Here is a 72,089-nt window from a genome sequence, read left to right as displayed (position 1 = left end):
CAATGGCACAGCGTGTAGCTCTGTGTGCGCTGTTGTACCCCCTCTCACCTGCAGTTGATGGATTCAGGTACGGTGTGAGGATGTAGTCTCGTACAGCATACGCACTGTCACCTGCGGGGCATAAGCAGATTAATGTTCAATAGTGTCCTGCCACTGCATCACTCTACTGCCTCTGTGTGTGTTTAACAGGCATTTACCTAGCAGATAGCCCTCTCCAAAATCACCATTTGTGAGTCTGCGATGTAATGCACAGTGGCGAAACATGAATGAGTCGTGTGTGCTTCCAGGGTATTTGGCCACAATATCAGTGATTAAGTGTTGGGCATTGCACACTACCTGGATGTTCAGGGAATGATATGACTTTCTGTTGCGAAATACATACTCATTATGTGAGGGGGGTGAAATAGCGATATGTGTCCCATCTATGCAGCCAATGACATGGGGGAATTGTGCAATTTGGTAGAAATCTTGCTTGGTCTGATCCAGTGCCTGTGCTGTGCTAGGAAATTGTATGTGGTGATGCAGCCTCTGTACCATTGCATCCAGGAAAGCGTGGAAGAAGCGCGAAAGTGCACTTTGGGAGACACCTCCTGCTGTGGCAATGACCCCCTGGAAACTACCTGATGCCAGGAGGTGCAGTGAGCACAGCACCTGTACATGGGTGGGAATGGAGTGTGCCCTGCGTGTGGGGTGGTCAAGTATGGGTGTCAGTTCAGCAATTAAATCCAGGATGCTGTCTGGGTGCAGCCTGTAGTTGACATGGATCTCCTCATCGGTCACTTGGAAGAGGGTGATGCGTGCTCTGTAGATCCTTTCCTGGCGTCTCCGTCTCTGTGTGGCATCCCTGATTCGCAGCCTCCTGGCTATCACGTACAGCCCAGCCATGGTGGAAAGGCCCTGTGGCATTGTGGGCCTGTTTAAATAGGTTGCAGTAGGTTACCACCTGCTCAGTGTTGATGGTAATTGGGAAGTGCAAAATTGCGAATTTTGCATAATCGCTATTTGCGAGTTTTCTGAACATGTCATTTTGCGCACTCGCTATTTGCGAGTTCGGTAACAGCGATTTTCGCTAATACTGGTACGCAGACTGCGATTACGCTGATTTATTCGCAGACTCCACTTTCCGCAAAATAGCTAATCGCTAAATTAGCGATTCGCACAGCTCTTCTGCGTATACCTTTCCTACATGGCTCAAGTATGTTTTGCGATCGCAAACACCCAGATTCCTGCGAATCGCACTGTTTGCGATCGCAAAACTGTTTCCTACATATGGCCCCATATCTGTATTATTGCATTGTTGTTTTGTTTTATCAATAGATTGGATAAAATATTGCTGGAATGTTGGACCAAAGGGTAGGGTGTGGGGGTGAGAAAGGGAAGAGGGCTAATATTATTTTTTTGTTCGTTGTATCCATACGTGTAGTTTATATATTTTTTGAAAATGCAAATAAAACACGCTTAAACTAAAAAAATGAAGGACAGGCCATGGGTATGTGGTATACCACTTTACAAGGGACTTACCAGTACATCAAGTATGCCAATCAGGAATACACCAATGTCATGTTTAAGGGAGAAGCACATGCACTTTAGCACTTGTTATCAGTGGTAAAGTGCTCAGAGTCCTAAGACCAACAAAAAGAGTTCAGCAAAAAGAGGAGGAGGGAAACACCGTTTATGCATCCATCTTATTTGGCTATCCACCTCCCCTCCACCCCTTTTCACACCAGGAGTTTTTCTTGCCACTTTCCCCTCCTCTCTCCTGTAGTGCCTTTATCCTCCCTCGATTAAAGCATGCTTGCCACTGTTGCTGACTCCTGGCCACAGTGTGCTCCTTCAGAGACACTGCTTCTTATCTGCTCTCCTCTCTTCAACCCCCATATTGCCCTATCTGCTGAAACTGCACTGGGAGGTGGGCAGCCGATGTTTACTTGCAGCAACCCCTGCTGACTGGCGACATCTGCCATGGGTTCATAACTGCTCACGCAGCTATTGAAGCTCTGCCCTACACCCTTCCTCCGGGGCGCTCCATCTATTCAGGACCGTATACCAACAAAGTTTCCTCCAGAGGCGTCCTTGCTCATTGCAACTTAACTGTTTCCTCCCATTTTGCGTCTCAATTTCACAACTGCCACCTGCTTCTCCTCCGACTGCAATCGCTGAAAAGCTGCACCTGTGCATGATGCTGTCTTGGGCCATCAAGACCTGCTCGATGACCAGTCCTGCTTCACTCACTCCCGCACCCCCCAGGACAAACCTCCCACTTCACCAATCTAGATCCTGGCAGAGAACAAGCCCACCATCAGCAGCCATCCAGGCCAAGCAAGCCTGGCTCACCCCCTATTACTCCATGTCATGCCCCGCTTTGCTTGCAAAACTTTCTCATAGGCCACCCCTCTAAACCTGCCTTGCTTTTGCCACTAAATAGAGCTTTCCACTGCTTTCAACTTGCCACCTACATCTTGCACAGCCTCTGTACTGCCTCTCCTAAAGGAATGTAAAAAACAGCAGTCGATGGACAGAATGCAGAACAATGTCATACATTCACCCCAGTACAGAGATCTGGGCCTAAATCCATTGTTTTTTTGCTCACCATGCCATTCCAGTTTGAAACCAGCCATATGCAAATCAGTCTTGTCCCTGTGCCTCATGGGAACAGCCCAGCCCGAACTGCCAAGCTAGGTCCTCCCTGGACTCGAAACAAGCATCCTAGGACCAGTTTCGGAGTTTCACCCCTTTTCAGCCAGGATAGCTTGAGTCCAGTGGCATGGAGAGCACGGGACTCACGTCTGAGCATACCAGTCCCACTCGGGGTGACAAATGCAAAAACAACAGTTGATGGACAGAATGCAGAACATTATCATACATTCACCTCAGTACAGAGATCTGGGCCTAAATCCATAGTTTCTTTGTTCACCATGCATTCCAGTTTGAACCCAGCCATATGCAAATCAGTCTTCACCCTGTGCCTCATGGGAACAGTCCAGCCCGAACTGCCAAACCAGGTCCTCCCTGAACTGGAAACAAGCATCCTAGGACTGGTTTCGGGGTTTTACCCCTCTTCAGCCAGGATAGCTTGATTCCAGTGGCATGGAGAGCATGGGACCCACGTCTGGGCATACCCGTCCCACTCGGGGTGACAAATGCAAAAACAACAGTTGATGGACAGAATGCAGAACAATGTCATACATTCACCTCAGTACAGAGATCTGGGCCTAAATCCATAGTTTCTTTGTTCACCATGCATTCCAGTTTGAACCCAGCCATATGCAAATCAGTCTTGACCCTGTGCCTCAAGGGAAAAGTCCAGCCCGAACTGCCAAGCCAGGTCCTCCCTGGACTGGAAACAGGCATCCTAGGACCGGTTTCTGGGTTTCACTCCTCTTCAGCCAGGATAGCTTGATTCCAGTGGCATGGAGATGGGGGTGAATTTTTGATCTGGTCAGCATTCCGTCCATCAATTGTGTGACTTTTGCTTTCTCGCCCTAAGTGCGCCAGGAATGCCCAAACGTGGGTCCTGGGCTCACTGTGCCATTGGAAGCAAGATATCCTGGCTGAAGAGGGGTGAAAAACCGAAACGAGTCCAAGGATGCTTGTTTCCGGTCCAGGGAGGACCTCGCTTGGCAGTTCGGGCTGGTCTGTTCCCATGAGGCACAGGGTCAAGACTGATCTGCATATGGCCAGGTCTGAACTGGGGTGGCATGATGAGCAAAAGAATGATGGATTTAACCCAGATCTTTTGACTGGGGGTGAATGTTTTGATTTGTTCTGCATTCCGTCCATCAATTGTATGTCTTTTGCTTTCCTAAAGGAATGACATGGGCAAGTACAAGGTAAACAGCCCTTAATACGAAACCATCTCCCTGCAAGTTGTTACAATGTGGTAGTTACAATGACCGTGTTGTAACAACACATACCATTACCCCGCAAGGAGTTACAACGACTTGTGGAGGGGGGTGAAGGTGTTGGATTTAAAATCCAACACCTTCCCTGCTGCCCGCACAGACTAGAGTTGGAATAGTAAATTATACTAGTCCAACATCCTGCGCCCCCTCTAGAAGTCGTTGTTACGACTTGTGGGGTAATGGTATGCATTGTTACAACGCAGTTGTTGTAACAACCGCATTGTAACAACATGCGGGGTGATGGCAAACAGAATAAAGAGGCATATTCTACCTACAACAGCCCCTCAAGCTCCTCTTATCTCACCCCAAACCTGCTGTCCAACCAAGCCACAAATTCACCTTGCCTGGACCGTACCACTGACCCAAAATGCACGTGGGCATATCTCCCTGTTTTCTGACTGCTACCTAAGCCCTTATTCTATGAAATGGTAATTGAAATAATGGTTTAGAGGGTAGCTGACTGCAGGTAGATATGCACCCTCTGCTCACTTTGGGCAGGTAGTGCCATCCAGGGGGACTGCATTAGGGGCTTAGTTGGTCAGCAGGCTTGGGGTAGGCTAAGAGGAGGTTAGAGAGCCTTTATAGGTGGTTACGTCATTCTTTGAGAGATAGAGATAGAGTTGTGTGTGTTTTTTTTTAGAAAAATATTTTAATTAGAAAAGTATCACTTGGAAACAATGCATATTTGCAATTGTAGTAAAAAAAAGTGGTAAACTAGTTTTAAAACTTTATTCCCTAACTGGGATTTGATTCGGGTTATGCTATTGTTTTCCATTGATTATGTATATTCAGTACAATAAAATAATATTAAGCATGCCAGTTTTTTTTTAATTTAACATACTGTCAATTTTACTGTATTTCCTCTATGTTAGTCTTTCCTTTAAAATATTTCATTTGTTTTTCGATTTATATGTATTTCCTTAAAATTGGTTTTAAATGATTCAGTGCCCTCTAATGTGTTATCTTAGTTTTTGTTTTCCCGTTAATTCACATACAACAATATTTTAGGACTGTGTTTCATAGATATTTATTGGTAATCTTTGTAGGCCTATGGCAGAGAACCTTAATAAAACCAATATATGCACAATAATGTTTGTATTACTTATAGAAATCCTCATTACTCTGAATTTCAGTTTCTTAGATTGTGGCTACCACCAAATTTCAGACACACGCTTACAGGAAGATTCCATCTCTTGCTCCCACAGGTTTTTACCCCCGTGTGGGCTGAGTCTTCCTTAGCTGACCACAGTCGCTCTTCTTGGGTCTTGTTAGTGAGAGCTCCACTGATTTCCACTCATGCTTGTGCTAACTAGACCTTGACTAGGCCTTTTCAGAATTTAAATTACGCTAAAGTAATTGGAGTAATTTTGGTAATTTCATGTTGCTCTTTGATGCAGGATTTACGATAATAACGTGATTACTCCTGACCACATGATTAAGAGTAATTGTGGGGGAAAAAATCCTACCACAAGATCACATTTAGGGCCTCATGTAGGTAAATAAAAATTACCGATTCTTAAATACCGAACCGTACCGATTCGGTATTTAAGAATCGGTAAGTTATATGTAGGTAATAATTCGGTAATATTTACCGAATCGGTAACATTCGGTAATCAAGAATCGTAATTTACCGAATCGGTAAATACCGAGGTGGTATTTACCGAATCGGTAAATACCGAAGTGTAATTTACCGAATCGGTAAATACCGAATCAGTATTTACCGAATCGGGGAAAAAAATCACATGACTGGATGAAACAGCCAATCCTGTGCAACCACACCCCACCCAACCAGGAAGTGGCCACACCCAGGCAGGTGCACACAATTAACAGACTCTGGAGAGGCTTGGAGTGCAGAGGAGAGGCAGGGAGCCAGTGCCTGTTTGTGCAGCACAAAAACATCATGTCGACGCAGAGGACAGTGAGAGATGGAGGGGAAAGGAGGAGGAAGATGAAATTCAGCCCCAAGGAACTCCAGGTGCTGGTGGAGGAGGTGGTGAAGCAGCACCAGAAGCTGTTTGGGAGGCAGTCCCTGCAAGTGCCTGAGGCAGAAAAGCGCAATATTTGGCTGGGTATCCAGGCGCAGGTCAATGCTGTGGGAGTGACCCACAGGGACATAGAGGTACTCAAAAAGCGCTGGTATGACCTGAGGATTGTAACCAAGAGGAAGATGGGGGAAATCCAGAAGGAGGCCAGCCAGACTGGAGGTGGAACCAACAGGGCACCTGCCCTCACCGAACTGGAGGAGCTGGTGGAGGCCACAATCGAGCAAGAGAGCATCGTGGGCCTTGGGGATGCCGACAGCTCTGCCAGAGCCGCCACCCAACAAGGTAAGACGAATGCACAGCAATGTAGCCCCCCCTACCCCTATCCCACATCCCCCATTGTGAAATGAGTATCCCACTCCAGTCCATGTGTTAGTGCAGACAGGCAATGCATTCTGGGAGATGTAGTCAGGGAAACCCCAACCATGAAGTAAATAGCACAGGACAACAAGGCATGTTACACACATTAGCCACAAGCAGGCAGAGGACAATGTGAGAGTGTAACATGATTTTATTGTGATGCTTGCAATGCAGCCCTTCAGGTACACTGAGCCGATGTTGCATTTCTGTCCACAGATGTGACATCGCGCAGGACAGGACATGCTGCAGGAGAGAGGGCACACCGGCCACACAGATCAGCTCTGGCCAGCACAAGTTCAGCCCAGGGAGCAGTGCCACAGGCAGCCGCACCACTAACACAGGCAGCCTCACCTCAACCAGAGCCAGCCTCACCTCAACCAGAGCCAGCCTCACCTCAACCAGAGCCAGCATCACCTCACCTAGAGCCAGCATCACCACTCATGTTTGAGTCACCGGCCACATCACCGCCTGCATGTGTGAGATTGAGGAGGCGTGCTGCCGCCAGGCTGCGAGCCTTAGACACCTCGTCTGACGACAGCAGGGGCCCTGAGCAAATTACTATGCCCCAGGATGGGAGCCATGCCACTGTGCCCTACACCTCACAGGCAGAACAGACGGGTGCAAGAGGGCACCGCAGGTCGCGTGTGCAGAGTCCACCAGCAAACATTGACAGCCATGGGGTCTTCTCGGGGCTCGAGGGCAACATGTTAAAACAACAGCGCCTGCAAACAAAGGCAGTCATGTCAGTCCAGAGGCATATACGGTGCATGAAATCAACATTTGTCAACATGGACAAGAACATCAGCACAATGGCAGTGGGGATGGGTGAAATGGCAGCGGGCATTCGGGACATGTCCCAGTCAATCCAGCTGTTGTGCAGCAAATTAGATGCTGACATAGATGCACGGCGCCGGGAACGGCAGAGGAGGGACACTAACACCAGGGCACTCAACCGTCTGGCAACTGCCACTTCTCTACTCTGCCGGCGCTGTGTGTCGATGCAGGAGGGCCTGACACACTGCTGCAGTGACGTGTCTCGGGAGATGGTGCAGGTCACAAGTGCACTTGAGGTGCTATTAACAAGTCAGGCTGCCACAACTGCTGCAGGGGATGCTGCGGAGAGCATCGACTCCAGCAACAGGAGCAGCATCACACCCCCCGTCCCAGAAACACGCAGGAGCAGCAGGCGGCTTGGGGTTGGCAGTAGTGAGGATGCTCAATCCGTGCCATCCCACACTGCAGCGCGTGTGCGCAAACATTGATGCAGCCCTGCGTAGCCAATTCCCAATGGGTGACGTAACCCTGGACTTACCCCTTGTAAATATGCTAAGTTGCCAGATTGGCTTGATCTTGTTGTAATGGCGTAGTGCCGCATTAAAACTACGTCATGACATACCACAACTGGCTGTGTCCCCTTACTTACTCAGAAATAGTTGCATGTGATCTCTGCCCGTCTCTCTCTCCCATCTATTGCAGTTGGCACTCCAGCTGCGTTGCCCTCTGGCTGGCCTGACTCATCCTCGTTGTCCTCAAAATCTGTTAGTTCCACCTCTGTACCTCTCTTCGTGGCAAGGTTGTGCAGCATTGCACAAGTGGCAATGATCTTGCAGCAGTTGATCGGTGTGTACTGGCGTGCGCCTCCGCTCTTGTGGAGGCAGCGGAACCTGCTTTTCAGTAGTCCAAACGTGCGCTCCACCACATTGCGTGTAGATTTATGTGCCACGTTATATCGTCTCTCACTCTGGGTTGATGGGTGTAGGTAGGGAGTGAGGATGAATGACCGGCAGGCATATGCACTGTCGCCTAGGTGAGTAAAAGGGAACCATCAGTCACATGCCTCTATACACTATGATTTGCAGGTTTCATGGGGCGTCACTGTTACTTACCTAGCAGGTATCCCTCTCCAAATTCTCCAGCAAGCAGTCATGTGTAGATCCCACTGTTCTGGAAGATGTACGAGTCGTGGGTGTTCCCAGGAAACTTCGCTACAATATCAGTGATGATGTTCCCTGCATCACAGATTACCTGCACATTGATGGAGTGGGTGGACTTTCTGTTCCTGTAGATGTGCTCAGTGTCAGCTGGTGGGCAGATTGGATGTGTGTGCCATCAATACAGCCAATGACATGGGGGGACTGTGCCATGTGATAAAAGTCAGTTTTAGTTTTCTGCAGTTCAGCCTGTGTGTTTGGGAAGCTGATGTAGTGGTGCATTCTCTGCATCATGGCATCCAGGAACTTCCTGAAGAAACGGGACAGGCAACTCTGGGATACACCGCCCACCGCAGCTATCACCCCCTGGTAACTGCCAGATGCCAGTAGGTGTAGGCTGCAGAGCACCTGCACATGTGGTGGTATGGCATGCGTCCTTCTTGTTGGCTGGTCCAGGAGTGGGTGCAGGTCCCGTTATCAGGTCCATGATGGTTTGGGGGTGTAGCCTGTACCTTTCATGTATCTCTGCGTCAGTCAGTTGGAAGAGTGTGATGCGCTGTCTGTAGATGCGTTCCTCCCGTCTCCATATCCTCAGACCTGCTGCCTGTAGACATAGGCGCCTTGCAATGACATACAGAGCGGCCATGTTGTCCAGGCTGTTGCATTTTGGGATTGCTTATATGCTCTGTTGATGGTTACCAACTGCTTTCACTCAGTGTTAATTACCGACTCTTAATTACCGAATTTCATGGATTTCTTAATTACCGAATTTTCCTACATGTCTTTTTCAGTTTTACCACTTCATATTTACCACTTCATATTTACCGATTCATATTTACCACTTCATATTTACCGATTCGGTAAATATGTATTCGGTAAATATGAATCGGTATTTTAGAATTCGATAATTATGAATCGGTATTTACCGCTTCATATTTACCGAAAACTGGTTTTTGGCCTCCTACATCTCACTTGTCTAAATACCGGTCGGTAACGGCATATTTACCGAATTTCGGCCGTTACCGACTGGTATTTAGCTACCTACATGAGGCCCTTAGTGAGCTCGCTATTTGTGTTCTGCTGCATGTATCGCTGTTTTTTAGAGCAAAATGCATCTTTGCATCGATTTTAGACATGAGGGTGCATTTTGCTTTAAGAAAATAAATGATGTTAGTGTGTTGGGGGACAATCCTACCCTAAGAGCACATTTAGCAAGCACAAGCAGCTGCTTGCACTTGCTATTTATGTGCTGCTACGTTTAGCGCTATATCTTACTGCAAAATGCTTTCTCACATCTATTTTGGAAACAAAGTGGCATTTTTGGGCAAAGAAATAGCCCTAAAAGCAAAATTACTTTTCTTGCATAATTCAAGCGCTCTCTTGCGATATTCCTTGCTAATTCCACATGATTACTGTTAGAAATGGGGGTCTCTAGTTGGCAATGGTATATACCTCTGTCCAAATAGGGACCCTTGCTTCTAGTCAGGGAAAGGGGGATACACTCCTAAAATAACCTCTGCTCACCCCCTTAGTAGCTTGGCACGAGCAGACAGGCTTACCTCAGAGGCAGTGTTTAAAGCATTTGTGAACACATACAGTAATACAGTGAAAACACTACAAATGGACACCACACCAGTTTAGAAAAATAAGTAATCTTTACTAGACTTAACACAAGACCAAACAACAAAAATCCACAATACAATATCAAGGATATGACTTTAAAATGGTAAAACTAGTTCAGTTCAATGTAGATGGTAAATGCGACAGGAAAAGGGGGATCAAAAGCGGCATCCCCCAAAAACAGAAAACCCCTGGTTCTCACAAGATTGTAGGGCCAAGAGACAGACTCTATCTAGAGCTATTAAATCCAAGGACCAGCTAGCTATCTCCAATGCCCGGAAAATGTATTACACCACCATAAGAAAGGCAAAGCGTCTGTGGGACGAATCCCTCTGGCAGGATTTAAAGGTCGCAGCCCTATTAAAAGATTCATCCCCCTTCTGGAGTCTTATAAACATCAGCACCAGGGGTGGGGCAGACCCAATCCCGAATCATATAACGGGGTCCCAATGGCATTCACATTTCTCTAACCTTTATTTATCTAGGGAAAGAGAGGGCCATGAGGAGCAGTTGCCGGTATGGGAGCATCCGGAACATCTGGAATTAGAGCCCGTCTTTGGCCTAAATGAGGTCCTTTCTGCAATTAACACAATTGCCCCGGGAAAGGCAGCTGGCCCCGATGGTCTCCCAGGCGATCTACTGCTCCATGAAAAAGATCTCTGGGCTGAATTCATCCTTCGGATCCTAAAAAATCTAGCTCTAGGCTGCCCAATTCCGGACTCCTGGAAGGGGGCGGAGGTGGTGGCTATTTATAAGAAAGGGGATAGAGGGGACCCTGCCAACTACAGACCGATTAGTTTAATCGACGTAATTCAAAAAGTGGTTGGCAGAGTCCTCTTGACCAGGATTAAGGAGTGGATAGACGAGGAGGGCATTCTGAGCCATCTACAAGCAGGCTTTAGGGAGGGAGTAGGTACCATTGACCAGGTCTTTAGATTCTGTATCATATACTGGAAATCCGTGGTCATCGAAAAAGGCAGCCTATATTTGGCATTTATCGATTTAAAAACAGTCTTTGACCTGGTGCCACGATCACAGCTGTGGCAGGTACTGCATGACCTGGGCATCCCTCCCCTAATTCTGGACCTCCTGAAACGTCTCCACGTAGGCAATTTTGCTAAAGTCAGGTGGGGACAACAGGGGCAGCTCACAGAGAGGATCTCCGTCGAGAAAGGTGTGCGCCAGGGCTGTGTTTTGGCCCCGACCCTGTTTTCTCTCTACATAAATGGTGTGGCAGACTATTTGAGAGACGACAGGGTCGATGCCCCAACCCTGTGCGGGGAAAAAATATCTACCCTACTCTTTGCTGACGACACTCTCTTAATCTCGAAAAGCCCTATGGGCTTACAAAGACTGTTGTCCCGCTTCTCAGAGTTCTGCGACTCCAGGGGGCTGCAAATAAACACGCTGAAAACTAAACTGATGGCGCTATCTCCCTCTAAAAACTTTAAGAACAACATCAAGCTCAATGGTACATCTCTTGAGCTAGTGGACGCTTTTGATTATCTCGGAGTGAGGGTAAATAACAAACTTAAATGGGCCCCGCACCTCTCAAAAATGCTCCTTGCCCACAAAAGAGCTGCAGGTGCAATATCGAGAAATCAGAGGCTCTCATATAGCAGGCCGATAGCGGCGGCTGTTAAAGTCTATGAGGGGAAGGCACTGTCTGCAGCGCTCTACGGGGCGGAATTGTGGGGTTTCGAAAATCTGTCAGAGTTACTCAGATCCGAGAACAAGTTCTTTAGGGACTTAGTCTCGCTTCCCCTGTCCACCCCGCTGGTTCCACTCCGTAATGACCTCGGCAGACAAAACATCAGTAACATGGCAAGGTTGCGCCCTATACTATACTGGGCAAGGATTAGAAGATCCCCTGAACTCCACCACTTTGCCTCTGCCCTGGACGAGCTACTAAATCTGGGAGCAGATCATAAGATTCCATGGGTATCAAACTTGAAAAAACATCTGCAGATGATTGGCCTGGAAGAAGCCTGGGCGAGCCAGGTTCCCCCTCCCAAACTTACGATAAAAAAAATCTATTGGGATTGGGTCACGGCCGATACCCTAAGGAACCAGGAGGGTGTGCTTACTGTAAACTTCCTGGATACAAAACCAGCTCCCAGCCTGGAATCCTTTATGGACCTCATTGAATCACCTGAAGACAGATCCCTATATCTCAAATTGAGATATGGCACGCTCCCACTCTATGATTTTCAAACCCGCTGGAGTAAGGTCATCACACACCCAAAAGGCTGCCCAGGGTGTGCCTCGCCCACAGAGTCTATTGGACACTTCATGTTTGCCTGCCAGGCGTACAGGCAACCAAGACTAAGGTGGCTTAAACCTGTTTGCAATAATCTGGGTGTAAGGTCCGCTAGGGTGGCACTGCGTATTTTGACCTACGACACTACTGTCCCTAGCGTAATCTGTGGGACTGCCAAATACCTGGGATGGGCCTGGAGATTAAGACGCAGGCTGCTCAAGGCGCACCACCGTCAAGCTAACCACCCACTCCCCTGACCCTGTGACTATTATTGTTCACTCTATTAATTACAGGGGATATGTGGAATTGATACGTGTATTTACACGCTGTTTTTTAGTCTTTTTTTACTATGTATGGACTGAAGCCACTTGTTGTAGTATAATTTTTTTTTTAATCTGTTTTTATCACACATTGCACTGCACTTTTATGATATTTTTATATGTCGAATAAAGTACTACAACAAAATGCGACACTTTCCTCTCAAAGTACCTTGGATGAATCATGCAAAACAAACAAAAGGGTCGCAGGTAAGGTGATGCGTCAGTTCCTTGCTTTGGGGGAGGTGATGCGTCAGTTCCTTACTGCAGCGCAAGGGAGGTGATGCATCGGTTTCTTACCGGAGAGGAGGTGAAGCGTCGGTTTCTTACTGCGTTCCAGTTACGATGCGACAAGATGGCGCCTCGATGCGATGCGATGATCTGGTGCAATGCGACAAAATGGCATCTTGGATGTGATGTGACAATTTTGGATGTGATGTGTGCACGCCGGTCGACCGTTTGGCGAAATCGATGAATTTTGGAGCCGCGACAGGCCCTGCTACACGCTTCTCCGGTGATGCGACGGAGACCTCTGCGGTGGCGGCACGCTTCTCCGGTGATGCGACATGCTTCGTCTGTGATGCGACGGCGAACAGTTGCGGCAGGGCACGCTTCTTCGGTGATGCGACAGCAACTGCTGCAGCGGTGACATGTTGCTTCTCGTAGCATCGTGCTTCCAGCTCCCAGCGACACGCAGTCTCTCAGAGGGCCCAAACAACAGCAGGCACCTCACTGCAGGTAGAATTCCCAACAAGGGAATTCAGGGGGAGCTGGTGGTGAAGTCTTTGTGGCCCTGAGACTTCAGAACAGGAGGCAAGCTCAACTTCATTCCCTTGGAGATCTTCCTCAAGATAGTAAAAGTAAAAACAAAGTTCCTTTTCTCCTTTCCTTGGCAATAAGTACCCACTGCAGGCCAACCCCAAACAGCTAACAGCACAGGGGCAATCTCCTCCTTCAGCTTCCTTGGTTTCTCTCCTTGGCAAAGGGTTTATCTTGATTCCCAGAAGTGATATAAAGTTCTGGGGTCTGGGACCCAATATTTACACTGCAAAATCCTTTGATCTCTGAAGGCAGAGAGTGTCTGTACCAAGTCAAAATCAGTTCTGTCCTCCTGGGTGCAGCTTCCTGGCAGGAGGTGGAGACAGCATTGTTTGAGAGCAGACCTGGCCCAGGTAGCTGAAAGGAAATCTCCGCCCCCTACTCTCTATTCTATGAGGGCTCAGGTCAGGGAAAGAAAATCTCCTCCCCCTACTCTCTATTCAATGCAGGTCCTATTCAGCCCAGCCCTGACCCATCAGACTGCTGGAGCCAAGGCCCTCTCCAGCCCCCTGTCACTCACAAACCAGCCATGGAATTCACAAACCTAGCAGAGGCATACTGGATTGTTAGGCAGGAAAATACCTATTTTCTAAAAGTGGTATTTTCAAATGCAGAATGTAAAAATCACCCACACTAAAAGATGTATTTTAACATTCTGAGTTCAGGCATACTAAACTCGAATTTCTCCCTTGTCCCCTGGGTCAGTTGGGATTATAAGATGTTATAATCAAACTGCCCATTCTTGCCTATGGGAACAGGTAGCCTTGCAACAGTGAAAAACTAAATTGGCTGTAATTCACTATCAGGACATGCCACACATATTAGGGCATGTCCCACTTTTTACATTAATATGTAGGAAAGGGAAGGTTTAGGGACTGGCAAGTGGGTCCACTTGCCAAGTCGGCATGGGAGTCTCAGACTGCACGCAGGCTCTGCAATGGCAGGCCTGAGCCATATTATACAAGCTGCTTCTGTGGGTGGCACAATCAGTGCTGCAAGCCCAACAGCAGCATTACAACTATTTACAATAGGGAGCACTTGCACTTTGGCACTGAATAGCATTGGCATAGTGTTCAAAGCATCTAGACCAGCAAAAACATAGCAAAAACATAGAAGGCAATAGCAAAAAATGCAAGGGAGACCCACGCCAATGGTGCCAGGTCTATCAATTACACTCCAAGGAATTATGAAAGCCAAACCTACCCCTAGAAAGCACCACCAGAATCTCTCTTCATCTTGTGAGGGAGGGCGGGATCTAAATAATGTGATAAAGTAGTGATACAAAATGAATCTGCTCTTTTCCGTTCGCCATTATCTTTCTTAGAAAATGAGGACGTACGAAGCCTCTCAAAATGGCAAAATGTCCAATGAAAGAGAGCTGAAGGACTGATTGATTGTCTCTGACAGCTTCCTCATCTACAGCGCTCCATAATGTAGAACAAAAATAGAATATGAATACCCAGCAGTAGTACGACACTCATCAACCGAATGCACCTTCTCCACTGCTGTCTATGATGCAGACACGGCTAATTGATCCAAGCTTGTTTTTTTTTTAATCTTTAATTCTTTCAAGGGAATTTGCGACATGTAAAGTTTTTTTACCGAGGGATTAGGTGTGACTAACAGTTGGTAATAATAGCTATTTCCTGCAACTAGAAATTAGCTTGTGTTCGCTCTTTAGGGAGAGAGTTTTGATTCGACCGTAGTAGAACATTTATCCTGGATCAGTCAACAGTTGGTAACGAACACCTCTCCGAACGGGAGTGGGCGAAGTAATCATCCTTATGTATATATATATATATATACATATATATATATTCTTTATTGTCCGATTAATTAAAATCATTACAATAAAACAACACAGTTCATAAAACAAGGCAATTTCTTACATTCCTTAAAGATCATGAGGAAGTGTTAACATATCTTTATAACTGTTAGAAATACATAACATATCATAAAAAGGTATTTTGTTTATAATCGAATATAAACATTACTTTTCATTATTATTCACCATACATATTAGTAAACCCATCCAAACAGATAATCTTTGAGTCCCCTCTCAGGTTTTTAAACAGCCCCTAAAAAGAAGCAGAGCATACAGTAACACATGTTTGGCCCAGTTGTGATCATAGTACTTAAAATATAAAGTGCATCCACGTTTCTTAAAATTACCCCGAACCTCAGATACTTTATATAATCATCTTTACGTAGTCTTAGGATGTATTATGTTGGGGGTTTAACACCCGCAGATGAATACGTTTTACTGGGTAGTTCAGGGGCAATGTTTTCAGTCTGCGACGTATCTGTAAAACGGTAAGGTGTCCAATGATGCAGGAGCACTTGTGGGCATTCTGAATCACAATAGGGGGCCTATTTATTAAAAAGAAAAGCAGCACTGCGTTACAGGGAAAGGGCAGTAATATGCCGTATTTATTATTATATGGCGCATTCCTGTCCTTTCCCTAACGCTGGCCACAATAGACTGCCTGGCGCCAATGCAGGCACCCTTGCACCATTGCATGCAGGATTGCTTTTGTACTGGAAGTGCCCTCTTTCTGCACAAAAACAATCCTCAGAGGCATGTTCCTCTATCATTGTGTGCTGAGAAGAAATAAAAATATTTCTCCTTGTTAGGTCTCCCCGGGAAGGTGTATCATTTTGGTTCATTCCCTACCAGTGATGTAAAATTTTGGACTGTGTTAAAAGCCATGGGAGTTGCATGGGAACACGCACACAACACCCATGGAATGCCTTCCCAGGGAAGAGTAGTGCAATGCAGCGATTTGCACTGCATTGTGTTAATCCTGATTTATCAAGCCACACAAGCCACGCAAAGTGGCCTTGCATTGCTTGATATTTCATATTTTAGGGTTTATGTCACACATTCACCACTTTGAAATGATGCAAGCGAAATACAAACCCCTGATAAATAGGACCCTAGGTCCTTAAAAGCCCCATCCACAAAAATGGTCTCTGCCCAGTGAATTTCCCAAACCTGACAAGTACAAGCTTGCATATTTTTCTAAGATCAGGGGTAGCCAGAGGGTACCTTGAATACGGGCATGAGGGGAATAAAGAAATGGCAATTCTCGTGGAGAGTCATTCAGTTCCAGGGGTACCTGGTTCACCTTAAGGGATCCAGACCCCTTGAGGTCTACCAGCCAGAGAAGCACAGTCTCCATAAGAGAGAATGGCTCTGCAGCTTCCCTCTCCATAGCAAAATGAGGTAAACGAGACTGGCCATGAAACCAAAAATATGCAAACTGTGCCTTGTAGAAATACATTTGAGGCCACCCGTCTCTCTGAGAGGGTGCAGCAGGGGGTAAGAGTTGACTATCGACCATGATATCCCAGGAAGCTGCCAGTTTATCCAATTTGTGTCTTTGGAGATTTTATCGAAATATAGAATGAAAGGGTGTAAACATAGATCTGATAAGTAATAGAAATAATAATTTAGAGAGAACTGCCATTTATATATTAGTTATGAGGCTGTAAGAAATAAACCACGGCCCCATCTTCTAAGGGACCCCTGGGTAAAGTGAGAGGGACAGTCGTAATTCAGGCCCTAATAATGTTTCTCATAAAAATGTAGGGGCATATTATCAAAAAACAGTGTTAAAATTATCGCTGCTTTAGCCGCAGAAAACTGCCGCTAAAGCGGCGATAATGGGCTTGCTAATACGCCCTTGAGAATTCCCATAGAAGCCCATGTTCTGGTGTCAACATGAGCTTCTATGGGAATTCTCTGCGGCATATTATCAAGCCCATTATCGCTGCTTTAGCGGCAGTTTTCTGCCGCTAAAGCGGTGATAATTTTAACGATGTGCTTGATAATATGCCCCCCAATTTTTAAAAATAATTTGACAGCTGGGCATCCTTAACAGACACTTAAAGCCAGATTTACCAAGGATTTGTGCCAGGCAAAAGTCACACAAATTCTTGAGAGGGTATTTATTTCCAAGCAGAAAAAAAGCTAGCTTTTGCTTGACAGGTGCCCTTTAGTCTAGCGCTTTATGCTGCTATGTGCCACTTTGTGTTACAGGGGCATTTCTTCAATATAGCAAGCGAGCGTAGCGAGCGAGCCCGAACCACCATAAGGGGGGGTTCGTTGCGATTGTCTTCCATGAAGATTTTGAAGAAAAATTGTGCATTTTCAAGTAAATTTGAGAAAGCAGGAAGGTTAATAAAGCAATTGTGAAAGTGCCTCTGTGAACTGTCACTTTTCTCTTTACCTATCTCTCTCCCAGAATTCACCACCTTCACCTGTAAGTGGCTGCAAGCTGCTCTATCGGCGTCACCTCTTCCAGTGACACTCTCACTTTCCCATCATCTAAGTATCCCTTCCTACCTTATCTCTTTCGCTATCTCAGCATCTCCCCTCCTCTGTCACTGGCTGGGTGCTGCTGACACTGCCCGGTGACTGTCTCTTGCTGCCCCTTCCATTGTCTCGCAACCCCCATGCTCTCCTCTCTCCCTATCTTGCTTCCTCTTTCTATCTTGCTATCTCTCCTATCTTGTTGCTGTCACATCCATCTTGCTTACTATCCCTCCCTACATCTCAGTATCCCTTCCTCCCTCGTCTCTTTCTCTGTCTCCGCACCTCCATTCCCCCATCATAGCAAATGACAAGTAGTTACGACAGAGCACATCTCACACATGAATCGGATGCAATATCTCTAGACTCTCCTATAGCGCCTAATATGTACCGGTGATTGCAGGTGGTGGGCACTTAGCACTGCCACTCTTTTAAGGTCCGGCGTCCGGTCCGGGGCGTATTTCTCATCATCGGCCTTCACCCCCAGAGCAAGAGAGAAATGTCAGTTAACCGGGGAATAGAAAGAGAAGGAAATAGTGACATAAGGAAACAAGGGTGCAGGAAGGAACGTGTGAGAGTAACGGAGCAACGGACCTGACCTAATGCCCATTGCTTTTATCATTACAAAACGAAAGCAGAATGGTTTAAAAAGACCACATTTGTGAATACAGAGCCGCAGTATGCATTTTGTTTTCCAATGCACGCACCCAACAAGCAGGTATTTCAGTACCTCCAGGAATAGTGTGCTTTCCCACCCAGGGAAAACATGGTTGTTCAAAGAGCGAGGAGGCAACAAAAGTAGGGCTTCACTGGCAAACACTGTAATGTGGCGCTAATGTGTTTAGGTGTGAATAAATCAATATGGCCACCTTGCTTTAGTTAGTTAGTTATTTTTCATATTGTTAATGTTTTATTTCTCTCTACCCTGAAGCTGCACTTAGAAATTGAAAAATGTCAGCAAAAGACTACGTTTCCAGCAAGTGTTTTTCTTTTTTGGATCCATTTCACAAGGAAGCAAATAAATGAAAGGAGGAAAGAGAAGGTAATACCGGTTTCTTGAAGTCTCCAACCGGTTTTTACTACATGAGGAGGAGCGAGACAGAGAGGGAAGAGGGGGAACAAAGGAGGGGGAGGCAGCTGCCAGCAGCGGGAGAACTGGACTCAAGCAGTGACTTACGACAGAGCACATCTCACAATCGGTTGAACATCATGAACTATCTATCTATAGCGCCTAGTGAGACCTAATGCCCATTGCTTATATCATTAAAAAACGAAAGCAGGATGGTTTAAAAAGACCACATTTGTGAATACAGAGCCGCGCGCGCAGTATGCATTTTATTTTCCAATGCACGCAAAAACATTCTTCAAAGAGCGAGGAGGCAGTCGCGATGGGGGGTTGTGAGGGGGGGGTCGTGCAGGGGTGGGGTGCCGAGGGAGAATAAAATTAAGACGAAAACTTACCTGACCGCCTCAGCTCTGGGTTGGCAATGGCGCCTCTTGAGTTGAAACAGGAACAGCACTGGAGTGGCAACCCCTCAGCCAGGATTGGCTGAGGGCACAGCTTACTCTTCGCCTGCCGCCTGCCCATTAGGAGACCGAGGGGCTCCTAATGGGCATGTGCAAGTCAGTGAAAACACGAGTGCTAAAAATTAGCTCACCTTGCCCACTTATGCGCACTTGTGCTGCAGTGCTGCCTGTCCCTGGCTGGTCTGACAATGCATGTCAGTCAACATGGTGCTGGACCGCCCACGGTCCGACGTCATGCTGACTGACATGCATTGTCAGTTCTCCCTCGGTGTCTCTGAACTTAAGTAAACTAAGTTCAGAGACGCGAAGGAATCTGCGGTTGCGGGCGGGTGCGTGGGGGCAACGCCCCAACGCCCCCAATGGACGCACCGCCACTGTCTCTTTCGCTCTCTCACACAAAAACACATCTCTACCTCTGGATCTCCTTTTTCATTTCAACTCATCCATCCACCTCAACTATCTCTTTTAACCTTTTTTTCTTTATAGATCTCTCTACATTACCATCTCTTCCTCTTCCTCTCACAACTCTCTACCTCTGCATAAATATCACATCTCTCTCTACTTCATCTATGTCTCGCAACTCACTCTTTTTGCTCTACGCCACATTCCTCATTCAGCCCTTGCCCCCGATCTCTATACTACTCTCTGCCCCACTTTTCTCTTTGCCCGTCCTGTTTTTCTATACTTCTCATTTGACTCTTTCTCTCCTTCCATCTTTTTGCTCTGCCTCAAGTCTCTTTTCCTACCTCTACCTCTCACTGTATTTTTCTCTGTCTAATTCATATCTTTTTCTGAATTACCTCTCTCTGTACCTTGCTCTTTGGGGTTCTTTAATCTCTCTCTTTAAGTTTCCTTCTCCTTATCTTTATCTCTCTCTCTACCGCTCAAAAACACTCTAAAACGATACCATTTTATCTAGGTCTCTTTCTCTACCTACAGCTTCCCCCTTTACCTCTCTTTATCGTTTATTCTGGCTACTTTACCTTTCTGTGTTTACCAAAACGTCTCCCCTAGCTCACATACATCATATCTTTCTCAACCCTTCTTTCTCCGTTTACCTCACATATCTAGCTATAGTGTTCTTATTATGTTTCTGTCCATGTTCTGTATCCTGCCCGTCCCCTTTCTCTTAATTACCAGGTTCATAGGTTACTGTCTATCAGAGAAGTGCACACATGTAAAGAGGAGAAGAGGGACAAGGAGAGTGAAATCAGGAGAAAGTAATTTGATTTTTACCAAAGGCACAGTAAAAATCTTATAAGAAGCACTTTCATTTAAACTGTTGGAGCAAGAACAACATTAGTGACAGGGATATATTTGTGATTACAAATATATGGCAACTAAAGCTACAGTTTTAGCTCTATGTGCATATGGCTTATTTTAATATTATGCACTAGTCCACTAAACATCTAACATGAGGCCCTTAGCATTGTTTTTCCTTCAATGGAAGTAAATAGATGGTTAGCCACTGAAGTTCACATAAAATATTGTTGTTGCAAGTGAAAAATGATATATCCAAAATCAACAAGCATTGGCATAGCCAATAGGTCTCGCCTTTGGGACCTTATAAGTGTTTAGCCATGCAACAGTTGATGTTGTTGCACCAAGGATATTGGGCTGCATAACTAAATACTTATAAGGTCCTAAAAGCGAGACCTACTGGCTATGCCAATGCTTGTTCAATCAATGTTTGTAGGATCTGAACAGCAGCAGCAGCACTGCCCCCTCCTGTCAGAGCCGAGCGCAGGAACAACAGAGCACATGGCTGGCAGCACACAATGAGCCGCGTGCACACATGCTAACCTCTGGAGCACGTACGACGAAGGGCAGTGCACAAGCACATGTGTGTTCAAATGCGAATGCGGTGCTTATAATTTTTTCAGCCACCTCGCTGTTTTTAAAGAGACAGACTAAAAAGTTTTTTAGACTAGGCACACTGCCTTTTAAATAAGGTCAGTTGACATGCGTGTTCGAGGACACATTTTTGACACGTGGTCACTTTCTCGACAGTAGGTGCCTCTTAAAGCCGCAAAGATATATCAAGTTATTGCTGATTGGGCATATTGTTTACTTGCTGCAAACGTCCCTGTAGGTATGAAGTATTTGTTCCTTTTTTTCCGATTCCTAATAGGTTGTTTTACATTTGTTATCTTATTTCTTGCTTTCTTGTACCCTTGCTGATCCCTTTGGGGCAACTCTGCGCTGAATAAAATCCGCAAAATAAACATTATTGAGCGTGGGTTCTAACACATCCGCCGAAATTCACTTGTTCTTTGCAAAGCGTTGTTTTGCTTTTAGGGAGGGGGGAGACTGTGTGTCAGTGGGCTGTCGCGCGAACCACAGAGGTAGTAAATGAAACAGGCAGTTAGTTGCCTTACTTTCTTTAACTTTCATTACGAGAATGGAGCAAATGTTCTGTTTCTCGCTCACACCCATGTGTCAACTCTCAGCAAGCAAAACTATACATAAAAAGAATACTATGTGAAGTTATAAAAAATAAAAATAAAAAGTTGAAGGCAAGGCCGAGCCCCAGACAGAAGTTGGTAAACACATGACGCCTTCCCGGCCAGGAATGCCAGCGATGCAGACAAAGAGCCCTGAGGGCTGCGCACCTTAAAGTTAACGAAATTTGTCACCTACCCCCAGATGTTCTCTTAGCACACAATGAATGCTCGGCAGCTTCCTGGCATAGTAACCAGCCTCAAACCCACTCCCTGGTACTCAAACACAACTCACCTCGCCTAGCTTTCATCCTGCTCCGCACTTCAAAACTTTCCCAGGTCGGAAGGAACATAGAAACAGCGCGGACAAAGTTTAACTCACTGGAATACGCCTGGCTTTGAAGAGGTTTCGGTGCAGGCTTGTGGCGGAGCAGCAGGTGCCCTCTGCCAGGTCTCTGGGGTGCCCTGCTGTCGGTGCCTGCTGCACGGCAGTGGCGGATCTCCTCTCAGGGCATCACATGTTGCGAGCAGCACCCCTCGGTCTCAGCCAGAATCTGTACCACTGTCCCCCTGGCTGTCAAAGGGTGGCACCGGTCTGGGGGCACACGGACATGCAGCAGCGCGAACATACCAGCCCCGGAGAGACGCCACAGACGACTGCTGGCCACGGGGCCGCACTGCCTGGGCCGCTTCCTGTGTTTCTTTCCTTCCTTCCCAGACACCCGTTTGATCATTAAACTGCGGCGAGGAGGGGCAGCTCCAGACTCCGGGGTTGCTTTATTTTGTTTCCCTCTTGTTTGACAGCTGCCCTCTACTTCGCCTCCTTTCCCTGGCACGGTGAAACCGGATGAGTGCGCCTACCCCATGGAGGAGGGGAGAGAGCAGACAAGAAAGCAGAGGATGTTTCAGGCAGAAATGCAAAGAAAAAAAAAACAAGCTCTTTAACCACATCGATGCGAGTGACGGAGCGGTTCTGTCATGCGTGTTGGTTGCGATGTGCGTATGACGGAACCGCTCCATCATGGCCCCGCCCACGTAATAGAACCTTCAGCACAGCGCGGTAATCTGCGCCGCGCTGAAGGGGTTAAACCAGTAGCAATGTTACAAGCGCGGCCGAATCGGACCGCACTTGTGCAATTGAAGCTGTCCGCGATAACAATAAAAAATAAAAAAAAAGAGAGGGAGCATATTGAAACAAGCTCTTCAAACCAAGTTACAATGTTACAAGCGTGGCCGAAGCCGACCGCACTTGTGCGATTGAAACTGCCCGCAATAACAATAAAAAAAAGAGTGCTTCCAGGCTTTTAAAGAACACTGTGTAACTACACCAGTAAACCATCCAGTCCCTGTGGGCGGGGCTAAAAGTGGACAGGGTGGTAACCAGGAGGGGCTAAAAAGCCTCTCTTACAATGATCCCACTCCGTTAAGCATATGTTATGACAGCCAACCAGAATAACGGGCGGAGCTGAAAGCACACTTTGGAAACTGAATTGATTTCAAGAAGCCCTTGCATGGCGAGGGCAGCGCATGCGCACTGCTAACGCCAGGCGAGACCTAAAAAGAAATGGTGTTATCAATGGTTGATTAATGTTTCTTTTGATACCGTTTGGTTGGAGGAACAAGAGGTAGTTTGACCTTCGTATGTTTTTGCATGACCCTATTTCTAAATTCTTAACATATACTTCAGTATTGTTTGGCATCATGGGGCTAGTATGACATGAAAAGGAGTCATTCATTCAAGGTTGTTCCAAACAGGGGCCCACAAAACCTATCCGGCTTTGGGATTTAGAATTCTGATTTTGAAACATGTTAAATGTTTGAAGGACGTTATCACCATCATTTTGACTGCAATGTTTGTCAAACTTTTCCTGCCAATGTTTGGAGTTATCCTCAGGATTTGTGGTCAACTCTAAATTTGGTGTCCGGAGAACCCTCCGCATGGTAGCAGTAAAGTACTTCACCATACCGAAAAACTTACCTCCACATGTCAAACTCTAAATCAGCCCCTAAGAAGTGTAAGAAATTAGAACCTGCAGCAAGCCTTGTCCATCGACGCAGTCAGGAGCTGAAGCAACATCTTTTCGTCCATAATGACTGACTCAACATTGTTCCAGTTTATGAAAGAAGTAAAAGCAGACATCTTTAAAAATACTACATCACAATTCCATAACAATGCACTAGCCAGCTACCACTCCTGTCACTCGTTGACTGTATGCTTGGCTTTGACCTCGTAGAGTGCTTAACTGCCTTTTTGGATAGGTTTGCACTATACAAATACAACATACATATATATCTGCCTTGACATAGTTCCCTAAGTTTGCACAATTCAAGTTTCTCCCATGCTGCTTAGGAAATGTCTGCTAAATGCAAAGTACCCAGCAGGAGTGATGGTGACTGAAGCTCTCTTTTGTTGTCCACAACTGGTGATGTGGTCAGTTAAAAGAGGCTTCTCCTAAACCAGGAAGAACACAATGTGGCAGCAGCTGGGAGGGCCTAGGTGGAGTGTGGAGGACACGGTATGCTAAGGAGGTGATAAGGAAAGGAACGAGGAGGACGCAATTCTTGCCACCTCAAGGGGCAGATTTACAAGCCCCTTGCGCCACTTTTGCGTCACTTTTCCCATGTTAAAAGTGACGCAAAAGTGGCGCAAGGGGCTTATAAATCTGCCCCCTAGTGCTTAGTAAGGTGTGAGCTTCAGCTCGGGTATGCGTAGTCAGAGTAATGTTCATTGAGACATAGACATGGTGTAGTGATTCGTTGATATTCTAAGCTACCTTACAGGCTCTGTAGACAGAGCAGCTGCAGCTTCACCCAACAAAAAAGAAACTCTTAAAGTCTCATAATAATCGCAGAGAGAAGGGAACATGCACACCTCTTAGGAGCGGTGTTTCTTATAGTGCCACTTTTATTTTTTTTTGCATCTTTTATATAGCGCGAACTCGACCCGAAGGTATTGGAGCGCTGTACATGAGCACCTATTTACATTACATAATCAGGCACGGGGAGATTAAGTGATTTGCCCACAATCACAGGATGTGGACGCGACCTCGAGGCTCGAACCCTGGTTTCCTGCACCAAAGTCGGCAGCGAAGGTAGCCCATTAGTCGTAGCATTTTTTTATGAATTGTCTTAAAGTATTAGGTGAGTCTCCATTGAATCCAATTATTTTTGGAGGCAAATGTTCCGGTTGTTTTATTATTCTTCCCAAAGTACGATCATGTACTTGAGTTGCCTCCGGCAATGTACTGAAGTGCATGTCACTCTTGCACATCCACTTTCGCACATTTGTGCCTCTGCCTGTCTGTCCATTTCACCGTAGAATGTTTTTCTTGTAAGTCCTCAGTTTCATTCTCATATCATCCACAACTACTGCTTCGTGCATTTGCTGTGTTAACTAGCTTTGCAGAGTAGGTTGCTGTGTGCCTACTTTTTTTCTTTAGTTGCTTGCCCTTATTTAATTTATTCATAAAAAACGAAACATGAGCTATTTTTGACCCACCAGCTATCTTATTAACTTTACTGCCTGTGAAGGTTTGTGGCACTTCATCAAGACTTTATCATCGCTACAATGAATAAATAGCTTCTAATAGATTACTCGCATTCCTCATTTAAAGTGCATTCACCCTCTACATTGAAGAGAGTATGGGGGCCTTCGGCCATTTTCTATACAAAGATCGTGCACACTCTTGTGCCCAGAGCACAATTTATTTATTTATTTACGTGTCTTATAGAGCGCACAAATCACCACCAAAGGGGTATCTCCGAGCTATGGAAGTGCTTTTAGGTCAGCATAGAGATACTGAAGAAGAGTTACCAAGTCGACGAGGAAATCTGGAAAAGTTCGGTTTTGAGAGTCAGACGGAATTGCAAATAGTTAGTGCATTTAGGACAAAGAAGAGGAAGTTGATTCCAGTATGAGGGGGCCAAGTGGTAAAAGGCTTTCCCACCTGAACGTGATTTCTTTATCCTAGGAACCACGAGGAGTGATTTAGATCCATATCAGAGTGTTCTAGAAAGCTGATACCGTATAAGTCTGTTGCTGAGGTAGCTGGGAGCATTGCCGTGAAGTGCCTTATGTCCTACACAGGGTCCAAGCACTTCCAGAAACACCAACAGACCAGTGCCTCTACTTCCTCCCGGTTTTTTAGAACAAGGCCGTGGACGCGGCCAGAACCGGACACGAGCAAACAACAACCGCCAGTATCAATACTCCGGAGAAAGGCAAACCAGAAGCAAATTCTACCGATGGGGCCCACCACAGTAGCTTCACACACTGGTGCCCATACCATGCCCAACCTAAACACCACCACCTCTGAGCCCGAACAAGATCAACAACTCATACCCATATTCAACCTCTCCAGCCATACTTTGTCCAGTGTAGAAACCCAACTTCTAAGCAGGGAACTCAGCTTTGTACTGACAGAACAGAGTAATTTTTTCAAACTACAAACACAACTACTTCAATTTTTCCTACGCATCAGATTGAGACATTTCTTTTTAGACAAACCAACATCTGGATACACTGCTGGACCTTGATTCCACCCTCATCTACCTTCAATCCACCATCCGCAGCCATGCCACCAGAAATACTTTCCTTTGAAAGACTATCCCTACGCGAAGTTATGGACCTCCAAAAACAATTTGAACATGTCCCTTACAACCTACCCTTGATGGAAAAACAAGCTCTCCTGAAACTTAAGGAAAGGACAGATCTTATCATAAAACCCGCAGACAAGGGTGGTGGTATTGTGATCATGGACTCTGACAAATATGACCTTGAGATAAAGAGACAATTATCCAATACACTCCATTATCGCAAACTCACCAAAGACCCACTACCTGACCTGAGAACCAAGATCAATCTAGTTACTACTCAATACAAAACTAACAACATCATCTCACAAAAAGAGTTTCTATTCCTGAATAATCAACATCCCCGGACACCAGTGATTGATGTACTACCTAAGGTGCATAAAGACAGCTGGAATCCACCTGGACGACCAATAGTTTCCAGCTGTGGTTCCATTTTCGAGCCATTGGGCAAATATATTGATGCCATCATCAAAGAATGTGTTCCGCTTACCGAAACATTTATACGTGACAGTATGGACCTGATCAAAACCATTAAGGACAGACCTTACTATACCAACACTGAACTCATGGTGGGACTCGACATAGAGTCCATTTATACCAACATCCCCCATGAGGAGGGACTCTTAGTGATTGAAGAATTACTTAAGCAAAGACCCAGACCCACCAAAATCCCCACGGATTTCATCATGGATCTAATACGCATCGCCCTGGAGAATAACTACTTACAGATCCAGGGTGTCTCCATGGGCGCATGTTTTGCCCCAAGCTTTGCGATTCTGTTTGTACACAACCTCGAGATGACACACATACTTAATACAAATAACCTTTTCCGCACACATATTAATTTATGGCGACGCTACATAGATGACATCCTTCTACTATGGCATGGCACAACCGACTCATTAAATTCCTTTGTCAACTGGCTTAACCAATCCCAACCCCACCTTAAATTCACCTCAGATTACAGATCAAATGATCTACCCTTCTTGTATATTTCCATCCATGCAGAAGATGGCTTAATCGGTACCACCCTGTATCGTAAACCCACTGAGCGCAATACCTTATTGCATTACTCAAGTTACCATCCACGGGGCCTCAGGGATGGTTTACCCTACGGGCAATTCTTACGCATCCGTAGGAAGTACAAATGGCGAAAAGACTACTTCAAGGAATCAGATATCCTCTACCACAAACTTGTCTCCAGAGGTTATCCTTCACGTTTGGTCTCCCGCGCTCGCAGGAGGGCCTGGTACTGCCACCGGGACCAACTCCTCACACCACAACCCAGAAAAACAAATACCAGAATCCCCTTGGTGACCAAATTCAGCCCTTGCAGCAACCAAGTCAAAAAGATCAGTACACGTAATTTGACCATATTGAGAACACACAAGGTATTTTGAACCACCTGGAGTCTGTTGAGTGATGCTTCATTGGCTGAGATTAGGAGGACATTGCAGTCGTCAAGGCGACTAACTACAAGAGCCTGTAGTAAGGTTTTCCTGACAATCCTTCTCGCAGTTTCATAGCTATACCTTGATTCAAAGTTAGGTGTTAATGGAAATGCAGCTGAATTCTGGAGAAATGCTGTATCTGGAAAATAATCCACTGTGTTAATTTACTATATAACACCAAAAAACTGGTTAAAGAATTCTACTAGAGAATTATCATTTCATCCAAAAATCTGAGAACTGTCCATTTCCTACCCAGGCCCTTTACTCTCTGGTGCCAGCAGACAACACCCAGTTGGAAAGGGCAAACTCACCTATTGTTAAAAATCTTATGATGAACACAAAAGCCAATATGCTTATACACGCCACCTGGGGCGGTGCCTCCCTTAGGACAATGGGGTGTTGCCCCACTCATATTTTGTCCCACTTGACCCCCAATTAATTGTGAATAGTAGTAATACATTATACATTGTTCAGCTAAACATTTTAAAGCCCTTCACTCAGCCACGGGTGATTTCAGCATGTATTGCGTGTGAGAGGCTGGTGGGTCCAGGAGAAGTCTGTGCGGGTGGGGTTTAACAATATAATTGACAGACCAAAGGTCACTGTAGTACCAGGGCACCTGGGCCCAAGTGCGCATGTCGGGTTGGACGGCTGCCTTTCTCCGGTTAGCCCAACATGCACACTAGAGGCCTCTCTCACAGTCTCTCCACCATGCATTAGTGACCCGGAGGTGACTCAGAGTCGCAGCTACCAGTCTCAATAATGACCTGTGCCTGTGAGACTGCCTGCCCCAGACAATCCAGGCGCTGCTGTAATAGCAGCAGCAGTGTCTGGAGTGGCTAGAGTAGAGACGCAGCAGTTACTAGGGGCTTCTGGTGCATTGTGTGCATGTGAGGCAGCGTGGGGCTGGAAGCTGTCTATTCTCTCTCTCGGCACAGAGAGAGACAGGCGTTCTTCGCTACTAGCTCGGCACACTTTTGAAAAGAGCTTCTTGCTTCCATATAGGTAAGTTTAATAATTAATAGTGAGTTGGCGACCAGTGATGTGCAAATATTATACGTGTATTCAGGACACGTGCCTTAGTACCAGATTTCCATATCATTTTAAGCAACAGTTATTTTGAAAACTTTTTAAAAGTGCACGTATTTTACTGAAATTGTTGTATGCATTGCAGATGTCAAGAACCCCCTTCTGACCAACAAACAAAAATGAGCAGCTCCGCTTGAACAGGATGTTTTGTTTGTGCTGAACATGTTCTTTTATTTTAACGATTCGAGCAATTGAGCTCCGGGGTCTCCTTTGCTGGAGGTGCAAAAATCGCTCCGATGGAACCTTAATTAATCAAACACAAAAAGAGCTTTGAAATGTGAGTAAAGTATTTGATTGAACGGGATTTTTGGTTGTCAGGACCCCGATCTGTTTGTTTGCACATGAATGAAAGGGTCAGGGACCAACAGAAATTTAAATGCGCAGCTCTGCCCCTACAAGACGCTTTGTTTGTGCTGAACATGTTCCTTTATTTTGACGGATGGAGTCATTGCGCTCTGGGGTCTCCTTTGCTGCAATCAGTTATCAAATACAACAAGCATTGGCATAGCCAATAGGTCTCGCTTTTGGGACCTTATAAGTGTTTAGCCATGCAACAGTTGCATAACTAAATACTTATAAGGTCCCAAAAGCGAGACCTATTGGCTATGCCAATGCTTATTTCTGTTTATTACTGCTCTGTAGTAATGGCGGCGCACGGGTGCCACCATTACTACTTAGAAGTAATAAACAGGAGAAAAAAAAACTGCCTCACGGAGAACATCAAAGCGGCTGTGCGGCCGCGAAAGTGAAAGTGATCGCAATTGCAATCAAACATCAAAGCGGCCGCGAAAGTGAGGCGCACGCCTGCGCACATGCACTGTAGCTCTAGACTACAGTGGTAGCACTTTTTTGAGCCCTCACAAAAAGTCTCGCCAGACCAGCGCATGCGCTGGGTCAGGCGAGACCTAAAAAGAGCTTTGGAAAATGAGGCAAGAAATAGTACTATATATATATACATGGTGTATTCAGTATATGATGTTATTGTATCACCATTTGATTTGCATATCATATTTCAGCACCTGTACATACTTTTGAAAACTGTTTAAAAATTGTAAGTACAATAGTTGTACGCGTTTTTGGTTGTCAGTATGAACATGTGCCTGTGAACAGCAGGGCCTCTAATGCCGATGGTGATTAAAGGGACCACAGCATACACCCGGCCTTGCAGATCTCCAAACTCTTCTACGAAGATGTCAGTGGGGGAAACTGAGCTACATACAGTTCTGAACTGAAACACACGTGATCTACTCCACATGTTTTGGAAAGGCTAGAGCGACCACTTGCAATCAGAGACCTGCGTGCGAACACCTGGCACCAAGCTTCAGAAGAGTCACTTAGTCATATTAGCCTTTCATTCTTCAGTTGTCGATAAAAAATACTGTTGAATTTGGTAATAATAATGACATATTATCAGTGTTTGAACACGGTGAACTCACCAGGCTGTAATACCTTATCTTGAAACAAATGAAAATGATGTTCTCGGGTGGTAGAATGAGCCACACACTCCTTCAGATGGCAGCAACAGCATATTTAGGTACCTGGAAAACCCCATAATGCACATACAAAATAAAGTGTTTGATTGTACTTCTCACCCAGCACTCAATGGAGGCGTTCTTGACTGCATTATATGTATGCCTTGCACTATAAGATTTAGGTAGCGCTTACCACAACAGGCCAGGGCGTTGAAGCACTTGCCTACGTGGTATGTATGCTACTCCATGTAGAGTGTGTGGTACATGGAAGGATGATTTGGAACGCCACCATGCATAATAATGTTACAACTGTGAAATACAAATGACATTTTTGAGAACACAAGCTTGTTCCTGTGGCAAGACAAATGAATGTTATATTATTAGACACGTTTTTGTGAAATGCATGTGAAATATACCATTCAATGATGTTGCTTTGGCAATATAAATGCAGATACAACAGCAATAGTCAATTCCTAAACTTATGACAGCGCTATAAGAATTCCCTTTCTTGGCCAAATGTCATTCAGAGTGCCACTTTCAGGTCAGCTTTTGTTTGGCAGTGCCATGTGAAAGATGCACTTTTTAAAAATGATTTGTGTAGTTCGATGCATCTTTGTATGTCCCGGAACATCAAACCACTGCCATTTAAAGGAGGGCAATCAGGACCGCGATCTGTTCGCATGTAACAGAGACCAACACCAACATTTATACGCAGCACCGCTCGTGCAGGACGTTTTGTTTGTGCTGATCAACTTAATTTAGAAAATCGACATATATCACGCCTAACCGATACCAATTGCAGCACCAGGTCACGCAGCCGTCTCTCTCCATAGGAGGCTTGATAAAACTGCACAAATGCTTGCAAACTCGCATGTAAATAAATCACGTTTTACTTTTCACAGCGGATTCGGGTTCTCCTGTCCTCGATATCCTTTGCCAGCAAAACAGTTCACAGCCTGCCTGCACTCCTCCTGAGCCCTCAACCCTGCTATGTGTTGTCTTTGTGGCCAGGAACATGGCTTGCATGCAGCCTAAATGAACTGGTTTGCTGGAAGTAGGCAAGCAGTAACATTCAAGCCATCTGCCTGGACATAAACTAACAAAGAAAAAAACATTGGGTCGCGAAGTAACAGATTTCATGGGTTGACACTGACACGTTGCCTCAGGCTGAGCTCCTTTCTAGTGTAATCTAGTCTTTGAGAAAGGAAATCCCAGGAGACCTCACTAGCCTTTGGTGCACTATGCTCTTGTGAACAGGCCACTGCACTGAGTTAACACTGCACAGGTATGTTAAGAATGGTTATACTGAGTGAGCAGCTACCTATGTCATTATCATATGAAATCTCCTCATTGATATAAGTACACTTTCACAATTGATTAATTAACCTTCTTGCTTTCTCAAATTTGCTTGAAAATGCACCATTTGCCCACGATTTTTAAAAAAAATTCCCAGGGGGAGAACCCCACCCAGGCCTCCTTAAAGGCTGTCGGGCTTGGTTGCATCACTCGCTGTCAAAATGGCACTCCTCACAAACTTTTATGCCTCACCACTTTCAGGTGTCACCAGCCGCTACTGATAAAGACGTCCTTGGGTGTTGCATTGAATTGTTCATAGTGCTGTGATTCTGTAGCTGGGTTTGGGCAAACCGTGCAGATAATCTGCAGTAGGTCTTCAACGTTTCGCACATGTCCATTGTACAGGAGCTGAGAGACAGAGTTCATGCACTATTGGGATGTGTTTTATTTTAATTATTCAAAAACACAGTGGAGGTGATCAGTAAAATTCAAGAGACACTAACATCACACATGGAGCCATCAGGGCCAACATCATTGTTCAATGGGAACTAAAGTCTCACTATATTCATCATATGCTTACCGCTTCTATTTGGAGCTAACTAGTGTTAGAAAATACCATATATATTGTGTGTTGGTTTAGATAGAAGGTGTAATTGTGAAAATAAATGCATTCTCGCTTTTCCAGATCAATATTTATCCATTGAGCTGTTATTATATGCCACTCCCAAGCTTCACCAACAGAGACCAACATTACACACATCATCACATCTCAGGCTATACATTCTCAACACTTTACATCAAGCAAACTCAGCCCACGCAGACACAGACACATCATGTCACTGCTTGATCCCTGCTCCTCACACAACTCAAACCAGGCTTGCCATGTCACTAATCACCACACAATTGGGGCATACAAGTGTAGCTGTCTGTGATTGGGACCACAGGTTGTGGTGTTGCGAAGTGTATGCCAGTGCCTGCTAGAGTGAAGTTTAGAAAGAGGTGGTAGGATGTTTTTTGATGTCATGAACATGTGGGGTGTTTTGTGATGTGTGAGGTTTTATTGTGAATAGTATAGAGGTTGACTTTGGAAATTGATGATATGTTTAGAGGTTTTAAATTAAAGTTTAGGGCAGATTATCTAATTTTGAGGGACTTGAATATGATTGCCGCAGCTGTGATGGAATTTCATCTTCATTATCCCACGGTAGAGTAAGAAATGACACAATAAAGTGGTTGTGGGCTGGATAAAGAAAAAGCAAGAGCTAATTATGTGTCATCACCGCCCTCGGGCTGTGAGAAGCTGAAACTTTATCATGGCATCATGAAAGGATTTTACAGAGTAAGAAGAGTAAGAGAGCCAGTATGGCACTTTGGTTGATGCCAACTGGTGCAAGAATGAGCAAAGAATATGAAAAGCACCAGGAAATGTAGAATCAGCATTGCGAAAGGCAAAAGGAGGCCCAATTGAGTGCTTTACCGGCAATGGCTAGTAAAGCAAGAAGGCTAGTGTTGTTGTATGCTCACTAGTGTCAAAGGTCAGAGAGAGGTCAAAAGAATGACTTAGAGAAGTTATGATTCCTACTTGAAAGAGAACAATCTATGTTAAGTGTAGGACATGGAACCCGGCCTCATTGGAGAAAATTACGTAGGTTGTGGGAGGAGAGATTGAAGGTGGAAAGCTAGACTTTCAAGGATGGTTGAAGAGAAGGGGAGTTGAGAGAGAAGCTCTTATGAGTCATGTACCTTCCATAGATTTGGAAAAGATATACGGAAAGTTAACATGCATCAAATAAAGAGAAGTCTTATGAAAAAAGCTATAAGAAGTCATTCGGACATTTTTTTATTAAGGTTCTGGGCTTGATCAAGTGCGATTCAGGGAGAATTACAGGGGTTCAAATGGCTAGCCAGCTTACTATGAGATCTCAGTGAAACATTGTTGAAGTCTTCTGGATTGGCAAATTCGAGCGGAAACAACTAATTCTCATTCTAACTATTTCGATAGCGAAACAAATCTAAACGAGGCAGATGTGAAGCTTCACGCTTTTCTAAAGATACTGAGGTTGCTAAAACAAACAAGGTATAAGATGCCTCATGCTTTGGTTTTTAGATTCGAGAGGATATGGCTCGAATTTCACATTCCTTGTTTTCATCTACCTTTACAATTAAGAGATTATCGTGTATTAGGATTACATTTAAAGGCTTCAGCTATAGTGGACTGGGAAAGGGCGGGATGTTGCAATTGGGGAGATTTTACTTTAGCTGGTGTAGTAAAATCTTGGCAACAGCTAGTTAATAACCATCCCACAGTCGCTTCTGATTTGGTGTTTACCTACTTACAAATTAGCCATTTTCTCTGAAGGAGTGGACAGGTATCTGGTAAACTGGCTGAGAACATTAGTAAAGCCTATGTTGTAACTTGCCTTAAAGGTTTAGGTAACTGGTATCACCTATTGTATCAGAAAATATGGGACGAGGTGGTACCTCGGTTTTCTAGCCAACATTGCGGCTTCCACAAATTGTAGGATCAATTGTCACACGTGGGCATGGTATAATCAAATGGCTCATAAAGCCTTTCGGGCTGCTAATTTCAAAAGGATGCCCTTTTTCTCAAAGTGGATGCTGTATTACACTCTGCACCGAATCCAAAAGATGCCCCTTGCCTTCTCAGCAGCATGCTTCAGATGTGGCAATGTTAAGGGCGACTGGTTACATGCATGTTTTACATATTCGTCTCTTAATCCTTTTGGGATCGCATATTTTAATTAATTAGTCAAAACCTTCAAGTCACTCTATGGCCAGACCCCTATGGGGCTGTGTTCAGAATGATCCTGCAATCTAGGCATATTACTGTGCGGCAACAGAAATTTGTGTTTATCGTCTTCCTGATCGCCAGGTCAATCCTACAAAAACTGTCCCATTGAGGTGCCTACTTTTAGTCAATGGTTACATACGACGAAATGGGTGAAGCAGTTTGAGAGCCTGTTTGCTGCAAGAAATAGGTCTATGAAAACTTTTTGGGAAATTGGGCAAGCCCTGTCTGAATGAGTAGTGACAACATGATGTAATGAATTCTTCTGTAATTAGTTTGTGGTTTCCTTTCTATCTTGTTGTCTTAACATTTAATTTTCAATTAAGATTGATATATCAAATGGATATTTTCAACTTTAATAAAGTAAAATTAAAAATTTTAAAATCGTTGTTGAAGTCATGCCAAAGTCCTTTTTTCCATTCTGTTTTCTTCACAGTTCCTGATGTTCCAGATGTTGTGTAGTGGCGAGTCATTCAGCCATCAACTTTCGATTCACCTTCCTACTGTATCAAGTGCTTGACTAATACTCCCTCCTGACATTAAAAGAATGGCCTACTCACACACCGCACTTGAGTCCCATCAATCAAGGCCTTCCTCTTGAACACGAGCCTAGTTCTAACCCCTTGTGAAGTCCAGCACAATCCATACCGCCACACTTTAGCCTGGCCAGCACTTTCAAGCCCAGGGGTGCTTAGCGCTTGCTTGTTTTTGTGCGTTCCGCTTACAAGACTTGTTATTCACAGTACAGTTTTCTTTTCTCTCCTGTGTTCTCTCCATTGCACATAACGTCCCTGAGTTCATTATCAAGGTGCACCAATTACTCAGGACAAATATTCATTTAATGTAAATACCTTGTTTAAGTACTTTCTTTTTCTTTATGTACAAATTTCCTTTGAGAACCATTTGATTCTGGAACTGTAAATTATTTATTTTGGATGTTGTTTCTATACACATTTGTTTAGTAAATGATTTGATTCAGAGACTGTGAATAATTTATGTCGCGTTTGCTTTAGGAACAGTTTTTGTAAATAATTAATTATGTAAAAAATAATTCTTTGGCTTGCATAAACGGGAATAAGGGAGTGTTGTTGGTCCAGGTGACAATGGTATGCAGCGAGGGCCCGGGATGACTGGTAATCGGGCCGGAAGCTGGGGCACAGTTAGCTGTGGTACTCATGAACCCATGACCTTTTCGCTCACAACACTTCGCGTTCGAGTCCATCTAGCCCTGCATCTGTAAGCCGGAAGTAGAACTACATGAACCGGAATAAAACTGTTCCAACTGAGAGGAGAAGCAACATAAAATCTCAGTTAGCTCGAAACATATGCTGTGGAGAGTCACACCTGGACACAGAGACCTTAGTTAACCATTCTTACTTAGTCACACATTTCCCGAAGCTCTTAGTTAGATAACCAGTTTTAGCTCAAAGATCACCTACCCCCCCCTGAAGACTGACATGACGTCTTTACGCCTATCTTCATCACCCGGGACCTTTCAGTGTCAGTGATGGCTAGATAAGCATCATTCGTGAACATGAATCTTGCCATTAGGCGCTGGACCCCGATTGTCCACTATGAAACTGAGATTAACAGGACAGATGACATTTAACAAACCAGGCTCCTCTGGCTATTCCTCATTCTTGGCCATATTTTTGTCTTGGGTTTTAACTGTTTTGAGCAGCCTGAGTCCGCAGGGGAAACGCTCTGGGCCTCGATTCTCCACAAAAGTCTTAAAGTGACCAAATTACACTAGTTTATACATCAGCATTGACTTGTATATTGCCATGCAAGTAAACTATTGAGGAAATGTTTTGGAATCCCCCATGATGCTTGTGAAATTGAAAAAATAAGCATACTTAGGAGTTATATTGTTGCCCCACTATAATAGTCAAAGGGCAATTCAGATCCAAACATCCTCCTAGAATATATATATATATATATATATATATTCCAGAAATCTCACACGTCTCCATGTCCCCAGGACAGAGATCTGTCATTTGTGTTCGACTTCACAATAAGACCACTTAAGCGAAATGAATAAGGTTCAAATGCTTCAAGGTTCAAATGATGGCGTGCCACCAACACCGATAAAGCACAACGATAGGTCAACCCACCAAGGACAAGTGCAAATGTCATCTGATGTTTATTTATAGGTCGAGCCTGGTGGCTCAGTGGACTAATGCGCCCACTGTACGGGTCTGTGTTTGAACTCATGGTCACAGGCTCAAATCCCGGTGGGTCCACTTAGCCTTTCACCCTTCTGAGGTTGATAAAATGAGTACCATTGTCTAGGGTAACAATAAACGTCTGATATTTAGCAAGATATCCTTGGTGAACCTGCGCTTTACAAACACCTTAGCATAGTTTGTTCTGACTCAATCCGTGTTTACCTACTTGTGTACGCCTGGGCAACCTACCGTGCTGAAATAAGCATATCTCATAAGAAAATAGATTTATTATACTCTTAATAGACAAATAGGTGCCATCACTTAAAGTGTTTTAGCACTGTCGGTACAATTATTTGCTAACAGAACACCAATTCCTGGACAGTGTCGGTTCTGTTGCTGTTTCCCAAGTCGGCGTTAGGGCTCCCAAATTGGCAGTGCATATTTACAACGTACCTTCAGAAGGAATGATTTGGGAGCCAGGGGCCAATTACCCAGTCCTCGCTCCTTCCTGCTTACTGTGCTTACACTGCGCCTCTGTGCTTTTTTGCTTCACCTTTGCTGCGTCTTCTTTAATTTGCCCAGGGGTTATGCCACATTTTTCATTCCTACATTCAGTTCTCCTTTTATTTATTCTTGCAGTATTTTTCCATCTTGACAACAGCTCCCCTTCTTGAGTTCTGAATCTGTGACTACACCGCACATTTTTAGGATAAAACAGGTTTTTCTCTGGAATAAATAAGTGGCCTTCCGCTCTGCTGCTGCTGCAGTGCAAGAAAACAAGCGTTTCACCTCCGCCAATGACGGTCATCAATCACTCGCCGGCTTCATATTGAAGCAGGAGGCGTGGAGGGAGTCATGAAAAAATATGTTTAAGAGAAAAGCAGACACTAAATAAGAAACACTCTAGTACCCAGACCTCGATCGAGTGCCCTAGAAAAACAAGCCTTGGCTAGTTGACGTGCTGCAGGTCGGCCACCACCTTTTATATAGCGCCTTATAGGGTTGACAGGCTTCCTAAGTGCTCTTTTAAAGTGCTTTGTAAAAATGGGTGTTGATTGTGGTTAGACATGGGGCTGTATGATGATGGCCTTTTCTGGTGCAAAGCCGAGCGCCTATTTTATGCGTCAGCAGGGCGTAAAGTGATTCATTTAACCCGACATTTCGTTGTTAGTGCACTTTTTCGGGACAGTAGACCTTGGAAGCAGCGAGCATAGGCCGTCTCTTTCTGTTTCTGAGCTGTGCCCCACTGTAAAGACAGAAGGGAAGATGAAATCAAGACCAGGTGTTAAGGTTGAAAGCAATCATGAAGCAGCATTCCGGATTCACTGCAGTTTCCAAATCTCATGGAGGGATTTTTAAAGGTATCGAACAATGGCATAGACTAAACAGCAGAGTACTAGGTTCATGGTTGCACACTGCTTTTTAGATAAAACTAGAGTAGGGGAAAATCGATGAAGGCATCACATTAAGGCCCTCATTAGGGTGTCGGTGGGACCGCCACCCACAGGCCATCGGTGGCTGTCCCACGACATCCAGGATAGCGGTCTGACTGCCGCATTACGATGCCGTCAGTCGGACCGCACCAGTTGGAAGGTCAGACGAATGCCTCCAACAGGCTCAAGGAGCCCTTTGGGGCATCTGTTGAATCATAATCCCTTCTATGAAGGCGGTGCCTGTGCAGGCACTGCCGTAGGGATTACGATGACCCGGGTGTGTGGTGCTTGAAAGCATGGTGGTTGCAAAATGCTAAATTTAAAGAGGCACTGAAAAGATCGAAGGGAATACTGTTCCGTTTATTTTTCAGTGCCTTTTTTAATTTGGGATTTTGCATCCATCATGCTTTCAAGCACCACACATCTGGTTGCATTTTTACCCCACCATCAATCGGATTGTGGTCTGAAAGCTTAACTCATGCTCGGTAGGCTTGCTGGATGTGCTGTGGGAAGCCTTTAAACTGGTGTTGAGAAGTGGGGCAACTGGCTTTACAGAAAACTCAAAGAATAATTAAAAGAATTTGAAGGAAGAGGAAATCCAGATCCTTGCACTAAAATAATGGTACAGGGAAAATGCTACTGAAATCCTTCTCGATGAGGTTGATGCTGCTGGGCTACATCTGAGCCAATTTAGCCTAGATGAACCACAAAAGGCGACTGATGACTCTCAGAGTTGGTTGTATGACAAGGAGTACAGGGCTGGAAAGCCAGTCTATTGGCTGGGCAGAACAGAAGGCAACCAATGGCTGTATTTAACAGCAAGGTAGATGAGAGACCGAAAATTACGGACCTTCGGGGTGACTGCAGGTTGCCCATTTCTGCAACAGGGTAGATAGTACAGGAGTAGAAAATATGCCTTGCTTCGTAGATAGACTTGTGACCAAGCTTCTGATTAAACTCATTTCAGAAATAGAGACTGAAGCTTTGAAACAAAAGTAAAAGCTGGCAAAATCTCAGGCACCTGCAACCTGAGAAGCCCCCCAGATCATAATGGCTTCACGATTGAACTTCATAGCATTGAAAGAGACTGTCTTACTGTCTAGAAACATCAGGGCGGTGGTCATTATGATCATATCCAAGCTGGAACACCGATGGTTGAATGTGATTCCTATCAGCCTATCTTTCTACTTAATATAAAAGCAAAGATACTCACCAATATATTGATCAATTGGTTCCTCACTGCAATTGAGAGACTGGTACACCAAGACCATAGTGGCTTGATAAAACAGATAAAACATATGCTCTGACTAATTCACTTGTCCTGGAAGGATGACCGAAAGTGCTGCTGTTGATCTTACAATTTTTGGGTCATATCCAAACCTTTTGCCTTCACCCTCCTGTTTTCTGAACCCGCTTTTAGTGGCTTTTAGGACTATGTGCACTTTACCACTAATAACCACTGCTAAAGTTATTGGGCTCTCTCCCTTAAACATGGTGAAATTGGCTTGCACCTAATTTACATGTAAGTCCCTAGTAAAGTGGTACTACATGTACCCAGGGACTATAAATTAAATGCTACTAGAAATGGGGCCTGCAGCACTCATTGTGCCACCTACTTAAGTAGCCTTTCAAACATGTCTCAGGTCTGCCTTTGCATCCTATGTGAGCTTTCATGTTTTTTGAACGTTCAGAGGCGTAACCCTACTTACCCTCAATTGTAGCAACTTTTTCCAGGCCTAACCCTTCCTTTTTAATACATATAAGTCACCCCTAGGGTAGGCCCTAAACAGCCCTTAGGGCAGAGTGTAGTTTAAGTTGGACATGTAGTTTTAAGTTTTACATATCCTGGAAGTGAGCAACTCTTAAATTATATTTTCACTACTTCAAGGATTACATTGATTCACCTTATTACATTTAATAAAAAGTAACTTTTGATAGGGTAGGAAAGTCATGTTTTGTGTCAGTGTAATTGTAATGTAAACCCCTCTTTGATGTTGAAGACAGATTTTAAGTTACTATTCTGAAAATGTCACTTTTAGAAAGTTGGCATTTTTGTCCTTACTATTTGTTGCCTGCAGCCTGTTTCTGGGTCGCATGAACAGATGAAGTTGGCAATTGAGCATCGCCTATTCCTCTCAGACAGCAACACAAAAGAGGGCCTGGGTGTTGGCAGGATAGGCCATCTCTGGCAGAAAGGGGATGAGGAACTGTCACATACCGCACTTGCACTTCAATGTCACTGACTCAGCTCACATACAAAGGACCTCATTGTAGCATATTGGAGTGTGATTTTTCTTGTGTTGTGTTTTCACTTTATTACTGTTTGAAGTGATGTATAAATACTTTACACATTGTATTCAAGTTAAGCCTGACTACGTTCATGCCAAGCTACCAGAGGGTTAAGTACAGGTTCATTAAGTGACTTTTGTGATTCACCCAAACAAGGATTGTTGTTGTTTCTTGAGTAGGTTCTCAGCCCTCTTCAACCAACAACTCAAATTCTCAGAAAAACCAATAGGGCCGCTCTCTGTGACCATTGTTGTTTGCCATCACTATTGAACTGCTGACAGCACATACTACAGCAGACAAATGCATAATAGGATTTGATTGGACTTTGGAGGCCGAAGATGTGGTCCTGTTATACACAGAAGACCCACTCATATATCTAAAATACTACAAAAAATCTGATCCGCATGTAATGCAAACACTGAACGAATTCAGCACGTTCGCAGGCCTCTGTGTTAACTGGAACAAATCTGTTATATCTGGTGAGTGGAATGGCCGAGGTGAAAGACTGGGCCACCAGGTCCTCACTGACAACACTGCTGGAAGAGATTAAATATATGGGAATGTGCATCTAAGAGGGCTCAACTCAGTCCTGGGAAAGAAACATAACTCTGCAGGAAGAGAAGCTGAAAAACGATGTACTATACTGGATAGCACTGCACATCTCCCTTGCAGGAAGAATTATGTTACTAAAATGCTTACATTCAATAGAATACTCTGTGTCATACAAAATATCGTCCACAAATTACCAATGCTATTTTTCAGACAATTAGTCCTTATGATCAGTTCTTTCCAATGGAGAACAAAGTCTCCAAAAGTCAGTATGGCAAAATGCTGTAAATAAACGTCCAACAAAAGTTTTAGGAATGGAATATTTTCTGGTATACTATTGTGTGACCCATTTAGTGGCAATAAATTATTGAAAATGAGCTGGGATAATACATTAACAAAACAAACCTCATTGTGCCCTGTCTCGATCCTACCGGATGTCACAGCACTAGAGGGATTCTAGTGATGAGACATACTTGGAGCTTTACACTGGTGAATTTAGTCACTAATGCAGTGGTCAAGACATTCACTTCCCATCAGGGGTATCTGGGCTGCTCAAGTCGCAGTTTTTGCGATATCTCAAGCGAAGACATGCACTAACCTCTTATCTATGCCACTTCGAGGAGCTCCCCATATGTAGCCTGTGAGAAAAAGAAAAGATGCTATGTCTGGTATCCCTGTCTTGTTGAAATAAAATCAACAAAACAGTTGCCATGCACACACCGGACACATTCCTAGAATTGGAACTAGGAAGGCAGTGGCAGTCAGATTTAGATCAGACTGGTAATGAGGATTGGCCCAAGAAAATTGCATGCTCAGCATGCACCATTTACATCCAATGTAAATATCTACATGGTATCTACTAAGCTAGAGAGAAACTGGCGTATGGGGAAAGAGACATTCCCCATTTGCCTAAGATGTCAAGAAGAGGGAGGGATGTTATATTCTGGCGATGCTCCATGTTACAGAGATATTGGAGAATAATGGTGAGAAACTCGTTGCTGGCGATACTGGCTGCTGGCAGCTCTTGTCCCAAGCCTGTCCCTATTCAGCATAGTGGATGAACCAGACATGAATGGACACGTGGAAGCATCCATAGCCCTCGGTTTGAGAACAGTAAAAAAAAACATAACTGAAACCAGGAGGGCGAAGGAAGCTCAAAATATTACAAATGGAGAGCTGGACTTGATAATTGAAGAATCTTGGACAAAGGGGTTTAGGAAGAGGGAAGCTGCATGGTAGTATTTGCGACAGATGGCAGGAATACGAAGGTCTAAGTACTGAGATCTAGCCTCCCGAGGAGTAAGACGTGGACAGAAATGACATCAGATTCTTCATATTTTATTCTAGAGTTGATAAATGTTATGTACATCGTAATACAAGGATAACTTAACCCTGCTGTAAAGTTTGTTAGAATTGTTTTACACCTAAAAATGCTAATAAAATGGCTTATACACACAGAGGTCTCGTCCATTCTTTTTTTAAAAAATAAATTATTTTATTGTAATAGAGCATTACACATAGAGGGAGAAGCCGCTGCGCCAATCATTTTGCAAGAATTTTTGCTTCTGCATTCAGCAACGTAATTACCCGGTACGACGTACATTGGTCCCTCGGCCTTCGCTCCTTGTGTATTACCACTATAGTCCCCAGTGTCTGATCTATTGGGAGTCTGTCAATAGTGTTGCTCTCTTCAAACATTGTCAGTAAGTGAGGCAGTAACATTGTCAGGCTGTGAGCTTGTATAATTAAATTGGGATACAGTTTGTTCCCAATGCTTTTCCCGACTTCAGGGCTCCTATCGCTTGAGTGATTTCAGCTATCGTAAGGTCCTTCTCCAGAGGCTGGCGCTCTTCCTCCATCAACACCAGGAGTGGGATATCCCTTAGGAACTTAAGGGATTCCTGTTCTGGGTATTCCATACTGGTGGAGTATATCTCTGCATAATGGTCTGCAAAGGCCTCCGCAATACCTAACGGGTTTCTGATCTCCTCCCCGGATCTAGAGGTGAGCGATGGGACCCATCTATCTGCTTTCTGGCAGTGATCCAACCAGGCCAGTAGTTTCCCTTCTTTGTCGCCAGTTTCATATATCTGGTGTTGTGTCTCGTTAATTTTATTCCTGACCTCCTCTGTAATGCTATCTCTATAGTCTTGTTGTTTACGTTTTAAAGTGTGTTGTGCCTCATCATCATAGTTTCGTGGTATTTGAAGTTCTAAATCAGGGATTTCCTGTTCGAGTTTCACAACTGTCGCTCCTTTCTCTTTTTGGTGTCCAGATATAAGCGAGTGGGCCTGACCCCTGACCACCGTCTTATTTGCTTCCCATAATATCTGTGGCAAAGCAACTGTATTAAAGTTTTTCTGAAAGTAGAGATTATTTGCTTCTTCCAGGGCTTTTCTTATTTTGGGTACCTTAATGTACCAGGGATTTATTGCCACCGGGCCCCCGCGTCGCGGTCCACCCACCTTATATTTTGTCCATATGGGAGAGTGATCAAAGATACCTCTTGCCAAGTGTGGGACCTCCAAAAAAGTGAGGGAGGAGTGTGGGGAGTGAAATCAAGAAGTCAATTCGCGAACGACTACCATGTGCTGCTGAGTGGAACGTGTACTCTGGTGTAGTGGGGTTTAGAGATCCCCATACATCTATCAAGCCGACTGAGGACAAAAAATCTACCAATCGTGTCTGCCTGGGGGTTTGGGCTCTAGGTGGCATACGATCCAGCAAGTCGCAGCTTACCATGGTAAAGTCTCCTTCCATACATAGACGATCCATAGGGAGTTCCAGTTTTTGTGCCCCCAGGTCTGTCAAGGTCGAGTCTACCAACATGGAGGGGGGAAGAATACGGACAGAATAGTGATTACTTCGCCTGCCCATATCCCCGAAACCGACACATATCTACCCAGTCTGTCTGTCTATGTTTTTTCTATGATGAGGGGAAGGCTTTTCTTGAGGAGGATTCCCATACCTCGTGAACCGGATGTGTAGCCTGCATGTGCCTTCATTTTCTAGCCCCAACGATTCAAGGCCTTACAGCTATTGCCCATTAGATGGGTCTCCTGCAAGAGAACTACTTCCGGGGAGTGTCTTTTAATAAACTGAAGCACGATGCCTCGCTTAACTTTACTTTCTAGCCCATTTACATTCTAGTACATTATTTTAATTTCAGTCTGGACTTTGATTTCCAACAGTGCTAAGGTAGTTCATTATCTCAGTCCCTTCCTGCACAGGCCGATGGGTGGGTTTTACGCTTTGCTTAGTTTCTCCTAGTACAATAGCTGGATGGGAGGTCAAGCAAACCAAAATCCCTTCCTCAACCTGCCCTCCAGTCTGTCGACGAAGCCACATTATTCATACCCACTTTCCCTCGGGCTCAGTCAGCCTTGATCTCGGTCATCGTTCTCATGGCACAGCCCCCGTGTGCCCCTCTTCGGGAGCCGCCTGTTTGGATCCATCGATGTTTTCTTTGGTCTTCCTCGACGGGCTGTGCCACCCGCCCCTCCAACTGTCCTCCAACCCTCTAACCAGTCCCATCCCTCCTCTGGTGTAGCGAAAAATCAAACCCGCCCCTTGGACTCCACTCGTAGGCGAGCTGGAAAGAGCATGGAGTAGTTCACCCCTTTATCCCTGAGTGCCCTCTTCACCTCGATGAAACTGCACCTTAGTCTTTGAGTCTTTAGGGTGAAATCTGGAAAGAAGGTTATCTGGGAGTTTTCAAGTAGATATGGGGGGCCACCCAGGCCGCATGCAGAACAGCGTCTCGATCTCTGTAGTTAAAGAGGCGTGCTATAATAGGTCTCGGAGGGGCCCCAGGTTTGGGGCGATCCCCCAGGACACGGTGAGCTCTCTCGACCAAGAAAAACTTTGAGAGACCCTTAGGTTGGAGTTGCCCCTGAATCAATTCTTCCACTAAGAGGTCAGCTGTTGAGACCTATGACCTTTCGGAGACCCCCAGGATATGTATGTTGTTGCGTCTCAAGAGCCCTTCTTGATCTTCGAGCTTGGCCTCCAGTTGGACAGTGCACGCTTGTATGTCTTTCAATTGGGCTTTAAGGGTTGAGGTGTCTTGAAGCAGAGTTTTTGTAGAGTCTTCTACTGTTTGTACTCTTGCCCCCATATATAACGCCGGTCTGCATGGATTAAAGAGACTTCTGTTGTAACGGAGTCTATTCGGGTCTCCAGCACCGTTTGTACCCCTTGTATCACAGCCAAAATGTCATGCAGAGATAATGTATCTTTGTCGGGTGCTGCCTGAGCCTCTGTGGGTAGGCGTTCGTGTAAGGGGTCTTGGGCTTCAGTTCCTTTCGGGAAGGTGAATTTGTCTAGTTTTAATTGGTGGGGTTTTTGGCTTTCTTTCCCCCGGAGATCTTCCTGTCTGGGTTGAGTCGCCCTTGTAGGTTTTCTTTTGGTGTACCCGGGTGCACTGCTGCTGGCTGCCAGGGGCTACCGTGGCGGCCCCTGCGGCCTGTCAGGTTTACACCCTATTTCCCAGGTGTTCTTTCCTATCCCACTCTCCAGCCGTTGGTTAGTAGGATTGCCTATCAGCCACCAGATTTTACCCAGTGTGGCCCTCTCGCTCAGACCCACTCGGTATCTTCCATTCTGGATTCTCTTTTGCTCCTCTGCTGCGTTGTTTATGGAAAGGCTCCCACCTGGCCCCTGGAGATTGTCGCTGCCCACAAAGTTCAATCTGTGTAGCCCACCCGGGCCAAGACTGCCGGTGTGCCTGCGGTCAGAGATCTTACTGCAGTGGTGCTTCCCATATGGTCGCTTTAGCCTCCACCTCTAGTGCCCTGCAGCTGTTATCTCACTGTTTTGCTTGCTGTCTGTAATTTGGGCCGTGTTTCAATGCGCTCTTGTGCTCACCTTTGCTCTCGATTGGGCAACGTCCACTATTCCAGCCGTCTCAGCCACCTCCGCTCTATCTTCTGCTGGCTTCTCTGTAGTCTTGTTGCCGCCGTTGCTCTGCTGGGGACAGGCCAATTCTGTGCTCCATCCCCCTCCACCACCTCTACGGGTTGCCTAGGAGCTTCCCTGGGTTCCTCTGTTGGGCATCGGACTCCCCTTAGTGCCACCTCCCCTCTTTGTTCACCCCAGGCCCTAGGCAGCCGAATGGAAGGGCGGCTCCGAGTCTAGGGAGGACTTGGCCACACCCGGATCGGGCCCCCGCAAAGCCGGCACTCAGTGTCTAGTGTGCATAGAGCAGTCACAAGCTGCTCCCAGCTCTCTTCTGTTAAGCTGTGGAGCCGTTCCTCTTCCCACTTGGTGACCGCTTCCTCCCAATTGGGCCGGTGCCCCAGGGGTGCTCTGCCTCACTCACCACTCCAGGCCGGTGCTCCACTCCCTCCACCAGGCCAGGGAGCAGGAGCGTCCACGATCCGACCTTGGATCTCCACGAGGGGCACGCAGATGGTGGGTGCTCGCTTATGCCGTCTTTTTCCACGACACGGCACGGTGTCAGGTTTGGATTTTATCTGGATTTATGGGGAATGAAGGGGACAGAGTTAAGGAGTTGCTCTAGGAAGCGGCCATCTTCCGTCGCGCCAAGCTCATCTCGGTCTCATCCATTATTGACATCAGGGGCAGTGTGGAGTGAAACTACAATGGCTCCCAGTGTCCCTCTAACCTCCACTTGTATACTGATCCAAGGTTAAAGGGAAAAGCTAAAGATTGCAGGCTTGGGGAGCTGAAAACATCAAGTCCTGTTTAGTCTGTGGAAACCTATCCTCAAATCATGCCTCCAGTTCAGATTCTCTCGTACTGCATTTTAGTAATCTGTATTGATCAATGCTGTGTATTGATATTCCAACCCTGAGATATTCACAGGCTTCCACTGTACGGACATCTCCACAAAGCCCTAACAATAACTCTCCGTTCCGTATTATTCTGTGAATGCTCTAATATCCCAGTATTGAGACGTTCACAGATCTTGGATAATGAATGCATCTGTATGCTACTAGAAACATAGACATCCAAAGTGCTATAATAAGTAATAATTCCCTTCTGACTTTATTTTTATAATGCCCTGTGTTAGACCCGGGATCCCTTGGTGGCTGAGGTAGGTACCTTAGGCCAAGTAGGGACCCGCGTTCCAACGTCATGGTGAGGAAGGTCGCCTTCTGAGATAGCCACGCTCACCCCCTCGGTAGCTTGGCATGAGCAGCCAGGTTTATCTTCAAGGCAAATGTGTAAAGTATTTGCAACCACACTCACAACAACCCAATGATGATACTACAAATAGACTCCACACGAGTTTTAGAAAAACGAGTATAAATTTTATATAAAAAGATATACGATAAGACCACATGATATAAATCCAACATATGAGTTTGTGTACTATTTCTCCTGGGCGGTTTTTAGGCCAGCCAGCCCTTGTAAGTTCTGGCGGTATTAATGAGCACTTCTAAACATTCTCCTGTAATCCTAATATCATGGTTTACAGCTCGTAATGCTAGAATCAGGCACTTTTGCAATGTAACAATACTGTAAGGCGTAACGCAGCAATCAGACACTCTGCAATGTGAAAAGAATGTAATGCGGAACAGAACTATCAGGCACGTTGCAAGATAACAACAATGCAATGCGTAATACAACCACCAGGTACGTCGTTATGCAGAAATAAGGCAATGCTTAATACACTAATCAGGTAATTCATTATGCAGGAATAATGCAATGCGCAATACGCTAATCTGATAGTTTGTAATGCAGAAACAATGCAATGCGTCATACGACAATCAGGTAGTTCGTTATGCAGAAATAATGCTATGCGTCATAAGCTAATCAGGTAGTTTGCTATGCAGGAATAATGCAATGTGTAATAATCGAATCAGGTACTTTGTTATGTAGAAATGATGCAATGTGTAATACGGCAGTCAGGTACACCGTTATGAAGAAATGGAATAATGCGTAATACACTCAGGCACTGATCACTGTGCCTTAGGCGGTTTCTCCGCCTCTCCTTCTGACTTGCAGTCAGCCTCTCAACAGTTGCCCCCAACACGGGTACGGTTTAGTCAAAAAGTGCAGCTCTGCACTCCGGCCCCTGTACTGCCACTCCCTTGGCAATATGGGCCACGATACAAGCCAAAGCAGAGGCTCTTGCTGCCGGAACGAGAGAGAGGCCGAGAGGGTCTCCCACCTAGCCCGCACCCCACCCCAGGAGTCTACACACATTACCTAGGGGGGGCGCGAACCCACTCTACTCTCCTTGTCCAGCAGCTGGGCCTCCAATGCAATCTTTGAATTTGCAACAGCGGGCTCGGGCCGGCGGCTCAGCTCCTCCTGGCTGCCGGTCCCGGCTGCTACAGTTATGAAGATCTCAGGCTGCCACAGGGAACATGCACACAGCGTCGCTGAGACTTCCTTGAGCTTCGGGTGCACGATCACTGAGCACTCCACACGAAAGTCTGCATGAAGATCACATGCACAGCGTCGTTGAGACCCACTTTAATACCGGTGCACATGATAACAAGGCGAATCCTCACGAAGGTCTCACGGTGCACAACCCACACACACACAGCGTCGATGAGACTCACTTGGACTCCGGATACACGATAACAAGGCGAATCCTCATGAAGGTCTCACTGTGCACAACGCACACGCACACAGCGTCGGTGAGACTCAGTTGGATTCCGATGCACATGATAACAAGGCGAATCCTCACGAAGGTCTCACGGTGCAAAACGCACATGCACACAGCGTCGATGAGACTCCCTTGGATTCCGGTGCACACGATAACTGGACAATCCTCACAATGGGGTTCAGGCTGCACGAAGTACACGCACACAGCGTCGCTGATCCTTGCTTGGACTCCTGGTGCCACCTTACGAGGGTCGCAGTCTGCAACAAGCATGCACGCACAGCGCCGCTGAGACTCTCATGGAAATGTTTGTGTTCCTGTGTTTCCGCAACAGAGAGCCAGCTCACCTCGGGCCCTTGGGGATAAGTTACTTCAGGACACAGCACACAGCAAAGTCCTTTCAAGCAGGGGGACACAGCACACAAGTTCCTTTAGCCTTTCCTTGGTTAAAACAGCAAACTGCAGGCCAGCCCCAGAACACACAGCAAGGGTCAGTCCTATCCTTCAGACTCTTCAGTTGTTTCTTCCTTGGCAAAGGTCCACTTGACCATGAAGTAGCTCCAGTCTTGTTCACACTTGATCAAGCCATTCTCCAAAGTTCAGGGATTTCAGCTCTCATAGTTACACCCCTCAATGGCTCTGAAGTCTTTGTGTTCAGGGGGCACTGACCCCTGTTCAAACCAGTTCTGGGTGCCTCCCTGCCAATTACACCTCTCTTCCTTTGATTAGTGGGGGTCTGGATTCTGAATCACTCAGCAGGAGATGGGACAATTGTTTTATGGCAGCAACCCAGGCCTCTTCACCTCTAGGGGCTTCTCCTTCCCCTACACTCCAGATGCAGGTCAGCCTGTTGCTGTCTCACCTCCTCCCGTGGGTCAAGACGTTCCCCAGATCCTATCGCTTTGAAATCCAGTCAGTCAATCCACAGCCAGGCAGAGACACACAGAAATGTCAAAGCACAAAAACTCAGCCACTTCTAAAAGAGTGGCTTCTAAACACACAATGCAAAAACCACTAACCCTGGGCAGAAAACTACGCTATGTTTGCAGAGTGTGCGTAGTGAGCGCAACTATGTGCTACGCGAATCGCACATAGCACAGTGCAAAACATGTAGCGTAGCATAGCGGGCAATTTTTGCTCGCTCGTGGTCCTCAACGTCAAGTTGGCGACCGGGAGCGAGCAAAATCAACATCCTGGCGAGACTTTTTCCTCGTTCGCGATCGCCAACATCAAGTTGCCGATCGCGAGCGTGGAAAAGAAACCTCTCGGCAAGATTCTTAACGTGGGTAGGTCAGGTTTCTCATTGCAAGTGGTCGCGTCTGTTCGCAACCACTTGCGATGAGAAACTACCAGTCCGCGTTGAGAAAGCTGTCGCTCGAGTACAAATCTACTCGAGCGGCAGAAAATGACCGCTTGCACTGTGCATGATGTCGTTCGCAATGATTGCACAGTACGGACAAGCATCCGGCACTGTGCAATCATTGCGAACAGCATTTCCCTACCGCACTACGCAGTTCACATAGCTACGCATAGCACGACGTAGTGCAAAGTTCACTTCGCGTAGCGTAGCGCGACTACGCAAACTACACCCAGGGTTATAAACAACCTTCATAAAAAGATGTGTTATTACATTGTGAGTTCAGACATACTAAACTTCACCCCTCCATCTTAAGCCTTTGGGAAAATAGGCTGAAAAACATATTACACAGCCTTCCCATTCTCTCCCATGGGCAAGATGGCCTTTCAACAGTGAAAAACGAAATGGAGATTATTTCACTGTCAGGACATGGCACACACCTCAGTACATGTCCTAACTTTCACATTCACTGCACCCTGCCCAGGGGGACCCTGGCCCTAAAATAGGGGTGCCTGATGTGCATAGAAAGGGAAGGGTAAGATCTGGCAAGTGAGTGCACTTGTCAGAACAACATGGCAGTTTAACAAACTGCGCGCAGGCACTGCAGTGGCAGGCCTGAGTTCCCTTTTTAAGGCTACTTGTGTGGGTGGCAGAATTAGTGCTACAGGCCCACTAATAGCATTTGCATTACCATCCCTGGCACACATAGTGCACTTTACTAGGAACTTTACTAGTAAGGCAAACATACCAATCATGGACAACCAATTACCATTCCACTTTATACAGGGAGCACTTGCACTTTGACACTGATCAGCAGTGGCAAAGTGTCCAAAGCATCTAAGTTGGCAACACAATGTAAAAAAAAAAGGTCTAGGGGGAAAGCAAAAATGTTTAGGGAATTAGCCAAAAAGGGGCCAAGTCCTACACCCTGATATCCTTATATGGACATTTGGCTGATCTTCCACAAAGTACAAACGCACCAAATCTTTGTTCTCATTTACAATCACTCTTCAGAAATGCCTCTAACTCTCTGACGTTTTGATCAATTACTAACTAGAAAAAGCACAATATTGCTATATTCATTTGACAATGTTCTACTGGGGAGTTCTTCTACCTCTCAAACCTTCTTTTGATGTGTCAAATTCATGTTTGTGGCCAAGTGGTTCACCCCATTCCTTGTTCCTAGATATCTTCTTCCTTTGGCTGTTGTTCACCCTGGCATCGTCACTTGCAGGTCCCACCAGCCACAAGAATTGCGGTTCACACACTGGAGGGTGGGGGCCCTCAGAGTTCACCAGACTGCCTCAGTTGGATAGGGCTGATGAAAGCAGTTTCAACTCATGAATCTTCTCTCTGTGGGGCATATTTACAATGGAAGTGACGGAATTTGGCTTTACCCTTCTTGGCTTACCGCAGCACTACGCCACTTCTGAAAAGAAGGGATGCACCATGTTTAGAACATTATGCCGCAGCACTGCATTTCCACCTGCTCTGGTGCTAAATTAAGCTGCCTAATGCCAACGCAAAAACCCCTGCGCCATAGTGCAAGGGTGTCTGCATTGCAGGGGAAGATTGTTCATGTAGAAAACAAAGGGAGAGCGAGGGAAGGAAAGGGGTGCATCCTTATCCCATGTATAATATATGTTTAAACAATGATGGACGAACCCAATCTATGAGTGGTACTCGCACTGATAGGCAGTGTTTGGGACCCACTGAGTTTGTTAAAAGACCCCTCACACACCAACCTGGTTGGTGTCATGCTTCATCATTGGGGTCCCAACCGGGTGGCCGAATGCCCCCGGCTGTGCTACGACGCCTGATTACAGCGGAGCTGGTGTGGTGCAGAAATGTGAAATGGTGTGAATAAAAATATCTCTGAGAATCCTTGCCTCTTAGTATTTATTGTTGGCAGCTCAGGGTATGATTAAAAAGTATGTGAAATGCAACTAGAGAAGAAATTATTATCTTGTAGTTGGCTATGTGTTGGGTCTACATGTTTCAGCCCGCAGGGGTATGTAGGGGGGGCTTTCTTCAGGACCGTGAAAATAAGTGAGTGGCAAAAGATGTGGTGATAAGTGAAAAACAAAAAAAAGAGTACCTACACACGCGCTAAGGTGTGTGGACTGCGTGTCGCCGTACTTAAGGGCAAGCATAAAAAAGTTACCTGTGGGGAGAGAAAGAACATCACAGGACATAAATACATACACGGTTATGACGAACAGATGCTGTTAAGCAACATAAAATGCAATCTTTAGGTGCTATGGTCATCTCAATTGACCTGCCTGGTGATGGTACCTGCAATGTAAACATACATATATCTATAGTGTGCATGCTGCATGCAGAAATGGTGCAGCAGCTTTATTGCTTGAAAGGCTTAGTGATGTTACGAAGCTGTCAGGCTTCTGTGCAAAGGTCTAGTGGTAACATAGGGTTGTCACGATGCTGGTCGGGATCACCGTTAAATTACAATGTAGCAACATAATTAGGTGCAAGTTTGGCCATGGTGTGAGTGAAAATTATGTATTAAGGTAGGTGACCTGGCACTGAGCCGTCAGGCGTGGCGCGCTGTATGAATTTAAAACACAATTAAAAACAAAGCACGGAATACATAAAGCGGCGCTTATGTAGGAAATATAATTACACTATGAATGAGTGTGGGTGGCCGATTCGGGGCTCGGGAGGAGTTTGCTCCTCTGAAAAACCTCTGGGAAGAGAAAAGCGGCAAGTGAGCTACGGGGTTAGAAAAATGCTCACAAAATGCCTGGAAACGTGTGGCCAGCAGCACAACCTTACTTTGTCTCAGAGCAGACCCATGTGGAACCTGGTGTTGTCTCCCGTCATCCCGGATGGTATTGGGGGCCGGGGTTTGCGCAGGTTAAAGTAGTAGTAAGGGCCATGGAGTACGTGCCGGGATGGGCGTGCTCTGCATAGCTGGGTTCAGGATAGGCATCTGTGCGCATGTGCCATTTCTGCTCACTTCTCCGTGAGCATGTGCGTGGCCTGTAATGTATTGTATCTTGGAGCTGGCATTCTAGCTTTCCCAAATAGGTGCCAGTGTCGCACAAGTGGAAATGGTGCTAATGTAGCACGAGTTGGAAGCGCTTCAGAAACACATGTGGCGAGGTTGAATGGGGAAAGCTTGTGCAGCGCTTGTAGGGGGAAGGTGCTATTGCAGCACGATAAGGGGTCGCTATGTATCAGCCTAGCGGGAAGTTCTGGCATCTTTGTAAATAGGGTGCTGAGCGCGGGGAAGCACCTGTAGCTGACGTGTGAGCTATTTGGGAAAGGTGCTTGAGTGGCGTAAGTAGGAAAATGTGTTGTTGCTGCACAGGTTGGGGGCGCTGTATGTAAGCAGAATGGAATGGTCTCTAGCATGTCTGCTGCTAGACGGCAGATAGTGGGTGCTGCGCTGGGGGCAAGTCAACTGGCAGTGGTAACAAGCATGGGGGCAATAACAAGTAGAGAAATGAACTTGGTAATTGCAAGGGTCTTGTAGGTGGTAGGGTGGGTGGGGCACAGGGCGGCAGTGGGCTCAGAGGCTCAGACTGGGCGCCGGTATCGGTGGGAACAGAAATGTTGTGCCTATGATGTGGGTGGCATTGGGGATGTTGTTTTGCCCCTAGTGGAAATGCGGAATTTATGATCTTCTCAGACTGTTCCATGGAATGTTGTCATTCAAACCAGTAATATGGCTTGGCAGATGGTATATCCATCTCTGTTCTTTCTCAAGTAGGCGGCTTTGGATATTGGGTAAGTTGGAGTCTAGTGCTTCTATGACTACCCATTTCATGTCATTGGTCATGTGCCCAGTCTCTAGAAAGTGATTTGTCATTCTGTGTTTTTCTTGCACCGTATGGTGCTGGGATGTTCGCAAATTCTGGTTTTGATTTTGTGATTGGCCATGCCTATATATGGGAGGTTACAGGGGCAGTTAATCCGGTATATAACATGTTCAGTATTGCAATTGGTGTGTTTTCTTAGCTCCCATGTCTTGCCAGGTTTCAGGATAAGGGTTTTGGCAGTTTTGGTGATGTGACACACACTGCAATTCCGGCATGGGTAATGGTCCGTGATGCTTGGGAGCCCCCAAGCATTGAGAACTGGGCTTGTTGGTTTTGGTGAATGTTTAGGTCTGGTAGATACTATGGCGTCTTTTATGGATTTTGCCCTCTTGTTTGAGAAGAGCGGTGGTTCCCAGTTGAGGTTGCCTGTCTTCAGTATGTGCCAATTCCTCCGAACGATCAGGGAGACTTTATTGGAAATGGTGTTATACGTCGTTACGCATGTGAGTGGCATCAGGGTGACATCTTGTGTCTGGGTTTCAATGAGAGCTTTGCGGTTTTGGTTTCTGGCCCTCTTGTTTGCTTTATTTGTGATGTGTTTGGGATATCCTCGTTGATGTAGTTTCTTGCTCAGATCCAGGGCCTGAGTTTTGTAATCCTTGGTTTCGCTACAGTTTCTGCGTAGTCGAAGGAACTGGCCATATGGGAGGTTTTCGCGAAGTGGTTGTCACGGTTTCCCGGTTCTCCTCAGGATCTGGGTGATGCTCAAAGGGGCCCCCCTCCCGACCTCCCCAAACTCTGATTCGGAAGCTCCAGAGTGTTGAGGGGATCAGGCGAGGGGAAGGATAGGGTAGGAGCTGCGTGGGAAGTGACACCTGCAAAACAAAGGCATGAAATTAATAAACGTTCACAGTCTATCTACTCTCGTCAGGTCTCACTGGTTCTTCCTCCCACCTGCCAAGTATTTCTCTGACGTAGTCACTCTGGTCGTACTAGTCTTCTCTCTGAGATGGCAGGGCAATTCTATGTACTGGAAACAGAAAAGGCAAACAGGTTAACACAGAAGTCCCTAACGATGCACTCTGCTAACCGGTTCACACTCCTTCATCCCCATACGTACCAAACATCTCCTTCCCACACTCGTTGTACTTGGGAACCAAAACTGCAACGCAAAGTATTTGCAATGAGCCCTTTCAGTCAGGGCTTCCTATTTCCCCCCAATTGGTTTTCCACGGGCTCTGGACCTCAGCTCAACGAACAAAAATGATTGGCCGGCTCCACCCACATGGCTGCCTGATGGCCACTAACGAGTATCAAAGCTATAACAAATCTTTATCCAAATCTTTATCCAAACGAAAGTCTCTTTCACAGTTGTGGCCGCCGTGCGAACCTCCACGGCATACCTGCCACTGACTGCTGATTTCTCCGGCAAAGCGGGTGCCCCGATACGAACTCCCTCGGTTCTTGGCTTCCCCCGGCGCCTTTCAGCGAGTCTCAATCTTACCCGGAGTGTTCCGAACAAGCGTCCTGCGAGTGCCTGCCGATAACCCACAGCAGGCTTCAATGTTATACACGGGTCTCTCCTCCTAAGTCGGAAGAGCGGAATATCGAGCCGCAGCAGCGAGAACGCCCTCTGCTGCTCCCAGGTTCCAGAATCACGAACAACGCCCTGACGCGTTGTTCGTGTCTATAAAGTCTGTAGCCCCTCCCCTCCTCTGGGGTTGCTGGGACTTGTAGTTCCGCCTGAATGATAATCGGAACCTCGTAGGCGCCCTGGTCTTCAAACCCTGACAGTATGTCCCCCTCCCCGGCGCCTCCTTGATCCTGGTTTCCCCAGATTGCGGGCATGAAACCGCCTCACCGCCTGAGGGGCGTGGACGTTCGAGCTTGGTTCCCAGGAGTCGTCTTCGGACGGATACCCCTTCCAAGAGATCAGATACCACAATCGTCCTTGCCTGAATTTCGAGTCCCGAATGCGCCGGACTTCGTACTCCAGTTGGCCTTCCCGTGCTATCGGCGGAGTCGGTCGGCTCCTGATGTTCCTCGCCGGTTTCAGAAGGCCACAGTGAAACACAGGGTGTATCCGCATGGAGGCAGGAAGTTTCAACTGATACGCTACAGGATTGATTTTCCGTACCACCGTGAAAGGACCGATGTATCGGGGATGAAAGACACTGCGCCACCGAAAGCGGATGTTTTTTGTGGAGAGCCACACCCTGTCCCCCACTCGATACTCTGGTCCGTCTTGCCTGTTGCGATCGGCCCACCTCTTGTACTGTAGCTTGGCTCGCCTCAGGGTCGTCTGTAGCCTCTTATGGAGCTGCAAGAGGCGGTCCATTTGTTCCTTCACCGCTGGCTGGTCTTGTACTTCCCGGGGTATAACCAAAGGCAACGTTGAGGCATGAAACCCATAATTGGCTCTGAACGGAGTTTCCTGAATAGAGCTGTGCCAGGTATTATTATATGACAGCTCCGCCAACCACAACAACGAAACCCACGAGTCTGTCGCTTCTTCAGAAAAACAGTGCAAGTATTTTTTGAGAGTTTGATTTAGGCGCTCAGTCTGCCCATCAGTTTGCGGGTGAAAACTGGTGGACAGAGCGGCCTTCACTTGAAGCGCCTTGCACCACATGCTCCAGAAGCGCGCCACAAATTGGGGGCCCCTGTCTGACACGATGACCCGCGGAAGGCCATGCAAACGCACCACCTGTGCCAGGAGCATCTGAGCCGTTTGCCCTGCCGTGGGAAGGTTCTTGCACGGAAGAAAATGCCCCATCTTCGTCAGGCTATCTACTACCACCAAGATGGCGGTGAATCCTTGATCAGGGGGCAGACCGAGAATGAAATCCACACTGATCGTGTGCCAGGGTTGGGGTGGCGTTGGCAACGGCATCAGTTTCCCTCTAGACTTGCTGTGTTCCCCCTTAGCCCGGGCACAGGTCTCGCAGAGAGATACCCAACGTTTGACGTCTGCCACCATACCATCCCACCAGAAATGTCTTCGCACCAGATGAAGCGTTTTCAGTTGTCCCGGGTGCCCTGCCAGCACCGTATTGTGACACCAATTGAAACCCTGTATCCGTAGCTCCTGAGTGGGTAGAAACAACCTGTCCTTGTGGAGTGGTACTCCGTGTTTCAGGACCCGACAGGGTTCTTGTTCCACCCAGCGCTGCCACCGCATAGGGGATCGACTGTCTTTGACCTGATCCACGAACTTCTCCGCTGCGATCACACACAGGACCTTCTCTGGAGGTACTATGGCTTCCAGAGGTTGTTGTGGAGCTGCCTCGCTCTCTCCGATCCTCGACAAGGTGTCTGCTTTACGGTTATCGGAGCCCGGACGGAAAGTCACCACAAACTCATATTCCGCAAAGAACAACATCCATCGGAGCTGTCTCTGCGATAGTAGCCTTGCCGTTTTCATATACTGCAGGTTCTTGTGGTCGGTGTATACAGTGATGGGATGATGAGCCCCCCATAAATAGTGTCTCCACTCTTGGAAGGCTCTCTTGATAGCCAACAGTTCCTTTTCTGCGACTGAGTAATTGAGTTCCGCAGGACCTAATTTTTTCGACAAGAATGCCACCGGATGCAACTGTCCGGTATGCTTGTCTCGTTGAGACAATACTGCCCCCACAGCGACGTTGGAGGCATCTGCCTCTACAATGAATGGTGCGTCGATTTGAGGGTGCCGCAAGATGGGAGCTGTACAGAAGGCTTCTTTCAGGTGGCGGAAGGCTTCCATGGCTTCGGGTGTCCAAAGGAAAACAGCCCCCTTTCTCAACAACCTTGTGATGGGAGAAGCCAGTTGAGAAAAGTGGGAGATGAACCTCCGATAATAATTGGAGAACCCAAGGAAGCACTGCACTTCTCTCACGCTGCTAGGCACCGGCCACTCCTGTACTGCTTTCACCTTTCGCTCAGCCATCCTAAATCCCCACGGACTCAGAATTACTCCCAGGAACTCAACTTCCGTAACTCCAAACTCGCACTTGCTAATCTTGCAATACAACCTCTGTTCTTGCAACCTTTGGAGATCCAGTAGGACATGACTCACGTGTTGTGCGGGTGAGACTGAGAAAACCAGGATGTCATCGATATACACGATGACAAACCTGTCGATGTACTCCTTCAATACATCGTTCACGAAATATTGGAATGCCGCCGGGGCATTACACAGCCCGAACGGCATCACCAGATATTCGAAAAGACCAAATCTGGTCTTGAACGCGGTTTTCCACTCATCCCCCTGGCGGACTCGGACCAGATGATAGGCCCCTCGTAGATCGAGCCGGGTGTAAATGGTGGCCTCCTTCACCTGGTCCAGTAACACGGGGATGAGCGGCAATGGATACCGATTCCTGACAGTATTCCTATTCAACATGCGGTAATCTATGCACGTTCGAAGCTCGCCGTTCGCTTTCGCTATAAAGAAAAGGGGAGATGCTGCGGGCGAGCGGGAGGGGCGAATAAACCCCAGGGCACAGAATTTATCTAAATAGTCCCGCAGGTGTTGGGTCTCGGGCTCGGATAAGGCATATACCCTACAGGAGGGCATGGTCGCCCCATCCACCAAGTCTATCCTGCAATCATATTCGCGGTGGGGCGGCAGGGTTTCCGCTTCTTTTTCGCAAAAGACGCCCTGATACCGAGCATATTCCTGGGGTAGCTCGGTCTCTTTTTCTACTGCCGTGGCCACCTGCCAAATCGGTGCTAGAGCGAGCGTGTGAGAGACTGACACCCTATCTTTCATACACTGCTCTAGGCACTCTATGGAATTGAAACAAATGGTTTTGATTCTCCAATTCATGGTTGGATTATGTCGCCATAACCAGGGCATCCCCAAAATTATCTCATATTGAGGGGCGTCTATGATATTCAACCTGATGTCTTCCACGTGATCCTGCATCTCACCGTGGAGGATCAATTCTACCTCCTCTGTCTGTTCGGTGATGGGACCGGAGGTCAGCGGAGTCCCATCCACCGCTAACACCGTCTCAGGTTTGAGAACTGGGACCCTACCCAAACCCAACCGGTGTACCAATCCGTCATCCATAAAATTGCCCGTGGCTCCTGAATCGATCATTGCCCGAACCGGATGCGTGGCTGAACCGTTCTTCAGGAGCATGGGCAGAACAATATGGGTTTCTGTCGTCTTACTCTCACCCCCCGCCAGCGAAGGCAATCTCCACTCAGGCGTGACTGCTTCGCTCTCTGCGGTGTCTGTCTGAATGTCTTTCCCGCTGGCAGTGACGGCCAACCGTTTTCCCATGAAACCTGTCGTTCGTTTCTTAGGCTTCTGGGGACACTCCCTTACATAGTGGCCTTTCTTCCCACAGTACATGCAGAGTCCCGGGACTCTGCGACTTTCTCTCTCTGTTTTTGACAGCGGGGGTCGAAGTGCTCCCACTTCCATAGGTTCCGAACCATTATCCCGGCCTACTTGCGGGGCCCGACTGTCATGATCCCATCCGACTGCGGACCTCTCGCTCTTTCTCCTATCCCCCCCCCTCTCTGTTAGCCGATGATCGAGGCGTAGCGTTAGATTAATTAAATCCATGCAGGTCTTGGGTTGGGGATCTATCTGCGCTATCACGTCTTTAAGCTCGTCCTTCAACCCTTGATAGTACAATGCCATTCTTTTCTCCTCGGGCCACGCTGTCTCCCCCACTAGTCTATTGAACTTCGTCATATATGTTACCAAGTCTTGCTTGCCCTGGCGTAGTTCCAACAACTCTCTATCTGCACTTAGAGTAGTAGCCCTGCGGTCGAACACCCGTTCAAACTCCGTGCGGAAAGCGTTCCAGTCGGTCAGTAACGGATCATCGTTCCTAACCAAAGGAACCGCCCAATTGGCGGCGTCCCCAGTTAGATATGATACCGCAAACGCCACCCTAGAATGGTTAGTAGGGAACGACGAAGGACGACAGGAGAAGTGAAGCGTGATTTGAGTGAGGAACGTCTGTATCTTTAATGGATCTCCCGCATACCTTTCGGGAGTAGCCAAAGGAATGGGCGGGGGTACGGTCACCTGAATTTGTGGCTGACCAACCATCACATCAAACGGGTTCCTAGCCGGTCTATCAACCCTCTCTCGCAAGGCCGCTGTCTCAGCTCGAGATGCTACTAACTCTTGTTGCACCGCTGCTAAAGCTAGGATCACCTCCTCTAACGTAGCCATCTTTGCGAATGACCCAGACCGGGAGGAGAAAATATCGTGGGTTCGTGATTCTGTCACGGTTTCCCGGTTCTCCTCAGGATCTGGGTGATGCTCAAAGGGGCCCCCCTCCCGACCTCCCCAAACTCTGATTCGGAAGCTCCAGAGTGTTGAGGGGATCAGGCGAGGGGAAGGATAGGGTAGGAGCTGCGTGGGAAGGGACACCTGCAAAACAAAGGCATGAAATTAATAAACGTTCACAGTCTATCTACTCTCGTCAGGTCTCACTGGTTCTTCCTCCCACCTGCCAAGTATTTCTCTGACGTAGTCACTCTGGTCGTACTAGTCTTCTCTCTGAGATGGCAGGGCAATTCTATGTACTGGAAACAGAAAAGGCAAACAGGTTAACACAGAAGTCCCTAACGATGCACTCTGCTAACCGGTTCACACTCCTTCATCCCCATACGTACCAAACATCTCCTTCCCACACTCGTTGTACTTGGGAACCAAAACTGCAACGCAAAGTATTTGCAATGAGCCCTTTCAGTCAGGGCTTCCTATTTCCCCCCAATTGGTTTTCCACGGGCTCTGGACCTCAGCTCAACGAACAAAAATGATTGGCCGGCTCCACCCACATGGCTGCCTGATGGCCACTAACGAGTATCAAAGCTATAACAAATCTTTATCCAAATCTTTATCCAAACGAAAGTCTCTTTCACAGTTGTGGCCGCCGTGCGAACCTCCACGGCATACCTGCCACTGACTGCTGATTTCTCCGGCAAAGCGGGTGCCCCGATACGAACTCCCTCGGTTCTTGGCTTCCCCCGGCGCCTTTCAGCGAGTCTCAATCTTACCCGGAGTGTTCCGAACAAGCGTCCTGCGAGTGCCTGCCGATAACCCACAGCAGGCTTCAATGTTATACACGGGTCTCTCCTCCTAAGTCGGAAGAGCGGAATATCGAGCCGCAGCAGCGAGAACGCCCTCTGCTGCTCCCAGGTTCCAGAATCACGAACAACGCCCTGACGCGTTGTTCGTGTCTATAAAGTCTGTAGCCCCTCCCCTCCTCTGGGGTTGCTGGGACTTGTAGTTCCGCCTGAATGATAATCGGAACCTCGTAGGCGCCCTGGTCTTCAAACCCTGACAGTGGTCTAGGATGGAAGCTGGTAAAATGAAGTAACGAGTTGCGAGCAGTTGGTTTGAAATGTGTTTTGCTCTTAAGGCCTCCTCCTACTGCTTCAATGTCCAAGTCCAGGAATGTGGTTTGTTGATTGTGGATGTTGTGTGTGAAGCGGAGGTTGGGATCGCATGTGTTGAGCCACTCACAGAATGTGGTGAGTGAATCACTTGTGCCTTCCCAGATCAGTAGAATGTCATCGATGTAGCGTTTGTAGAATTTGATTTGAGGAATTCGGGGTTGATTGTTGTGTAGTAGGTGTCGAGTTTCAAAGTCATATACGTTGAGGCCTGCTACACTGTGGGTGAAGGCACTCCCCATGGAGGTCCCATACTTCTGGAGGTAGATTTTACCTTCATATTCAAAAAAGTTTTCTTTGAGTACAAGGGTTGCACACTCTAGAACAAAGGGTATCGAGGTTCGATGTTGCCAAATGGAGTTGTTCAGGGCGCTCGCCAATACTTTGAGAGTGTCATCTTGTGGGAGGCTGGTGTATAAGCTCTCCACATCGAGGCACACCAGCAGTGAGGTACTGGGGTCATATGGTAGGGCCGTTATAAGGCCTAGGAAGTCTTTGGTGTCTTTTAGATAGATGCTTGTTGATTGTACCAGGGGTTGTAGGAAATGGTCGCAGTAGCGAGACAAGGGTTCTAGTAGTGATCCAATTCCCGAAACAATCGGGCGTCCAGGTGGTGGTATTTTCTGTTTGTGGGTTTTTGGAACAATGTAGGAATACGGTATTGTTCCCGGAGTAGTAATCAGAAATTTAGCCTCATTCTTGGTAATCAGGCCTCTCGTCTCTGCATCTTCTACAACGGTATGGATGCATGTTTCAGGGCGGCGCCGGGATCATTTGACAGTCGTTCATAGTTTTTGGTGTCATTGAGCAACCACTCACACTACAAGTGGTAGTCTGCTTTGTTGAGTATCATGGTGCCCCCACCTTTATCAGCTGGTTTTATTATGATCTTGGTGTTGTTTTTCAATGATTGGAGTGCCAGGCGTTCTAGGCAGCTCGTGTTCTGGAAGGTGTTGGGTTCTTCCAGTGCTTCAATTTGTTTGAATACTGCTTGCTCGTACACGAGTATTTCACGAGGTACTGTGCTCGGTGGTGGAATGAACGTTGATTTGGCTCTGAAGGGAGTGTCCCCCTGTGCTTCTGGATCCTGTTTGGTGGGGGAGTTCTCGAAGAACGCCTTTAGCTTGAGTTTGCGGAAGAACTCTGCTAGCTCACAATGTAATAGGAATTTGTTGAGTCCTTTCTTTAGGACTGCTAGTTCTGTTGGCATCAGGGCATGTGTGGAGAGGTTGGTAACTAGGCTCAGCGTGTGCTCGGGCCTGGTTGTTGGTCTCGCGTTTTGCTCCTCATCATTGTACCTGGTTGTGGGACGTCTTCCCAGTGTACCTGGTTCCCTCTGCGTCTCCTGCCACGTCCTCGTCGGCCTCTTCCTAAAAAAGGTTGTTGTTGATTGGGGTTCATGTATGGTGGTGGTTGTCCAAATGGTGTGTTCCAACCGTACCCATAGTGTGGGTGCATGGGGAATACATGGGAGGATATTGTATGTTTGGTCCCGGTGGTCCTGGCATCCATGGTTGTTGCCAACTCATGTGTCCTTCCTTGTTGTCGTCTGCGATAACTGCCCGCGCTGGAGCCGCTACTTGCCGATGACTCATCTTCGGATGATGCACCTGAAGTGTCTGCTCTAGTCGGTGGTTGGTTGTCGGCTTCCGCACATGGGTAGGTTTTGACATAAGAAATCTTTTTCAGGTCCTACTGAAATTTGTTGATTTTGCTTTGAGTTAGGCCCTCCTTGTATTCATTTATTTCTTTGTTGGTTTCATCAAGCCGTTTTTTGTATGAAGAGAGTGTGGCTTTGAAGTGGGTTTCCGTTGCTTGTATCTCAATGAGGTAGGCGTCTGAGAGGCTCACCCTGGCCCCCAGTCCCATCCGGGATGACGGGAAACAACACCAGGTTCCAAGCGGGTCCGCTCTGAGACAAAGTAAGGTTGCGCTGCTGGCCACACTTTTCCAGGCATTTCGTGAGCATTTTTCTAACACTGTAGCTCACTTGCTGCTTTTCTCTTCCCAGAGGTTTTTCAGAGGAGCGAACTCCTCCCGAGCCCTGAATTGGCCACCCACACTCAATCATAGTCTAATTATATCTCCTACATAAGCACCGCTTTATGTATTCCGTGCTTTGTTTTTAATTGTGTTTTAAATTCATACAGCGCGCCACACCTGACGGCTCATGCCAGCTCTTTCACGTGTGCGCTCACCTACCTTAATAAATAATTTTCACTCACACCATGGCCAAACTTGCACCTAATTACGTTGCTACACTGTAATTTAACGGTGATCACGGCCAGCATCGTTATAATCCTATGTTTGCCAGTAGACCTTTGCACAGAAGCCTGACAGCTTCGTAACATCGCTAAGCCTTTCAAGCAATAAAACTGCTGCACCATTTCTGCATGCAGCATGCGCACTATAGATATATGTATGTGTACATTGCAGGTACCATCACCAGGCAGGTCAATTGGGATGACCATAGCACCTAAAGATTGCATTTTATGGTGCTTAACAGCATCTGTTTGTCATAACCATGTATGTCTATATGTCCTGTGATGTTCTTTCTCTCCCCACAGGTAACTTTTTTATGCATGCCCGTCAGTACGGCGACACGCAGTCCACACACCTTAGCGTGTGTGTAGGTACTAGTTTTTTGGTTTTCACTTATCACGTGGCACCACATCTTTTGCCACTCACTTATTTTCACGGTCCTGAAGAAAGCCCCTCCTACATACCCCTGTCTTTCGTCCTTGTCACTCGATATTCCTTCCATTCACCACAACTTTGTCTATCTGCAGGCCCTCTAGTTTTGATGTATTTCGTTTTCCCTTCCAGTTTTTCCTTCTTCATCACATCATATTTGAGCTCCTGCTTTCTCTATCTTTTTCTCTTCTCTGTACCTCCTCTTTTTCAAAATTTCTCCCGAGTACTCATGTCCTTCTGCCCGCCTTCTACGTTCTCCTTTTCATCCTGGTTCTGAGGTACGAGTGATGTTTTGAGTGCGGAAGTAGCCACAGTGCGTGCTAGTGAATGCGCTGCTGTCCTTTCAGCACCCCCTTCCAGTCCCACCCCCCACTCCCTCCCGCGCATTCCCCTGGCAGGCAACACGTGGAGCTTTGAAGAAACGACTTCATTACAAATAAGACTGTACATGAAGGCACCGATGCCCGAAAGGAAAACTGAGGCGCGTTCATCCACCGTAATACAGACTGACGAGTGCCCCGCCCGAGGGCGTCGGGAAAGAAGGGTCTCGAATCCTATCCTGGTGATCAAGCTATGACACGCTCAAGCAGTGTGCACTGCTGCCCTCAGGGCACTGACACACTCATCTTCCAGTTCCTAAACCATGCTTTCATTAGAGCTTGGCAGCAAGGCCAACATGCCCGAGGAGAGGGTTCTGCTGCCACCATGGCCCTGACATTTCCTTCATGAGATCCCTTCAACCTCCGAGCCGAGGACGGCATTTCGTGGGGCACTATGTGCCGCAGCTGCAACCCATGGCTTGCCTTTTGTGCCCCCTGGCACTGACGTTGCGACCCGTGACCTCAGACAAGCCAAAACCAGTGCTAGGAACACATGGGCAGCTCTTCCCTGTGGGTGTCAGTTCCAATCCCCTTGTTTTCTTCCAACTTTTTGTTACTCTAATTAGATAATTACGTTATATTGTTCACAATTAGTGTAAAAAAAATGGAGTGCAATTAGCTGGGATGGGACTTTTCTGGCAGCTGAGGTTCGAAAAACAAAATCAAATGCATTTTGTGTGCATGCTTGCGGAGGAGAGTGTGGTTATGTGAGAGTCTGAGAGAGCATGTGTTTGTGTGAATGAATGTGTATGTATAAGCATGTGTGTATGAGTGAAAGTGAGTGAGAGTCAGAGACATGTAGAAAGTGATAATGTTAGAGTGAGACGGACTGAGTGATAGTAAGAGTGACTGCAAATGAGAGAGAATAAATGAGTGAGAGGGGGTGTAAGAGTGAGAATCACTCTGAGTAAGAATGCGCAAGTAAGTGTGAGCACGTGTGACACAATATTTGCAGATTGGAGATAATTTTTAGCATCGTAATAAAATACTGGTACTGGTTTACCCGAAACAATTAGGATGAGAAGCATAATGGTAAAATACTGGCATTGGTATACTAGAGGTAATTCTTGACATTTAGGGGCACCCATTGAGAAATACTTGTTTCTCATATACTCAAAAACATTCTTGGCATAGGGTACCCGTTTCAAAATGCTGGCACTAGCACATTGGATGCAGGTATTATGATGGAGGTCTACAGTGGCATTTTAAAGGGGGCATCTATAATAAAATGCTGGCCCTGGCATACTAAGGTCATTTTTTGCTATAGAATGGCACCCATAGCACATTTAGAAAAATGGGGTTAACTCCTGAGGTGCCATTGGGTTGACACACCATGAAAGGACTTCAATATTTAAGGAGTGCCCTTTCAAAGCTTATCGCTTTTTAAAACTGAGGCAGGACATTTAGAACCCTCTTTAGAAAAGTTGTGACTCACTTGCTTATCTTAGTTGCTACAATTCAGGGTTAGTAGTGTTACAACTCAGACATTTCAAAGATCATGTCAGCACCCTAATAGGTGGAATCTAAGATAGACACACGGCCACGTTGTGTTGTGATATTAAGCTTACAGCTTTTATGACACATCAGCGATGTCACTTATTGCGATATCATCAGGGTTAAGGTCATGTTACATGAACTTCTTGGAAAATTCAGGGTTTAAGGTCATATAACACTGCCAGCGGTGCTGTTGAGGTCAAAGCGTGTGTGATCTTACTTCTGTTTCCCATGGCATTTTGCCAAATTGATGTTCATTCTTCCAGCAGCTGGGACATCATCTGTCCAAGGAGAAAGCTCTACAACAAGTGTCAGCTGGCACGGATTGGGGTGGGGGGCAGTAGGGGGAATGCAGGAGGGGGAAGGAGCTTCCTCGTCATGTCTCTCCTCCGTAGACCCTCACTCTGGCCGGAACAGGAAGCCCACCCAGGCTCTCCACAGCCAATCCCAACACATTTGTCTTATGCCGTGGTCGGTGCTCAGACGCTGACTGGGGGTCTGGGCATGTTCTCCAGGCAGGCTGTAATGTAGCCTGCGCGAAGAACATGCAAAGTGCGCATGAATGTTTGGACAGCCCGAGACGGCTTACGCACTTACACAGTGTGCTCACCACTCCCACTGTTCCTGTTGTCAGAGCTGCTCTGCCTGCCTTGCAAAGCTGCTGCAGCAGTACAAAATGAAATGATAATACCGTGAATTATTATAATTTTATTTTTCCTTAGTGTTACTGGTAAAAAGCAGTGGGGTCGATGCTCCTCCGCCTTAGCGGAGGAGCCGCCGTTGACCACAGCCACTGTTGCATCAGGGCCAATACATGCCAAAGGGAGGTACTACTGCCTCAAGAGCAGTGATATTGCCACTCTCACACGCCACTATGATCCTGACATGGCTCAGAAGCACCCACACTGTCAGGTTGGCACTTTGTCACAATAATGCTAATGGGAGCCCATACATACTAATGGCAACAGATCCATAATGCAACGATGGCGCAAAACATTACACCTAGCACCAGAGCCCTGTTAGGAGTGGTGACAGGCCCTTAAAGAGTACTAGCACAAATGTGCAGTCAGGCAATATCCATCCTGATGGAAAGGCTCTTGAATACTCAAGGAAAAAATCCACTCCACCCACACCGGTAGGTAGGCCCTGACATATAAATGAGATGTGTCCCCACATCTACATGGCAGCGAAGGACCTTTCATGTTACCCGGTTCTATGTGTGAGTGGTCATCCAGTTGAGTTTTCTTCTGCAACCTGGGAATTGGAGTCCTCTTGACCTCATTATAAAATTAGGACCATAAGTTCCAAAATGCAAATAACAAATCTTTAATAGTGAGGTATTCACACATGGACCTGGGAAGCTTGAGAGCTTTGCACACAGGCGCTCACTCACCAAGGAGGATTTCTGAAATCCACTTCAGCATCTGAACCTGGAAAGGGACTAGGGTTCCCCGCACCCGCCTGGTTCCCTGACATGCCCCGCACTGCCAGTCTCTTACCATGGCCCTTGTATGCCGAATGAAGATCTTTAGATCCTCCCTCCTGGCATCAGTACCCTGAAGACTCAAAGGAACTACCCATGCCTGGCATCAGAGGCAGTAAGGGACCAACTCAACTCCAAATGTTTTTACCTTTTCTGCACCTCAGTGTTACCCTCCACTGAGGGATGAGGCCTGTGTTCCCTCCTCGTGGTTCTTTTCCTTCTCTAAATGTGTGCAGTTTATCAATCCGCCACAGTACATGCTGGTAAATCGAGCAATGGCTGAGGCTGTTCAGCCTAATATTAGGAACATGGGGATAGAAAATTTAATGAGAGTGTTCAATTTCATTCTGTTACTGGTAAGTGACCTGACAGCCTCCAGCAGCCTTGTGCTACTTTGAAAGCATATGGATTGTAAACTCCATTCATTCCTGACCGCTGTACTTTTGTGCATGTGTGCAGAGCCTTGCCAGCAAGTGTTAACAATGAATAACTAAAAATAAATGATCCATTAATATAACCTTAGGGTAGCTCATATCAACATGAACCTGCAAATTAGTATGTCATATTTTTATCAATCCTCCACTTGTGGCGTTTTTTGACGAGGTACATCTTTTAAATTATACTTCTGCCTTAGATTAAAATAGAACCTTCATTTCAGTCAACTGTAATACATATTGGCATATCTGTGTTTCGCCAGCATGAAGATATCCATTTAGAAAGTGGCAGTGTGAGAAGAGTTCGGAGGTTGTTATCACCATGTACCCGCGCTGCATAGACCTTAAGCATATAATGATTCAAGTGCTAAATCCGCTGCCCTGGAAGGGATTAGGGTTGCCCTGCTGTCTCCATGCACTGCAGTAAATGACCTACAGGTGACACGCAGGTCTAATAAAATGCTTAGCCAACACAACCAGGTAGGAAACTCTGGGGCATATTTTCGAGGACCCATCACTGAGTTAGCGGCACTTTATCGCAGCCAAAGTAGCGATAAATTTATCGCCCTATTCACAAGCTGGTGCAAACAGCCAATATCACCCCTTTTCCGGCGATAGCATCCTCAAAAACCATCGCCACGGATGACCCCGGCAACTATCGCTAATGAGATGTAGAGTAGGCGTTTCCGAGCAAAAAGCCGCTACAACACCACACCTCAACATTCTCAATGACCAGGCTGATCTGCGATAAGAACATGTGCAAAGTCGAACTACAACCAGGACCAGAAAAGGGAGCCCAGTCCAGAGCCACACCTGAAGTACAACAGATGCCATGGGTCCACTGATCATGAAGCTCGGACCCCCAAGAGGGCTATAACACCCACCGCCACACACCCCCGGACCAAGAGATTGCATATCAACGTCACAAAATCATGAACAAAATCATTCGTCTGATGCCGCAGAATCACAACAACTAACAGGTAATGTGAGTACAGAAAAAGCAGAATCAATTATTCACCATTGAAAGTCCAAACAAAATATCACAATCAAATTTCTCTCCTAACAACTATCTGAAAGAGTCATGGTGGGTCATCTCTGGACAATCTGTAAGTGACAGCCTGTAAGACAATATCCAAGATAGGAAGGTGTGTCAGGCACTCATCAAAGGACAGAGAGAGAGAGAAATAGAGAGAGAGAGACTGAACAAGGAGCGCAAGGACAATCGGGCCTTTGGCTAACACATGCCAACTGTTGCGTGTGTTTCGCAATTCGTGCACCCTAAATCTAAGGTCTGGCAACAATTTCTGCGCGAAGGCCACATCACATTTCAGAAATGCAAGCAGTAGTCAGACTAAAATTAGGCATGAAAGCTCCTTTGTCTCAATACACAAGGTGGAAGGGCATCCGAACCTCCGACCTTGGTCTTCAATGCGCCCGGCACCCCCTGAGTGAGATACCATACCAGACTTCTGCGAGTCCCACAGCACGAACTGCGCTAATGAAAGACCAACGTGTCCACACCCCACACACACTTGTCCCTGCTCGAGGTACACCTGCATGGCATGCCCCCAACATATTGGTAGAAAAAAAACCATACGTCCAAACATTGAACACACATACGACTCCGAGCTGTGGCATATTGTCCACAGAACTGCCGCCGGTCTGAGGAGTGCCGGTGGTACGAGCCCAACAAACGCAATGGCAGGCAATCCCAAGCACATGCACAAGCCCTGTCACATGGAACTGTACCGTGCACGAATGCTGCATCTGTTGGGAGCTCTGCCAATAGCAGGCTTGCGGACGTCACATGCGTTCAGCCCTGGTTCCACTGTCGATCATTCACATTCCAGTGGCCCTTGGAGGTCTGCCTATCCAACACAACGGTAGCTGAACTGGATTATGAATTGTGTGTGCGCCCCCTGTTGGCCCACGAACAGAAGTGCAACCGGGATACCTGTGCATGGGACACCCTGATCTGTGGCGTATGTGCTGGCAGTAGTGGATAGGAGATTGCACAAGGCATCATGTGCAGTAACCACATCGAGGCGCTCTCCTATTGGACTGTGTTGCGGATTGGTGAAACGTCATGGACGGAGCACATCTGTCCGGACCAGTTAATGGATTGGCTCTCCCTCGTGTTCCTTGAACTCGAGAAAGACGTACTACTGGAACTGATTGCCTATGAGGCTGCGCTCGCATTCATGGACGAGTAACTATCTTCCTGCAGCCACAACTGACTGACAACCAGAGCACAGGTCCCAACCCTGTGTTGCATCGTGGAGGAATGGTCACACATCCCAGGACAACAGTGGACATGTATGCATTCCCCCCTGTACAGAATGCATAGGTGTGCTGTCACACACCTGTGCAACGTGATGCAGCCCCATGGGAAGATCTGCACAGCGTCGTTAGGCAACGTTCCTAAATCTGACATACTCCAGGAGGGAGACTACACACATGGCAATGTAGCACTACATGTGACCTTGTTGGTCCCTTTCACCTGCTCACCGTCAGCATTGCACACAGTCGGCACAGTCCGGTGGTACAGCTCCATGCAGATCCCACGGGTCAATGAGCAGATGCCAAACATCACATGACTCGACCAGCAAGGCAAGGTGGGCTGAGACCGTTGCCATCTGTAAGGATCTGTGTTCATTTTTGCCTCCCCATTTTTTGCACCTCGACACGTTCCTATTCTGCCTGTAAGTGTCTTAAGCATTTGTCTGCCTGTTGTGGCCCATTCCTTGCCCGTACTGACACGCACATGCTAATAAAGTATACACAACTTCACCTGTACAGCTGTGATGAGTGTTGATTAGTATGACAAATCCTGTGCCTCAATGAGCATTGTCCGTACACAGGGAGGGAGAGACTACCACATGTACATTGGCGGTGAATCCCTATTGGCAGCTCCACCTCTGTGAGCCAGACATTGTGTTTGGGATAGTTGCTGGTAGGCCTGTGCTCTTACGTGTCTTCAGCAATGTGAGTATGGTGTCCGACTTCTTGCCATGTGGATCAATGTGATCCATTAAAACAGACTGTGTCTACACTGATGTGTGTGAGTAGGTCATGCGAAGAGATGTTCTGTAGCCACATGCGATGGGGGACACTACTTCAGGCGTGCAACCGATTTTGACATTTCTACACACAGCCCTATATAACACATAGACGTGGGGCTATGTTGGGGGTTGTGAGATTGTTGTTCATGTGCAATGAGGCCACAGCTAGTTCACACCTTCACAGTCATCTAATTGTCCACGTGGGTCAAGGTCAAACATGTGCATTCATGACATTTACCAGGGTGTACCTTTTTGTGCAATCAATGTCCCTACATTCATCCATACTTGTATACGTGAGTGAACATAGACATGACACATCTGTGTGATTTGGAATGTTTTATTCACATTCTGGGGAGTGTCGGAGCTGGAGGGATACATGGTCAGTTCAAGCCCACATGACATGGTTGACCAGTGGTGGGCCAACCGGAGTCCTTGGGGGAATGCAAGGTTAATCTGAAGAGGAAGAGTTCAGTCCGCAGCCGGATTGATGTGTCATTGGCACCAGAGCAGATATGGCAGGCCATGTCGGGGTCCAGGTGAATGTCGCAGAGTGTTCCGGGGGACAGTGGGAGGTGTTGTTCCAGGGCATGATGCATAGGGCTGAACTAAGCAGGGACAGGCCATGTGGTGGGTACGGATGCTACTGCCTCCTTCCTCACACAGTCATTACCCTCCACATCTTACTCCTCTGAGACGTCTTCTGTGTCCAGTGTGTCAGGTGTGTGTGGTGTTGTTATGACTGCATCACTGTGGGGCACTGACACATTAGGGTGTGAAGGTGATAGGGCTGCATCACTGTGTGCCAATGACACATCAGGGGGCGAAGATGTGTGTGTCGAAGATACAGCAGAAGTTATCTGGGACAGGCTCTGTGGCAGCAATGGCAAGATGAGGATCTGCAAGGCATGGAAGATCCCAGCTACATCTCGCTGGTGTTCAGCCGTGGCAGCCCTATTTCCAGCCTACATCGGCTCCATGGTCTCCATTGTCCTCCGCATCTGTGCCAACTCTGTGCTGTCATCCCTAGAGCCTGTCTGACTAGACTGTTCTTGTATCCCAGTAATGGCCCCAGCGAGGTCAGTCAAGGATTGTTGGTGAGCATGGTGTGGACAGTGGGTGTCCGTTAGGGATTGTAAGTGGTCCCTGATGGGACTCAGAAACCTACGTATGGCATCTAGTTTGGCTGCCATGAGGTCGAACCCCACCCACAGCTGATCAGCCATCTTCTCCTGGCATCCTAACACACGGTGCTGGAATTCCATGTGTTGGTCGTGGGAGTCCTGTGAGCAAGCCGTGGTTGTGTGTGCTTCCTGCTGTGTGGGCTATGCAGGGTGTGGGGTCACCGTGATGCAGCTGGGCTGCCCTGCTCCTGGGGGTGGTGTGCGGAGGCTGTCCATGAGCTGTTGGAGGGTGTCCTCTTCATCATCACTGTAGAGATGTGTGGTCTGCTCTGCAGGAGGTGTTGATTGTCCCTCTGCAATATAACAGGGAGATGCAGGTTAACTGTGTGTTCCATGTATGTTCACGCATTGGAGATGTTTACATTCAGACTGCATGACAGTGTACATTATGGCTGTTTTGGCGAAGCTGGCTATTTGATGGGAGACAGTGGACATTTCGACTACATGACAGATGTGAGGTTGTACTCTTACATTATCATCTCACAGTGTCATTCAATGCCAGATGTGATTGGCCAGTTACTACGCACGAGCAGCACCAGTTGTGTCCTCT

The sequence above is a fragment of the Triturus cristatus genome, chromosome 7, assembly GCF_964204655.1.
Source record: "Triturus cristatus chromosome 7, aTriCri1.1, whole genome shotgun sequence".
NCBI lineage: Eukaryota > Metazoa > Chordata > Amphibia > Caudata > Salamandridae > Triturus > Triturus cristatus.
The sequence above is the reverse complement of the archived record's forward strand: the minus strand, read 5'-3'. Positions refer to the sequence as shown.